The sequence below is a fragment of the Onychomys torridus genome, chromosome 6, assembly GCF_903995425.1.
Source record: "Onychomys torridus chromosome 6, mOncTor1.1, whole genome shotgun sequence".
NCBI classification, from domain to species: Eukaryota; Metazoa; Chordata; class Mammalia; order Rodentia; family Cricetidae; genus Onychomys; species Onychomys torridus.
In genome coordinates, this window is record NC_050448.1 from 127,349,834 (window position 1) to 127,421,922 (window position 72,089).

At 40.6% G+C, this 72,089-nt stretch overlaps 1 protein-coding gene across 2 annotated transcripts; it reads right to left on the bottom strand.

Moving 5' to 3' along the window:
• Positions 1-5,806: 5,806 nt before the first annotated feature.
• Ptgfr (prostaglandin F receptor) lies at positions 5,807-44,765 on the bottom strand. 2 transcript variants are annotated; one of them, XM_036190969.1, is made up of 3 exons: positions 44,639-44,765; positions 42,239-43,108; positions 5,807-7,296 (listed from the first exon to the last, which is right to left on the bottom strand). In XM_036190969.1, exons 2-3 carry the CDS (start codon positions 43,034-43,036, stop codon positions 6,994-6,996), a joined length of 1,101 nt encoding a protein of 366 aa, XP_036046862.1. In that variant the 5' UTR covers positions 43,037-43,108; positions 44,639-44,765; the 3' UTR covers positions 5,807-6,993. The 2 variants fall into 2 exon arrangements, with proteins under 2 accessions (XP_036046862.1, XP_036046863.1); XM_036190970.1 differs by lacking the exon at positions 44,639-44,765 and adding an exon at positions 44,150-44,223.
• Between the last annotated feature and the right edge of the window lie 27,324 nt (positions 44,766-72,089).

The following is a 72,089-nucleotide window of genomic DNA, read 5'->3' on the forward strand; positions in this document are numbered from 1 at the left end:
AATTGAGTCAAAAGTCCATTAACAGATAATTAATAAGCTTTCTTGTCCTGGATAAATTAACCTCTGAATTAGTAGATAACATGATAAGCATGTAAGTTATCCCTAAAATTACTGTTGTATATCAACACTGTTCACAAAAGTTACTCTTGCTTCTATGGTATGAAATTATCTTAAAGTAAAAATGCTGTTTTTTTTATATTTGCCTTTAAGATCTTAAGGTTTTTAGGCAACTTTATGATGTGAAATAGTTTTTTAGATATTATTTAATGAAGAGCTCAACATACACAGGTTTGTACATGATCTTTCTAGTCACAACCCCTAAAAACATATGTTTTATATATTTTTCCATAGTATTTTTCATTCTCAAGTGGCCAATAAAAAGAATGTGTCAGTATCCTCTGAAGAATAAAGTTACTATAAAAAAGGGGCTTCTTCCTGTTTTTTATGTATGCCTGGCATATGAAGTATATGTAATATTCTTTGCACAATAACTTCTATGTCAGGATTTTGAACATAACAGATTTGTTTAATTCCAACATAATCATTCTTTATTGTTCACAAGGGATACCAAAATCTTCAGGTGTTCAATAGTCATATATAAAATGAAATAATTTTCATACCAAGGCATAGGTATACACATATTTCTTTAAATCATTTCTGGATTATTTTACGTTCTTATAGAATGTTATTGCTTAAGAAATAGTATCAATAGAAAGATGCTTACACAATGATCAACACATAGGCAATGTTTTTATAAGAATGTTTAAGATCTCTGGCTGGTCCAATACTCAGCTGTGAAGTTTGTAGGTAAGGAACCTACTTTTTGTAACACTAATTACCTGGAGTCCTCATTAATGGTTCTAATATTGAGCCTTATAAGGGAGGCAGTTTTTTGACACTTTAGTAAACTGTGATATTTAAATTTCTTTTCACAGCTTTAGTGCAGCCTGGGTTCTAGAAAGCTGTAATTTTAGATAAATAGTTTCTATTTCATCTATATTAAAGTGATATAATGTTACAATGGCAAAACTGTTTACTATCAAGATAAAATTAGAAAATTGATAAGCATGTGAATCTAAAATTCCAGGCAAAAAAGTTTGATTTTCACAACTTCATGAAGCCTGTGGGAAATTCACATCATCTTAGCACAGGAGCAAAGAATCTGTAAACACCCTTGACCATAATGAAAGAGGCTGGAATCCCATAGAAGAAGGGATGATTTACACCATCATTGCAACATGGTATTGTCATCTGCAAAGTTCATGATCAAAACTTCCACAGTGGAGTTGTAAATTCCCCTCAGGAGGAGTTAAAGCACTTCTAAAATGCACAGTGACCAATGGTAAATCCCCTCAGGAAGAGGAGGAACATCCCTAGTGGAGTGGAGTCTTGCAAAAGGGTATCTGAGTGTCTGAGTCTATAAATTCTCTCTCTCTCTCTCTCTCTCTCTCTCTCTCTCTCTCTCTCTCTCTCTCTCTCTCTTTCTCTCTCTCTCTCTCCCTGTATTGGATTGGCTTTGTTATTGCTTGTTTATATTATTTTTATTTATTAGTTGGGCTCTTTTTGTTTTTTCTTTCCTCAAGAATACCATTTATATTTATATTAAAATTTTAATAAATAGCCAGGTTGTGGTGGTGCCTTAATACCAGAACTCAGGAGGCAGAGGCAAGTGGATCTCTGGTCTACAGAGTGAGTTCCAGGACAGCCAGAGATACACAGAAAAACCTTGTTTCTAAAAAACAAACAAACGAAAACTTTAATAAATAAGTGCCTTTAGGTTGAGACTTGATTGTCAGTGTATTTTTATTTTGTTTTCATCCACCTAGTATCAATTGCCATCCTAATCCCATTGAATAGAATCCATTTTAATAATTTACTTGCCATAGAATAAAAGTATTAACCTCTCTCTCATCTTATTTGGAAGTAAATACTCAGAACTCGTGTAGAAAGCCAACAACTGACTAAAGTTAATTTTTTTCTACTACAGTGGGTAGTGATTTTAAAATCAACTGGACTCAAACAAGAGTGGAAAATACCAAGATCAAAGAAGGATAAAAATATTGTAAACATTGGAATTGTAGGGAGGTAAACATAAAACCAATCCAAATGGCCTCAAATTCTTTCAAGAAGGAAGGAGGGGAGAGAGACATAAAAAGGAAAGAAAAGTTTAGCTACAAGTCAAACTCCAAACAACATTCTAAGAGACGAGTGTAGAAGTTTCGTCTGTTTAAAGCGGTTCTTCTGAAACCAGTAGGAGACTTAGAGACCAGTTAAACCTTGCTTCTCCATCTGCATGGGTTGTTTTATACAACTTCTTGTCTGTGTTTCTGCAGACATTTTTTCCTAATCAATTTGCTTAAGGATGGGGAGAAAACTGAGGCTAGGTATGAAATGGCCAGTATGAAAATAGTGACGAAGTTTTACATTTTTACAAAGCTTCTTTGCTCTTTGTGCATTTCATGCCACAACATGTGGCTGACTAGCCACATACTGATTAGCCCAAAGTGTGTTCTTCTGACTAACATTGTCTGATACCCTCATCTGAAATCCCATTACAGAATAAATTCCCCTCCTACAGCCCCAGACTTACCAAATCAGTCAATGAAGCAGGTCACAGCAATTTGATTTAAGAAACCACCTATCTCCAAAGAATGCACACCAGTATTTAAGACTCGGTCACTGTGTGTCAATCACTGTACTACATTTCAATGTCACTGTCTGTGCTGATGCTACAAACTGAATTGTGAGTTTCCAGTTGTTGAATATTGTAATTATTTTTGTTAGTGGGATCTTTCTATGGTAACTAAGGTAAAAAAAAAAAAAGATAACTAGAATGAACCCTATTCAAGCTTGGCTGCTGCTGTCCTTCTAAGGAAAGACAGAAGCATAGAAACTCACAGATGGATGATGACAACAGGAAAAGGCATGTCTACAAGACAAGGAGACATACCCTAACCATGCACTGGTCCTTCTAGCTTCCACAAATGTCATGAAAAGTCCAGCTAATGTCACTGGCTCAGTCTGTGGTGCTTTGCTACAATAGGTCCAGCAAGCTAATACCTTCCTGTCTCACCCCAAATCATGTGACATAATAACAACATATAGTGGTAGCTAATTCATGTTTGAGTTCTCAGAAGTGAGTCCAGTGACCAGATTGCTTAGTAGACAGGAACCACAGGCAGGTACAAACCTTTGTGAGGGTTATGTCACTGACCTTTGAAGCTGTTTGATAAGATGGACATCTGTAGACTATCTGACGGTATCTACCCCACACCAGTTTAGAATCAATGAAATCTGGATTTTGATGTGCCTAGAGGAAGTGGGGCTCAGGAAAAGAACCACAAATGGCACAGAAGAATGGGCAGGAAAGGAGGAACCAAAGCATAAACAGCAAAGTGAAGTACTAAACCCTACAACAAATATAAATAAAAATTCCCTTTCAGGAGTGCCACATTTGTATGACTTCCCAAAGCTGACCTCTTGTGATAAATATTAGTCCATGCTTACCAGAAAATCATTTGAAGTTTCAAGCTAACCAAAGCTTTTAAACAGCATGCAGTACAAGTAATAATCAATATTAAGGCAAGCAATAATATATTATATACATATATTATCATTTACTCTTTTACTACAAGTATGAGGAGCACAAAATATATTGGTTCACGTAACAAAAGAACCATCTTTTCCTCCCCAATTGAAATGTGTCAGTAATGAGCTGAAGTCCAACATTATTTACCAAATGGAAAATTCTTCTGGCAACCAAGTGAAGAATTCAGGAAATGTGCAATCCCAGTTTTTTTTTTTTATATTCTGATCCTAGAAAGCAGTTCATTCGTAGCAAAGCAGGTAACATACCGTTTCCACAAAATCTTATTCTATATATTTAGTAAGTACTCTCATTTAGGCCCTAACTTCACATTAAGCACACAGCAGAATTGCCTTTTAAGACTCAAAGTGAGAAATAAAACTATTTGTTACATAACAGATATTCATTTATGTGCAAGTTGGCATCTAGGGATTTTCTACTTCAGAGACAATTAAAAGCAACATCCTGTCTTTAGGGTATTTTTATCACCTCATTAAACCCACCAGCAAGTATCATGTTTTTAGTTGTACCCACAGCTAATTACAATTCAGTATGCTCTCTTGAAAAAGTTGTGTATTTTATCTCATTTTTATTAAACAATTACAAAGACTCCAAAAAGGTCAGAAATGTTCGGTGTTTGTTTATCTATAAGAATGTAATTCTCCAGAAATCTAATGTTTGGATAGTATGTGAAGCTGTGTGCAATGGTTGACCTTATGAAACAAACTATAAATGTCAAAACAGAGCTTAAACTCTCACATTGGTGAGCTTTATGGAACTATTTCAATTATTTATTATAATGAATAAGAACAAATACACTTTTACTCACACTGATAACTCAGGAAGTTATCAGGGAATGTTCCCCTCCATTGCTCATTACACAATAAACTGTGCTATAACTAAGCTCCATAAAACAGCTACAATAATATACAGAATTTTGGAGTCAGGTAGATACATTAAACTTTTTTCAACTTTTTATATTTACACTGTGGGTTTAACTTCGTCTTAAGATCAGTTAAATTGTCCTAAAAGTGTGCTCAGATAGTATGGATAAATCTTCCAGAATATGCACAGAATAACTCCTTTGTCACTTCCCAGGACCTTTTCTCCCCCACATGATGGTGTCACAAGATGGTCTCATGGTAAACACACATGACCAGGGTGACACCATAGCAGCAGAGGAACAATTTTGTCTGTGTTAGAGGCTCATGGAGAAGGGACCTGGGCCCTTGGAGTCTTAACAACTATAATAAAGAAAGATGGAAATTTGCTTCTGCGTGCCTCAGTTATAGGATCCCAACACCTTATCGCTGTAGGAAATAAATACCAGGTCTGAAAATAAGTGAACCATCTACAAGTTTTCCCAAGCTTTAAGTGTTCTTGAAATTAAACATGATAACATTTATGTAATGTAACAGCAATCACAAATTGTAATAGCTTTATACAATCATATACATTATACATACACATGTACTTACAATACATAGACACACAAATTCATACGCACATACATGTACACATGAACACACACACACACATATATATACATATACATATGCCACAACAACAAACATATAGTTGTCAGCATAAATTTAAATTTGGCACAACCTTTAAAACTCCATGCTCAGTTTACACCAGGATATTGCTGTCTATTATCTAACATAGTCTCTGCATAAGAATCAATTGTGTAATTGATCTCTTATTATCTTTAAGTTAATATTATCACATAATAGTATGTATTCCTTTTAAATTCACTACAAATAATTTCCTTTATGTCTTCAACAAGGCCATTTGCTTAGTTTCTTTTAATTTACTCATGAGAATTTACCAAAATCAGTAATCACAACTAATGTAAACTCCCAACCAAAAGGAGAAGTTAATAAAGGCAAAAATTTAATTTGGTTGAATTCTCGGGATTCCTAGAATCTGAAATCATTTTTACAGATCAAAACACCTTTTAGAGGCTAGAGGAACAGCTCAGCATCTAAGAGCACTGTCTGTTCATCCAGAAGACCTGGGTTCAATTCTCAGCACCCACATGGTAGCTTACAACCATCTGTCACTCCAGTCCCATGGTATCTGGTCTCAGTAGGTACCAGAAAGATATATGATGCACAGATATGCATTCAGGCAAAACACCCACACACACATTGCAAAGGAAAAAAAAAAAGTAAAATTTTTAAAATACAGACAAACCTGATGAAATCAAGCACTTTTTAAAATATGAAAATGCACTTCTTTATGAAACATAACCATGAACCCTAGTCACTGATGGACCTACAATGATTACTGAAATTGAAAATCTTTGTGTTAAATTATAGAAACAAGCAAAGGAGAAGTGTGGATTATGATTGGAAACTTGGGGAGAGTCTTGTTCCTTGGTCTCTGATTAACCCTAAGTCCCCAATTAAGTCCCCAACTCCTGGCTAATTTTAGATCTCCCCTCCATGCTAGTAACACAGGCTTTGAAAATGTGGTCCAACAGATTTAGTGAAGCCGCTGTCAATAGAACTCCCTTTGGCCTGTGTCTATAAAGCAGAAACACACTAGCTGCAGATAGACTTTGAATGTTTGATTGTTTTTCTTTTATTTTCTGTCAGAAATGACAGCTTAGGTAAAGCAATATTTGCCATGTTCTTGGCTTATATCCCTGGGATTTAGATAGTTTGGACAGTCCATGATAGGGTTTAGTGCATATGCTAACAGGAGCTGAATCTGTGCTAAAACAAAGCCTGTGTTTCTCATTTCAGAGGAAAGGGAGATCACTTAAACACTGAAAATCTATTACTTTATAGAAAAAAAACTTCAAACAATAATTGACCTTCATAACAACAAATGCAAGCAAGTACATATGTCAGTTGTGACAAGAATGGCCATACTCCTCAGCCTCACAAGGTCGGGCTGACCCAGCATATGCAGTGATCATCACTGGCCACTGTGAATCCCCAATATCATGGTCACACAGGATTTGATTGAGGATATGTAGACTGGTAAACAGGCAAGAACCCCACACACAAACAGGTTTGGAGTCTTGTGTTACTTTGAGACTTGTCTATAAGTCAATGAAATGGCCCTGTGCAGGTAGCATTAAGGTGTCTTGGACAAACAGGTCAAGTATTCATTGGCATTGGGCCTCAACAGATTCATTTATTCCAAAAACACAAGTCACACAGCTAAACTCAAAAGTTGTGTTCCACTCAACTCCACCGCATTGTATCAGTTTACCTCCTATTGACAACAACAAATAAAAATGCACAACCATGCAGCAGCCAGCATAATGGAAGCTCCATCTGTCCAGTGTACTCCCAAGTGACACACCAAGGTCCAAATGTTCCAGTTAGGCTATGAATCTGATCAGTTGAGATGCTTCCAAACTTCCCCCCATTTTATTCTAAGCCCGAATTGACCTACAGTCCTGCTTCACTAGATGCTTGCTGGCTCTCCTTCTCCGCAGCTGGTGACTCAGAAATAGCAGCAACCTTTAAGGAATTCTTGATGGAGCTGAGCTCCCAGATGTGCAAACTGATGATGTGCACTCCACAGCAATGACTGGCAAGCTTATACAAGTTCTTAAGGACAGCCTTCCGGAGCAGAATATACACCCAGGGGTCCAAGATCTGATTCCATGTTGCCATTCGGAGAGCAAAAAGTGTCGTTTCACAGGTCACTGGGGAATTGTTCCCATTTATCGCAATGTTGGCCATTGTTACCTAGAAAATAAACACAATGGGGAAAGCTGTTGATCACAGGCATTTTTTCAGTCCCATAGTTTTCAAGTAGACTACAAATGTGATGTGACCTTTATACCACATACCACAAAGTGCTGCTGTTTTGCAAAATACTGATGAATGGTGGCATAAATTGTGGATTCAGACCATAGAATCTTTTAATTCAAACTGACTTGAAGACTACAAAAATGGCTGGGTGGTGGTGGTGGTGGTGGTGGCGGCGGCGGCAGCGGTGGTGGCACACGCCTTTAATCCCAGCACTTGGGAGGTAGAGGCAGGCAATGAGTTCAAGGCCAGCCTGGGCTACAGAATGAGTTCCAGGAAAGGTGCAAAGCTACACAGAGAAACCCTGTCTTGAAAAACCAAAAAAAAAAAAAAAAAAAAAAAAAGACTACAAAAATGATATTCCACTGTGTATAAACAGACTCATGTGGAAACAAACATTGATACCAGCAATTAGCCTTATACTTCTGGGAATAAGAACTTTAAAGCAAATACACATTTGCTTATTCAATAGCAAATGAAAGTATATTTAAACAAATAAATTATACATAAGCTTTTAAGTGCTTTTAAACAGTGAACTTTGCTGAACATTGTAATACTGGTATTCTAAAGATGAGGAGGGGTCATGAGTTCATGGCCAGTCTGAGATGCATAGAGAGACCCTGACTCAAAAAGAAAAAATAAAAGAACTTTAGAATTTCCCATTGGTAACTACAACATTACCAATATTTTCACCTAATACCAACAACTTCACTTTCTTCATCTCCCACCTTTACTCAGCTAATGTTTCCAGGAGTCTGCATGGAGCTTTCCAAAGACTTTGTAGAGATGGTCCCCATTTCATCTGTGGCTTAGCCATATCAGTGTCTATTTTGGTGTCCTGTGTCCGTTTCATGCATAGACTGCAAAGATTATTTGTTTAACTGGCTCCATAAATGGTTGCCACTATGTATTAAAAATAAGGCAAATCCCCAAGCCTAGCTTTAGCCACCACATACAAAGTTCAAGTAAGAGAATACTGAAAACATCCTATCTGTGAAAATGAGTAATAAACAAGTGAATAGAAAACAATTCAGAAAAATCGTAGTTGTTTGGACCATTGTGCCATCTGGATTAAGAGATAATAAAGCAAACCTGAAAATCCCAAATGAAAAGAAAATCAAGACTGTTGTAAGAAAGAAATGTCTTTATTTACATTTATTACATTTACATGACTGAAGCGTGTGTCCCCTTAACACAACCTTCATTGTCCATATGCACACTCCACAGTGGCTGTCTCATGATGCACACAACACTCGGCCCTTACAACTTCTGATCACAGGCACAACCCTCTGCTCCCGCTGCCTGTGAGGCCCCACTCGGCCCAGAGGCATGGCACCCTCTTGAGTACCGGCTTGAACTGCTTGTGTTTTAAAATCCTCTGCCTTATCTTTCTGTCCATTAATTACTACCCATCCTACAACTCCACCTAAGAATAGTCTCACTCCGATTCATCATCTCCATCGAAATAAATTTGCAGCTGTGGTGGTTCTGGTCCCCATCTATTCCTACTTAGCCACTCACAACAAATGACAATCCTGAACTGATCTATGCACCTTTGAGTGACTTTTTATTTCTGCTACCAAGTACAAAGTAGACATTTAAAATAGACTTCATACATTCACTCGTGTACCTCATAACACAGCTGATTATCAGAGAAGCCTCTGCCCAGTCCTCACAAAAGTCCAATATTTTGAGCCATTAACAGTTTCTCAGTGTTTCTGTAGCAACACAAGCTAATGGGGATTGCAGGGTGGTTTGATATCACTCAAACAGGATCTTGCCAGGCGCCTTTAATCCCAGCACTCAGGAGGCAGAGCTAGGTGAGTCTTTGTGAGCCCGAGTCCAGCCTGGTCTACAAAGTGAGATCCAGGACAGGCTCCAAAGCTACACAGGGAAACCCTGTCGAGAGAGAGAGAGAGAGAGAGAGAGAGAGAGAGAGAGAGAGAGAGAGAGAGAGAGGATCTTCAGCCCAAGCAGATCTTTTGGGAAACAGCTTCTTTTCCAGGAAAATAATGTATCAAACTGCAGACATAAATGTGCTGCAACCAGTGAAATGAAAACTGTCTTGCACAGAGCACCTGGATCAGATGCAGACTGCGTGGTTCTGCTCCCTCTATTTTCGCAATACAACTGCAGAAACGTACCTATACAAGCGTCACTTCTCACAGAAGTGGGGCCAAGGCTTAACCGGCAACTGACATGAGACATTTTCACTTTACTCTTTGTCTGCACTCATCAAATATCTGTTTACCTCCTTTAGGTGAGGAAATGGGCTAGGCATTGAAGACACAGGGTGAATAAAGCAGACACTGTGAAACCTATCATCTATCTGTGAGAATTTTATCGTATTGGTTTGGGTTCAAGGTTGAATGAGTAAATACTTATCTTGCCATACATATATAAAAATCGTGTACTTTCTGTTGGTGAAGCCCAGGCAGACCTGGCCCTGCAAATCCAGGAACAAACGTTCTCCATGCAATTGCATCAAAGAGCCTGCCTTGCACTCAAGACAAGCCCATTTCAAGTGCCTGTTACACTGCAGCCCCTCTCTGATTCTCCTTTCTCCTGGGAACAGTAGTTTGATCACCAGGTGACTGTGAAGAGATGCTCAGTCATCTGCTGAAAGAGCCCATGTCCTCTCTCTAGAACACAAAGCCAGTGCCATGCCTCTCCTTTACCAGGTAACTTCAGCACAAAGAGCGGTTGCTCCAGGGCCCAGATCATTAATTAGTCAGCCATCAAGAAAAAAATATATAGTGATATTTTATTTGTATTGAAATGTGATTTTATTTGTATGTCAATAAAGTTGCCTTGAGGTCAGAGCAAGCCAGAGCAGAAGCTGAGCAGTAGTGGGGCACGCCTTTAATCCCAGCACTTGGGAGGCAGAGCTAGGTAGATCTCTGTGTGTTCAAGGACACAGCCAGCATGGAGACACACGCCTTTAATCTCAATACCAACCATAGAAGACCTGGAGGTCTGTACAAACAGGCAGTGACGAGGAGGTCATGTGGCTGGGTTTACAACCAATGAGAAAACAAAACAGAAAGTCTTTAAATAGACAGGATGCACAGAGGTAGGTCTCTTGCGGAGAGGAAGAACAGCAGAAGCAGTGAAGGGTAAGGTTTTCCGCTCTTGCTCTGACCTCGTGGTTTTTAACTCTGCAATCAGTTCTGTGTTTCTTATTTAACAAGCTGGTTACATCTACAAATATAGGTAGAATATTTCTATAAAAGAAAACACCAATTAGGATGTTATTGATAATGGCACCTTACTGATAGTTTAGAGCAATTGGGGTGTCCAACAAAGGATAAATTGTGGTCATTTTGCATAATGGAAATATACACAGGAAACGGTGTTGGGATTCAGTGTTATCATAAAGAAAGCAAGTCATCAAATGATTTTTATATGATCTCAATTCTGAAAACATGTTGTCTTGTGCATACAATAGAAACTACAGAGGCATTTATCAATGTTTCATTGGTTAACACTGGACAACAGGATTCTGATTCATTTTCCTTTGTTTTTGTGTAATTTACTAATTTTTTAGTGAGATCACATATTGTTTTATTAAGCAGTACCTCTACCAGCTCTGATAGTTTATGTAAATAACTATCTTCCTAAAGAATAAGAACACATGGGGTTTTTGTACATCTGTATATAAGTGGAACAGTATTGAAGGCATACAGAATTTCCTGGAAAGTGGAGCTCTGATACAACTGGGAAGATGCTGGAGATCTGGAGTCCAGATGAAGACTAAGTGTCTGCAAGATGGGCAGGTGAGCTCAATCTGTAGTCATGTAGACACTTCACAAGCCTGGAAAGTATGCTCTGACTGGACCACCCAAACTTACATTCCAGAAAGCTATGCACAGACTCTCATCAAACAGCCTTCCAACTAGTCTACAAGGTTTCTCAGCTACAGAACTATGGAAAGGTACAAATGTGTGTGTGTGTGTGTGTGTGTGTGTGTGTGTGTGTGTGTGTGTGAGAGAGAGAGAGAGAGAGAGAGAGAGAGAGAGAGAGAGAGAGAGAGATCTGTGTGTATCTGTGTCTTTGTGTGAGTATCTCTGACCATGTGTGTCTGTGTGTACAAATATGCATGTGTTAGGCTACATATGTCTTGACAAAGAGTGGCATTGGGTGTCTTCCAAGATTGCTCTTCATTCCTCTTTGTCTTATATACTGAGCTCATGAATTCAGCTTGCCAAGCTAACCAAATGGCTCTGGGGACACCCTGTCTTTGCCTCACAAGTGCTGGGGTAAGAGGTGGGCCACCATGACACCTGACATTTAGCCGGGTGCTAGGGTGTTAAACTTCATTCCCCACATTTGTGCATCAAGCACTGGGCCCAATAAGCAATTGTCCTCTTTTTAGTGACTGAAATTTTCAGTAAGAAGTGTACGGTATGAAGTGCCTGGATTGTATATGAAAATACTCTATTATTTACACTGATAATTTCTTAAATGCTCACAGCCGTGTCAAAGAAATGTATGAGGAGAGCCCATATTCATTTCCAGGTTTCAATGAGCAAAATAAATTACATAATGATTTTTGTTCCATTCAGGCTATACAATAAAATTATGTCAACTATTTAAGGCCATAATAATAGTGAATCTGTGACTTTAGTGACCAACAGCAGACCCCATGTCAGCTAAAGTTTTACTATGGAAATTATTACAGCAACATGTACTCTGTGTCTGCATGTGTTGACCCGAGTCAGGACTCACCCCAGTGGCCATTTACAAGTAAGAGCAGCTATAAACCAGACGTGCTGACACAACCCCAGCACTTGAAAGGCTGGGGCAAGTTTGAGAGCAGCAGGGGCTCCATAGTAAGTTCAAGCAGGCCTGAGCTTGGAGGTAAAACCCTGTCTCAAAAACAGAAGAGCAAACTCAAACAACAGTGGCAAATTCAAGACGTGTGTGTTTATGTTCCTGTCTCTTTGAGCTTCCAAAAACACACTCTTCTAGCAGTGAGTGGATGTCACTGTCGACTGTCCAGGTGTTATGCAAGATAACAATGATACTGAAGCAAAGCTTTAGGGAAATCCTGACAAATAATTAATTCAGCTTCATCATCTGGCAAATCATCACACTAAAATAGTGCCATCTCGAATGCACATTCATTTGCCTGACGAGTTCTTGGCTATGTTCCAGGACAACTGGTTTTTGTTGGGTGAGTTGGGATGTATGCTGTCTCTAAGTGGAGAGACCAACATGATGCAGTTATAATACTGCATGCAAAACAGTAAAGACAAGGAACTCGCTACAAGGAGGGCTGTTTTTAAACACTATCATAAAAATACATATGTCTTTAGAAGTTTGTAGTGCATTAGCACCTCAGTTGTTCAGGCTTAATTAATTTTCAAGGGCTGGAGATGTAGTGTTTAGTGGTTAGACACTTGCAGAGGAAGCATGACAGGTGAGACGGGAGCTCCATGAGAACAAGACAGCCTTGTTGTTTGAGCAGTTGTGAACTTAGCATCCTTCAGATGCAGAATCAATTTTCCCTGGCACCACATTTTTTAAGTGATTTAAGTGGATGTATAATCAAATCATTCCCTGGAGAAGTACCCTATTCTTAGAAACCAAAAGCCTTAGTGTAATAGTCACAAAATCCCTTTCCATGTGAATGACGTTTGTGAAAATTATGTAGAGTTCTCATCTAGTCATTGAAGCAGATTATGCAGGCTAGTTTTATGTCAACTTGACACAAGCTAGAGTCATCTGAGGGGAGGAGACCTCTACTGAGAAATCTGCTTCATAAGATTTGGCTGTAGCCAAGCCTGTAGGGAATTTTCTTACTGATTGATGGGGCGGGGTCTCCCCATTGAAGGTAGTGCCATCCCTTGGGCAGGTGGTCCTGAGTTTATAGGAAAGCAGGCTGAACAAGCCCTGGAAAATGAGCCAATAGGCAGCACCCTTACATGGCCTCTGCATCAGCTCCTGGCTCCAGGTTCCTGTCCTCTGAATTCCTGCCCTGACTTCCTTCAGCATGAACTGTTACATGGAAAAGCAAGTGAATTAACCTTTTCCTCCCCATGTTGCTTTCGTTGTGGTGTTTTGTCACAGCAACAGAAACATAACTAAGACACAGGTTTCCTCCATGACTTCATATTATAGTTTATCTTGCTCTAAGCAAACCGTTCTTTCTCCATCAGCTTTAGAGGCGGCTGGCCAAGCCTACAAGGAATCACATGGGTCTGAGGAAGCACAACCCACTGGTTTTCAAACTGCCGTCATTTCTAACTTTGTCACCCAAGGGTAATCTTTACATTTTACTGTTGGGGGATTTCTTAAGGCAACTCCACGTAGTTAAAAAGGAGGTTTATTTTGGGGTAACTTACAGCCAGTAAAGGGATTGGTAATAGGATCTGGGAGAGGTGAGGTGCAGTCCAGCTGGGTTCTCTGGAAAGTTACACTCGGTCTATCATCCAGCATCCAGGATCACTAGGAACCAAGAGAGCTGGCACATCTGGATCTCGGGTCTTAAGGGCTCCCGTGTCAGTCCTGCCCCAGGGGCGCATCATAGGTAGGCACAGCAGTTACCAGAAGCCCCACTAAGGGTAGTACTTCCAGGTCAAAGCTGGAACAACTACCCACTACATTTTACACTTAAGAATGGCAGGCTGATCATGATGATTCAATATGCCTCAGCTTCCCATCAAATAAGAGAAACTCTTTCCAGTACTTTATGAAGGGATTGTGTGGTGATATTTACTTGTGCACCCCAATAAAGCATATCTGGGGATCAGAGGAAAAAGCCAGCCACTATAATAAACATAGAGGTCAGACAATGGTAGCACATGCCTTTAATCCTACCATTTGGGAGGCAAAGATTCAAGAACCCACTAGGAAAAGAGCCAGGCATGGTGACACATGCCTTTAATCCCAGCACTAGTTAATCATAGAAGTCTGGCAGTCTGTACAGACAGACAGGAAGTGATAGAGCTGGGCAGAGGAAGTGTTGTAGCTTGGAGGAGAGAGGAAGTAAAATGGCAGGGCACAGAAAGGCATATAGATAGGTGTGAGTATACAGGAAGTAGCTCTCTTGGGCTGAGGATTTCCTAGAGGTAAGCACTTGTGGCTTACCTTGTTCTATTCCTCTGATCTCTTAGTTTTCACCCCAGTATCTGGCTCTTGATTTTTTTTATTAATAAGATTGTTTAGCTATTCACTTTACAGGACCACACTGGGGCTCTTAGTGTTTAGAAAGTTAACATTTACAAGCTATTTAGGAATTAAATACATTTGAGGTGATTCACCTCTACAGATTGATCCTATTCTTGCAAACAGGATCATTAAAAAGGGAGTTACATGGCACACTCAACAACCTCAACACACAGAAGGTGGAGGCCAGGTTCTGCTGCATATTGAGTTCAAGGCCAGTTTCAGCAACATACTGAGACTTGGTCTCAAAAAAGTGAAATAATTGTGACAAAAACCTGCAGGGGGAAAATTCTGGCTCCTATGCAGTTCCAGAATAATAGACATAGGAACTAATATATGTTATATGAATATATACACATATATTATATGTATCTAAAACTACAAGATGAAAATTACATACTCTGGCATGATAAATGCTTTTGTATATTTTTATATTTTGGTTTTTTGAGACAGGGTTTTTTATGTAGATTTAGAGCTTGTTCTAGAACTTGCTCTATAGACCATGCTGTCTCAAACTGACAGAGATCTACCTGTCAGTGCTTCCTGAGTGCTGAGTTTAAAGGCATGTGTCAGCACTGCCTGGTCACAGGTGTTTTTGAATATGAAGGGTTTTTTCCCCTGACTAAATTATATAGTTTCTATATCTCAATCATTCATATGTTAAAAACACTTAAATTAGTATTTCTCAGGCCAGCCTAGTCTGCAGAGCTAGTTCCAGGACATCTAGGGCTGTTACACAGAGAAAACCTGTCTCAAGGAAGGAAAAAAAAAAAAAAAGATTTTTGCATTTGATGGGTGATTCTGAGATAGGAATGTACTCAACAGGGTGTTCTCAACAGGAGGGAAAAGAACAAAGGGCTGTGTGTGTGTGAGTGTACAAGTGTGAGGAGGAAGCCAGAGAACAACCTCCAGGATCCTCCCTGAAGAATAATCCACCATGTTTTTTGAAACTAAGTCTTCTATCACTGGCATGAGGATTGACAAGCAGGGTAGGCTAGCTTCCCAGGGAGCCCTGAGATCCTGTCTCTCTGCCTTTCCAGTGCTAGGATTACAGACACAGACCAGCTCAGGCCCCAGACTTGCAAGGCAAGCATTCCCTCCCTGAGCTGCCTCTCCAGCTGTTTGCATCTTCTCAGACAGAGTACCTGTAATCCATGCTGGCATCAAACTTACTGTATAGACCCAGCTGAGACACTCAGCCTCCTGTCTCCAAGTGCTGGGGTCACATGTGTGTGATACTTACCATGTCTAGCTCTAGCCAGTGAAAAATGGGGACATCCTGGAAGTACAGCACAGTACTGATAAGTGAAGACATGTAAAGACTCTGTATATGTGTTGGAATTTGTTCATGGAGGACTAACCAATAACCTCACAGAATATTTCTTACTCTGTCAAAGATTGTCAAAGATAAAAGGAAAGGAGAGAAGAGGATATGCTGTTGTGACATCAAATCCGTGATACAGGTACATCCTCCCTTTGCTACAGTGACTCTTCCATTACTACAGCGACAAACCTCTCTTTATTCTGGTGACGGTCTTCCCTTGTAGTGACACCCTCCCTTTGTAATATAAGAATCCCAGATCAAAAAGCTCTCTATTCATTTTGTATCTTCATACAAGCCGAGTAGATAATGTATGCAATGAACAGTGATTTCTTCAGGAAAGGGAAAATACATAGCTTAATTCATTTCATAATGAAAAACCCCTCAGAGGTCCTTGCTTCTGATGTGAGGCAAAACAAAACAGATGTTACCTTGCCCTTATTATGGTAGCTAGAAAGCGGTGAAAGTAAATGTGAAACCCAAGTCTACCTGACTGGTGGCATGCTATAGTTACTAACAAGATGATGAACGAGCAGCAATACAAACATCAGCTGAGCACTTACTATGCTTCATGGTGCTTACTAGTATCTACTTAAACTTTAAATACTTGTTTCCAAGTATGAAAAAGTAGCATTATTCCTATTTTAAGATGTTGACACCAAGACATGAAGAGGGTTAACTTGTTCAAGGTTACCCAACTAAACTATGATAGATGGCTCAGTATTTAAAAGTACTTGTAGCCGGAAGGTTTCTCCTGGTCCCAAGTTTCTCTGGGCCCTCCCAGCTCTGTGGTCCTGCAGTCACTTATAAAATAATCACTCAGATGCTTAATATTATTTACAAGCTATATGGCCTATGGCAGGCCTCTTGCTAGCTTGCTCTTATATCCTAAATTAACTCATTTCAATTAATCTATGTTTTGCCACATGTTCGGTGGCTTTACCAGTCTGCTGGCATGTTGCTTCTTGAGTGGCAGGCTGGCATCTCTCTTGCCTCTGCCGTTCTTCTTCCTCTCTCTCTCTTGGATTTCCTGCCCAGCTATAATCTCACCATAGGCCAGAGCACCTTCTTTATTAACCAATCATAGTAACACATATTCACAGCATACAGGAAGACATCCCACAGCAGGTACTTGCAGCTCTTACAGCAGACATGAATTCGGTTCCCAGTACCCACACTGAGTAGCTCGCAATCACCTTTAACTCCAGCTCTGGGAGATCTGATGCATTATTTTCATCTCAGTGGAAACATACACATGCACATACCCACACATGGACACAGACACACACATACACACAAATAAAAATAAAGTAAGCCTTACTAAAACAAAATATGGAGGCACTGGGATTTGGTGAGTGGGAACTGGCAGGTAAGGAGTCAAGAAGCAGCCTCCCTGGCCTTGGTAGAACTCAGGTTTCAAACTTGAAGTTTCAATTTCTGTTCACTTAGATGTCCAGTTGTCTTTCAATTAACCTTCTACTATCGCTAGTATCTTCTTGAAGCAGATGTCAACTTGGAGAGGCAGGTCCATGTTTAAGAATACTTACTGTGCAGTCATGAGGACTGGAGTTGCAGTCTCAGCTAAGCATCCCACAAATGCCTGTATCTCTAGCTCCAAGGGTCTGGTAGCCTCCTCTGGCCTCTTGTATGTACACACAGGCACATACACATTTACATACACTCACACAGACACACACATGCAAACATACACACACAAAAATAATGTTTAAGACAGAAAGAAATAGTTGTCAAAATGATACAAGGTTAGAATCTGTTCTGGAATGAAAGGGTGATTTTAAAACCATGAGCTAACAAACATAAAATGATTGCTACCATGAGGTAATGCTGTGGGATGTTCTGTATGTTAAATGTGTTGCTCTGATTGGCTAATAAATAAAACACTGATTGGCCAGTAGCCAGGCAGGAAGTATAGGCAGGACAAGCAGAGAAGAGAATTTTAGGAAATGGAAGGCTGAGGCAGAGAGACACTGCCAGCCACCACCATGAGAAGATGTCAAGATATCGGTAAGCCAGGAGCCACATGGCAACTTATAGATGAATAGAAATGAGTTAATTTAAGATATAAGAACAGTTAGCAAGAAGCCTGCCACAGCCAAACAGTTTAGAAGTACTATAAGTCTCTATGCTTACTTGGTTGGGTCTGAGCTGCTGTGGGACTGGCAGGTGAGAGAGATTTGTCCTGACCGTGGGTCAGGCAGGAAAACTCTAGTGACAAGGCAATGCCAGCACCTTTTTACTTGTTTGTTTTGAGACAGGGTTTCACTATGTAGCCCTGGTTGGCCTAAAACTTGCTATGTAGACCAAACTGGCCTCTTAGTCTTGCCTCTGCCTCCTGAGTGCTGTAACTAAAAGTGTGCACCACCACACCATTTTTAATTTTTTTTAATTAAGAAAATTTTTTCATTCATTTTATATACTAAGCAAAGATCCCCCTCTTCCCTCCTCCACGCTCCCAGCCTCCCCACCCAACCCATCCCCACTCCTCCCCACAAGAAGACAAGGTCTCACATGGGGAGGCACATCCAATAGAGGCAAGTCCAAGTCCTCCCTCCTGCCTCAAGGCTGCATGAAGTGTCCCATCATAGATAGTGGGCTCCACAAAGCCCCCTCATGCAGCACCTTGTGTTTTTAAAGTAAGATGATATCATAAAGTGATGTATCCTTTTTAAGGGTCTTTATATCCATCCCATGACAAATGGCATGATTTTCATTTTGACAGCCTTTTCTATCTCATCCTCACATGGGTGTTCAGATGCTTCTTGGACCTGGTTTTTAATTATTTATTCCAAGAAGTCATTATTCTAATTATGGTCCTTACTCCATCATTTCTGTCTCTGGCAATGGTGACAGTTAAAAGTCCATAGGCAAAAGATCAGGTTTAAAGAAGAAAGCTGGCATGTATTCCACCAGAATTTGAGGTATTTTTTAACTGTGCATTTTCCAGCATTGTGAATTCTGGTTTCCAGTCATGATGGCTGCTATTAGACCCACGGTTAATATAAAACTTTGTTTATTCTCTCACTGTAGCCGCAGGTATTTCCATTCTAATCAAGAAGTGTTTATCTTTCCTGGCATAACCGGAGTGATCACAAGCATCGTGTGTGTGAATGATGATGAAAATGACTAGCTGGAAGTTGGTCACAGAATTAGAAAGGCATTGTTTCATGAGCAAATCCTACTTTATTTGACTATTTACAACACGCCTTTTATAGCAAGAGCAGATGGTACCAATAAGGTGTTTTGGTAAACCATCTGTCCTGCAACACAGAATGTTTTTCCAGAGAGAAATTTCCAGTGGCCCCAGTGGTTTGTTAATACAGTAGTTTGAAAAGATTGCCCAAAGCATTTCTAAGCTCTAATACAATCATTTGTCATTTGATGGGAACTCCTAATGAAATGGGTGTCCCATTAAAAATAAAAAACATCCATAAATTTTAGAGAAACTAGGATTTGAAAAAGCTATCCTAAGCTCATAGACCACATGTACTCTCCACAAGTCTCTGGATATTTTTATATCCTCTTTCCAGACAAGAAAATGAAACAGTGGATTGCACAGCTGGGAGGAGTGGGGCCAAGGTGAGAAATGAGGTCTGCTTGACTCTAAAGCAGAGCTGAAGGATAGGCAAAAACAAGATCCATACAAGCTCAGGAAACAGCCCTTGCTGATCAGTCAGTCTAGTTAATTTAAATAATTTTAGTTACCATGATTTTTTGTCCATCTACTTAATGGGTAACAATGATAAGACAATGGTTATTTAGCATCTAAACTAACCCCTTCAGGATCATATAGTTATGTTTTAGTTTTGTGTGGTTATTTATTAGTTTTTTACACAAGGTTCTTAGGTAGCCAAGGATAGTCCCAAACTCATATATAGCTGAAGCTGGCCTTGAATATTTTTTGTCTCTATCTCTTATTTATTCTTCCCAAATACCATGATTTCAGGTGTGTGTCACCATGCACTACTACAGTTGTGCCTTTAATTTTCTTCAGAGTGGAGCAGCAAAGTGAAATCCCTCTTCTTTAGTTATAACTCAAGATCGGCACTAGAATGTTCTAGGTTACAACTTGTAGACTTGAATCGTTGATTAAATTTGCCTTTGCCCATGTGATCTTCAGCACTTTGGATACCCATCCTATGATATGTATAGGCATATCAATTTATAAATGCATAAAGTAATACAGTCTGAGATACTTGGCCATGGAATTCTACCCTTAGTCTATTTCTATGAAATACCTAACCCCACAGTTATTGGTACAGTCTGGTCATGGATCAGAGGTATCAATCCATGGTCTTTAGATACTTTTGGCCTTTGATGGCAAATCAGAGAAAATTGTTCACCTAATGACAGCCAGGTGCAAGGAGGAACAGAGCAGGGATTAGGGTCCTAATATCCTTTCAAAGGTATGCTTATACTTATCTAACATCCTTCTACTAGACACCAACCCCCAAAGCTTTTTACCATGGACCAAGCCTTCAACAAATAGGCTTTAAGTTACATGAAAGATCCAAATTATAGCAATGTTAAGAAAGGTGTAAAAATGGCATCAGGGGCTAAGAAAATGGCTTGGTGGGGGAAAGCACAATTGTTCTGCAACTGTGAGTACCTGAGTTCAAATCTGTGGGCATGGCCACTCATGCCTATAACCATAGCATGGGAAAGGGGGCAGAGACAGGCAGATCCTAAAAGCTCACAGGCAGATGAGCCTAGCAGAAAGAGGAGACAGTTTAGTGAGAGACCCTGCCTCCAGGCAATACTATGGAGAGGAACAGAAGGGTACACTCAGTCCAAACAGCATCACAAGACTTCAGTGTCTGGGCTTTGGCTGCAGAGCCCAGTGACACACAGCTATCCACATGGGAGGAGCAAGGGGCTGACTGCATCTCACACCAGGAGCAGAGAGAGAGCAAGCTGCCAGATTCAAGCTTTTGAACTCTCCTTTCACAAGAACTAATAAGGCATTCCACAAAAACTAGACTCCCAAAGGAGTAACATATTTCAGTAACATAAAGACCTCCCACTAGGCCTCTCCCTCTAACAGGCAAACCTGAGAACTAAGACTTCACTGACAGTCCTTTACTCAAGGCAAAGAGAGCACTAAACATCCAAAGCATAACAATTAGTAACTTAAAAAAAATCAGAGACACTTCTCCATACTCAATTCAAGAGACACTAATGATATGCTATAATAAATATTAAATCTCATTTAAAATATCACTTATACTAGTAATAATGAAGATATATAATTAAGGAGCAATAACTTTTAAGATTATCTTTTAATTACGGGTGTGAATATCTGTGTCCATTTGTGTCTCTGCACACATGCATGTGGGTACTTGTAGAGGCCAAAAGAAGACTTTAAATCTCCTGGAGCTGGAGTTACAGGCAGTTGTGAGCTAGCCAATAATGGTCCTAGAAACCAAACTTTAGTCCTCTGCAAGACTGGCAAGCATGCTTAAGAAGAGTTAACTGTTGAGCCATCTCTCCAGTCCCAACAACAACAACAAATTTAAAGGACTAAACATTTCAACTTCTAAATTTTTTATGTCATTTTTTATGGGCACACTTCGTTCATTACAATGTACCTTATCAGTGGCCCTTTTAAAGTATTTAGAATATTAGCACAAATAAATTAGAATGAGATAAGTAATGAACTCTACAGAAATGAAACAGATGGGCAAAAGCATTATATTCTATATGTTAACCAAATGTATGTTTCCCTCCTTGAAGTAACTGGGAAAATAAATGCTAAGCTTCTCTTTCTTTTATGAAGAATTCCTGGAGTTTATGTATGGGGAAATGGCTGCTAAAATGTTTGCCATGTAAGCATGAGAACCTAATTTGATCTCCAGAACTCTTAGAGAAGCCCTGGCATGGCCCACACTGGCATTGCCAGCATTTGGGAGGAGATCGGTGGGTTTATGGGACTTGCTCCCTAACCAGCCTATAAAAAAGGAGATTTTACCTAAAATCAAATCAAAACAAACAAACAAAAAACCAAGGTGGACAGAGTCTGAGGAATGACATCTGAGTTGACTTCTGACCTCCAGAAACAGGTGTGTACATGTGCACATGCAGCCACATACATGTAAAGATATACACAATACACACCACACTTTTTTTAACAGAAAAAAAGAATTTCTCTCACTAATAATTTCCCTATATTCAGGGAAAATGGGGTCATTCTGGCACGAGGGTTTAGACAACTCAGATTAGAGGTTTCAGGAGCACAAAGGCTAGCATAGAAGAGATAACAGGTCTACAACTCTGGAGAAGGCAACTAAGAAAAGCTGCTAGCCTATGTGGCCAGAATCCGACCAGCAGGATGACCCTTCTACCCCACCTGAGGGGACAGGGTCAAAACTACAGCTCAGATGCTTCTCCCTGTAAGAGCTCAGACTCTTCCAAATATATGAGCCCTTGTGGTGATATTTCATTTGTGCTGAAATGTGGTGATATTTTATTTGTATGTTAATAAATAAAGCTTGCCTGGAGATCAGGAGAAAAGGCCAGGCATTTTCAGTAAACAAGAAGTCAGGCAGCACAGGCCCTTAATCCCTTAGCAGGCAGGACCTCTGTGTGATCAAGCCCACGCTAGGGAACAGAGCCAAGCATGGTCACACACGCCTTAAATTCCAGTACCAACCATAGAGGCCTGGAGGTCTGTACAGACAGACAGAAAGTGACAGAGCTGCATAGGAAGAGGAAGTGAGATAGCTGGGTTAAGATAGCCAATGAGAGGGCAGAACAGCAATGCAGTAAAGGTGTGGGTAGACAGGAAGTAACGCACATTTGGAAGCTGCAGAGTTGGTGAGGTAAGGTTGGCTGTTGGCTTTCCCTATTTCCCTAATCTAAGGCTTTCACCCCTATATTTGGCTCTGTGTTTTTTTATTTAATAAGACCATTTAGAAATTTGTCTACAAGCCCTGGAAACATTGTCATTACCTGACTTCAGATTGGGAAATGACAGAGTTAAAGGCTCTCCTACAAGTTTCCTCTTGGGCTCCAAGGACTAATCAAAAGGCAGAGTTAAAGGCCCAACATTCTTCACCAGGACCTCAACACAGCTCACCACAGTTAAGCTATGTGAATAAATGTAAAAAAAAAAAAACCAAAAAATAGTTTTTGGTGTCAAATTATTCTTAAATTGTGAATGCATTCAAGGTAGACAATAGAGACACCTTTATATGTATTTTATAATCATTGCCAAATCAAAAGCATGATGTCACCAAACAGTACTCATCACTCACTCCTGACACCCCATAACACTAAGGCTCTTCCTCTGGAGAAATCAGTAAATATCAGAAAATTGTTTTCTTGCTAGACCGTGTAAGACTGACACTCTAGTTCTACCACCCTTTTTTCCATTGTATTTTTCTGTTATTTTTTCTATCAAGTTGCCAGGTCTTGTGGTATTGTTTGTAACACCAAAAAGCCAAGTCCTTCCTCTGCAGTTATGTGGAAGCTATTGTATTCTTGAGAGGTTTTGCAAGTTATACCACAAAAATAGCCACACTTAAAACAGTATGGTTTCTCCAGAAACACACAAGTAAAAATAAATAGAGATGATGCTTTGGATTTAGGTAAACTACTTAATACAGATGATGAGGTGGATTAGCATCCAGATTTCCCTGACTGGGCTAACTAGTGGACAGTTTGGGATATAAAATCCCTCTAATCCTGAACCCCAGAAGTCTAAACTCTCAAAAGGTACTGGAGTCTGGCTTGTACTGTAAAGAAGAACTGATCTTATTAATCACGCTCATATTAAAAAGAAAACCAGGATATGGCATGAGCTTCTAATGGCATTTGCTACATTTATGAAAAAGAAATGTATGAGGAAAAGACAGGGTCATTTAACATATGCAAGAAAAGAAAGCTCAGGAATCAACAATGAAACTCAAAAGGCAAGATTGCCCTTCTCAAAGAAACACAAGTCAGAACTCATTTCACAAAACAGAGGCTATATGAGCAAGCCCAATTCAAGGGCTATGGCCAAGAACGTTTGTATCTACTACACATAGACAAAGTTTCTCAGAAAATGAGTTCCTTGAAAGGCCATGTATTTCATGGGTCTCTTGTAACAGAGCTAGTTCTGCCCATACCTCCACAAATAGACTACACATTCCTGTGAAGTGAAGATCTTATTTCAGTCATGTTTATATGCCTATGCAACACATGTGAAAATGTCAGTAGTAGGTGTTTGGTCACTACTTTTTAATTACCACTGAATTTCACTAGAGGATAAAGTACAACATGGCCTAATAATGATGAGGACCAGACAGAACCTTAATTTATTAGATGCTTATGAGATAATATGTGAAAACTCTTATGGTTCCTTATCCATTCATGTCCAAAGTGAATTTCACATAGATTTAATAATCTGTCAAAGGATGCATTAGGCTGTAGGAACTCACTTCATAGATGTAGAGGTTCAAACATTGACTAAGGAGACTAACTTCATACTTTCATTGAGATGGACTGGGTGCATGCATGTACGTGAAGTCAGCACTGACAGAGATGCTCAGGGACAGACATCATACAGTAGTGATCTCTCTGCACTTAGTGACTGTCTGACAAATGTTTGATTGGTGAATACAAGTTTCCTGTTTCACTTGGAATGAACACAAGCCCCTTCTTGCCAGGTCCAGAAGCTAGAATAAAGAACCTCTATGCTGTGAATATCGCTCTGTGTAAATAAAGTTCTGATTGGCCAGTGGCCAGGCAGGAAGTATAGGCGGGACAAGAGAGAAGAGAATTCTGGGAAGTAGAAGGCTGGAGGAGACACCGCCAGCTACCGCCATGAAAAGCAACATGTAAAAACACTGGTAAGCCACGAGCCATGTGGCAAAGTATAGACTAACAGAAATGGGTTAATTTAAGATAGAAGAAGTAGATAAGAAGAAGCCTGCCATGGCCATACAGTTTGTAAACAATGTAAGTTTCTGTGTGCTTTCTTGGTTGGGTCTGAGCAACTGTGGGACTGGCGGGTAAGAGAGATTTGTCCTGACTGGGCCAGGCAGGAAAACTCTAACTACACCTCTACTCAGAAATCAGAGATCTCAGGACAGAATTTCCTGGGGCTGGTTATGGTAGCATCATCTTCTTTTTTTCTCTTCAGATATGTTTGCTTCTTTAGAAGACTCATTAAAATAGTCTAAGGTTTTCTAAAAAAATAAAAATTTTAAGAAGCTCCAGTGTCATCTATAGCTGTATTCCTTTAGACATGCAGCTGTAAGCTCCTTATGAGACTGTCCTTGGCAATCTGATTAAAATATCCCCATACCCACTCCAGCTTAGGGTAACCTTAATTTGAAACCCCTGACAATTCTTGTGTTTACTTATCCTCTATTCCTCTCCACACTGACCTTCACTCTCTGCAACAACACCTACAGAAGAGCCTAACCTTCACAAGAAAACAGGTACTGCTGACCACCTGGCAGCACAGTCTTAGCTTGAACATATATTGTCTGACAAATGCAATGCATTGATAAAATATTTATTGAATGAATGAGTAGATATTTGTAAGCATATTGCATTTACATATGTGTTTTCATTGGCTTATTTTTTCACTTTTCTTTATTAAGAAATTTTCTGCTCACTCCACATGCTAGCCAAAGATCCCTCCTTCCTCCTCCCACCCCACAGCCCTCTTTCCCAAGCTACCCCACATCCCCCAAATCCAGGTCTCCCATGGGGAGTCAGCAGAGCCCAGTTCACTGAGCCTAGGCAGGTCCAAGCCCCTTCCCACTGCACCAAGGCTGTGCAAGGTGTCACATCACAGGCACTGGATTCCAGAAGCCTGCCCATAGACCAGGGACAGATCCTGATCCTCCTGTCATTGGCTTATTTTAAAAATAGTGAATTTTCATTAAGGCCATACCTTTGGATCCATTCAAAAATCAAGACCTTAGAGCAAGAGAGATGGCTCAGCAGCTAAGAGAAAATACCGCTATTGCAAATTCAATTCCCAGAACCCGTATCAGGTGATTCATAACTGTGTTTAACTTCAGCTCTAGGAGATCCAATTTCTGGCCTCCAAGGGACACTGTATTCATGTGTGCATGTAGACACACATACAGACATGCATGTGCACACATGCATACACAAGAGGGAGATGTGAAAGCAGCTGGGTATCGCCATGAGTGCCTATAAACCCAGGACTTCAGAAGGGGAACACAAGAGGATCATGGGGCTCACTATCCACAATCCTGGCTCCGGGTTCAGTGAGAAATCCTGCCTCAAGGGAACAAGATGGAGAGAGCAGCCTCCTCTTCTGGCTTCCTCATACACAGGTATGGATATGCATAGTACATAAACACACACAAAGAACTATGGTGTCCTCCAGCTACAGACACGTCTGGGTATGAGGGCAAGCAGTGGTGCCCTGGTCCTAAAACCATCAGATGTAGCAAGACACTTGGGCCAATAATCATTCTGCTCAAAGTGAGATGAATACATCAAAATAAAGGTTTGCTTTGCTGTAACCAAAACCCTATAGCTGGTTCCTCGCAGCTCCCTCTGGCTTTAACCAAAGTCTGCCATGAACACAGGCAAGGGACTTGTGACCTCTATGCATGGCTTTAACATTTCAATGACAAGAGTAAAGAAAAGATGCTGCTCAAAGACCAAAATATCTACAAAATCAAGTGTGATTTTAACATTCATTGCCAACTAACAAGGCTGCCTATTTTTAAATTTGGAAATTTTAGATTTTCACAGGTAAATTAGAGGCCAGTTTAGATCAAGGTGGGAAAGATGAGAGACTAGGAAGTATCATGATCTATAAAGGAGAGGGAATAATTACTTTTTAAAAATACTTTAAATGCTAATTTTAGCAAATTTGTTCAGACATGGCTATAGTCAGATCTACATTACCATAACAATAGAATACAAAATGAATACCCTTTTTAATCACATTTATTTTTCTCCACAAATCATGGTCAAATCAAAATTTTTGTATTTTCCTTGTGTCGGAATACTATTGCCTTATCTCTGGGGATATTTTATTTTTAACTAAAATTTCAGATATAATGTATGGCTAATTGTGTTAGATAATAACTCACAATGCTAAATATAGACTTGTAAATTGTTACATCCTTTGGGTTAAGCCCTCCAAATACTCATTAATGTTCTCTGTGTCTGGGGACAAGTAGAAGAGGAACGCTGTGGGATTCAACAGCACTTGAGCTCTACCTGCCTGTGGACATAATAGGAGATGAGCATGCAGGGTTTTTCTTAGTACATTCATTCTGAATTCTTAGAACAAACCATCTAAGCAAGAACTTTAAAAACAAAACAATTACCACAATGACAGTTTTATAGTTATACTTCAAAAAAGTTATAACATTCTTCAAAAAATATTTTTCTAGCAAAACCCTTATGTGACATCCTAGGCACTTAATAACCATTGCCACTAAGGATGTTATTTCCTTCATGAATTTTTATTTGTGATTAAAGGATTCTAAAGGACGAGCTTTATTTTCCTTGGACCTTTCCAAACCACGTACAAGGCACCAAAGGAAACAAAGTAGAAACAGATGACGTTGGCTTGTCACTGAGGAGTTTCCACTAACTTGAGAGACAGCCAGTCACCAAACAAACATACTAGGAGCAGATCAAATTTGATCTGTTTCATCCAATGTGAGATAAATGTAAACTGGAATAATCAGGGCAGATTTCATAGAGAATACCATACAGGTAATGAAAAGCAAATCAAGAATTTCAGGACTGCAATTCAAAAAAAACAATCCAATTGATTTAATATGATATAGTAAAATATTACTTTGTTATTTGTTTGGTTGGCTTTTTTTGTTTTAGTTTGTTTCAGTTTGAGTTTGGTTTGGGGTTTTTTATTGTTTTGGAGGGATTTGGGAGGGGTTGTTTTGTTTGTTTGTTTGGTCAGGATCTCATGTAGCCCAGGCTAGCTTTGAACTTAATTTGTAGCTGAGGCTGATCCTGAATTCCTGATCCTCCTGCCTCTATCTTCCAGGGTAACATACTCTTAAAGGTGATTTTCACCAGCCACATATAGATTTGAATATCCTTGTGATTTTTCACATGAGACCATGCAAGTTTGGCATTTTATCAATGAAAGAATGTGCTGTTTGTTGTTTGTTTAAATTCTGCAAGGAGAAATATTAGTCCACAGCTAGCATTCACATGGAACTGTTATGATTTTAGCTATAAAAATGTTACTTAACAAACTATATTGATCTATTCCTGAAGTCACCCTCTCCCAAAGGAACGGTCCAGGGAGACCCAGAGTTCCCCTTCCACACAATGCCTTCCACGGACAGGGAAAGTAGAGTTCATCTAAAGAGAGATCTTCATCCTCTGAGTCAAAGTGTGCTGACAGTGCTTTGTTCTTATAAGGACTGGGGTGGCAGCAGAGAAATTCCTGGGGACTTCTTGCATGCTAGGCCTTTGCTCTGTACCTGAAGGCGCAGGGCATCATTCTGAAACCACAATGAAGCATGCTTTCTAAGTGGTTTCTTCCTGTCTCCTTACACTGTTTAGCAGATAAATAATCTCTGGGTGAACTGTGTTTATTTCAGCTTCAATTTTTGAGAAACAAGCAAAAAAAACCCCAGAAGTCCAAGAGAAAGGTGGTCCATCTGGATGAACACAGAAGGACGCCTGTCTCCTAATGCCACTCAAAACCAAGGTAGGTGTTTGAGACAAAGGATGGGTGTGTGTAAAATATGGCCCCACTGTTTCGGCCATGCATAAATCAAATGGCCTCCTAGGTGGACAGTGTGGAATACAATCTCATCTGACTGACTGGCTTTGTGTTGTGAGTGCTCAACTTATAGAGACAAACCAGACTTGACAAGTTAGGGAAAGGTCAACAGGGCACATAGAATTTGCTCCTAGATAGATCACTGTCTTCCTTCCTACCCGGAAAACACTTTCAGCAAGTTGGCCTTGACATTATACTCACACAGCAGCCTTCTCTAAGTATGAATGGTCAGTGTTGAAAAGCAAAGCCCTCTGTTCACTGTCATGCATTTAGAATTGTTTGGTTATTTTCTTTGTTAGCAGAGTGGTTGTTTGTATTCCCTTTAGCTGCTTTAGGCTTTCAGTGGGGGAAAGAATCACCATATACCCTATAAAAGTGTCGGAACCTACCAATTTATGTAAGGGCTTTAGATGTTTGATTGTTCGATTGAATGTTTTGGTTTATTTTTTAATATTAGGTAGAGTGGGTACTTTTCTCATTTGGAGATAGATATGACCTCTCTGGTTTAAGGTGATTCTTTCTTCTTGCCCTAATTTCATTGTTATGGCCAAATTATCAACACCATTCAAGTCTACCAACCTTGGCAAAAAAGGGCAAAGAACTGAGATGAACTCAGAATCGGGAGAGGAGGACCACATACTGGAAACTGTGGGAACTATTGGTGGTAAAAATATAGGGAAGAGACAAATGTAATTAAATTATAATCTCAGAAATAAAAATGTTCAAAGTACAGTTAGAAGCATATGATACCAAATTACATCAGAAACGAACTCTCCATTCATTGCAATGACAGGGCTATCTGCAACTCTCTTATTTACAATTATGAAAGGAACTTATATACTAGGAAATAAGGGATATAAAGGCCTTTGCACAGGTTTTTTTTTTTCCTCCCATGAGCAATTCTATTAAAGCCTGACTGAAAAGGAACATTTCTTATTTAAGCAACCCTTCAGGGTGTGCCACACTAGAGGGAAATTCTCAGAAGTTTCTTACTAATACCCTGGTCTTAGGCAACACTGAACCTAAACCATAGCTGGACTGCCAGGGGGATAGGGCAGTTCCAGGTGCTGAGGACCACTGTGGGCAGCACCAAGTTCCCAGAGCTCTTTAAAATCAACCCTTTCAAAGCGGATTTAGCCACACTCTTCTACTCTCTGACCCTCATCTAGTTTACCTTCACACTCTTCGGAATTAGCAGAAAAAACTCCTGTTCAGGTACAGGCTGTCGCACAGGGATGGGAAGTTGCAGATGATGGGAGCAGGAAGGTTCTGACCATATTTTGTTTTCTTGCTCCCAGCCTCAAGCATCAACCAAAAGGCACTGAAGACATGAGAGAAGAGGAAAGAAAGTCTTGACCTGTTTTGTTTCAAAGATACATTGCAGGAATGTCTACACCCAAAAACAAAGACAGCTCAGAACAATCTGAAAGTCGACTCAGTACTATGTGGTTATGCTGTTCATTCCAGCATCTTACAGACAAAATGACTGCATTGGCAAATCACATATTAAATTAACTTGACATTGTAAAACCAGTTTTTGTTGTTTATACATAATATTGTAAGAAATACAGGTTTTGAGAAACAATGACCTCCTTGGTTTAAGCAAGTGACTCATGCTTTGTGCCCTGATTCCATCAGCATGGCCAGTTAGTGGCACCTTACATGTCTACAAGCCTTTCCCAAGGAAGAGCAAAGAGTTGAGAGGGGCTCAGTGGCAGGGAGAGTGGACCACACAAACCATGAAACATCTCTGCAGTGTAGAGTAGGCCCTGACACTTTTTTGGGGGACAGTACCTCAGCCCTGGCCTGTCTGTGGTATGATAAAGGCAGTCATAGCCACTGTACAGGCTAACAAGGGCCAGGATGAAACAAGGGCTGTGAACAGGTAACACTGACTTTAATAAAACTATGGAAAGAAGTTTCTCATCTAACCCATGATGTTTCCAAACACACCTCACGGGAAACTACTATTACTGACTTTCAGAATACAACCAGTACAATAAAAACAGGACATCAGATTTCTTCAGACAATTTGTGTAGACTTTTGTGAAGAAAAGAATGAAAATATGCATGTGCTGGATAAAAAGGGAAATGAATACCTGAGCACAGTGGCGCACGCCTTTAATCTCAGCACTTGAGAGGCAAAGGCAGGCGGATCTCTGTGTGTTTGAGGCCAGCCTGATCTACATAGAAAGTTCCAGGACAGCCAGGGTTACAAAGGGAGACCTTTTCTCAAAAAGGAAAAAAAAAAAAAGTAGATAAATAGAATTAGCTAACAGGTTCAGGAAGATCTAAACATGTACTATATAAGAATTCCATATACAAGACAGGTAGTAATTTAAAATAATCACTAGTCATTTGAGGGCAACTAGCTAACTGTTCAAAATAAAACTCGGATTATTAACTCTGAAATCAAACCAAATTGAGTTGTAAATGTATTTAAAACATAAACATCATGGGGACAATGGAAATGACTCAGTGGTAAGAGCATTTTCTATGGAAACAGGAGACCCAAACCCTGAAGAAAAAAAAGCAGGCCTTTCTGTGAAAGCCTGTAATCCAAGCACTGGGAAGCAGAGTCAGGCAGATTCTGAGAGCTTGCTGGCCTGATAGAAAGATATAACTATAGATACAGATGTGATGTGTATACAGATATATACATAGAGTAAGATATAGATGTGGGTGTGAATATATAAGGAAATATTAAAAATAAAGGGGGAAATGGTAGGAAAGAAAATCAGATAAATACTGTCACATCAGCTTATTCTTAGAAAATCACTTCCTACACATCAAACAAAAGGCAGTAACCACAAAAGAAATTGATCAATTTTCTACCAACAAATCAAAGTACTAAATTAAAATTGAAATAAAAATTGAAAATCAATTCCTCTTATACAAATGATTTTCTAATTATTTCGAATATCAGAATTACCTGTTCTTTGATACCCAAAGAGTACTTGAAAAAACACTTAGAAAAATACACATGCCCTTGCACAAAAGAGACCCAATAATCACTGGGACAGAGAATCTTTTGGTCTATTAATCAAAAACCTAAAGTAACACACACACTATGCAGCTGAGTGGAAGAATGCAAGCAGGTTCCCTTATGGTAGCAGGGTTTAGGAAACTTGACCCTAACTTCAGTCTGCTGTGCTTCTGACAGAGTGTTGTAGTTAATGAAGTCTTTCTGTGTAGCTTAAGAGAGTGCAATGCATGAAACTGAATGTTCTTCAGTGTGAAGATGGCAGCTGTGGATGTGAAGGATGGCCTCTCTTTCCAACAGGGTTCCTAAGCAGGCCCTGCCACCTGCCCCCCACACACACACGCGCGCTCATGCACACACACTGCTAGACTTCTTCAGCCCTCATAGCTGTATCTGTTCTCCATCCCCATCCCTGCCTTTCATCTCCCAGCCATTTACTCATTCCTAACTCCTTTTCTCTCTTCTGATCCTGAGACAAGAATATGAAAAGCAAAATGATGAACATGTGACAATAACAACAGCTAGTCTCTGCTCTGTAACTGCTACAACCCTGTGATTGGTCCTCAGTCATGTACATTTGTGCTCCACCTAGGACTTCACGGTTAGTGGGCACTTAGTTGGCTCTTGGCTTGTTCCAAGAAGAGTCAAAAAATAGAAATTGTTATACCCATCCCATATTAAAAATAGATTTGTATGCAACAATTAGATTTACTAGACAGATTGTAGCCATGCATTAGAAACTAGTGTCATCACATACAGCCATTAAGTATTTTTTCAGGGCTTGTGATTGAATCTTTAACCCTCTACATTCAAGGCAAAAGCTCTAACCACTTTCTAGCACAGCCTGTGAAGGAGCTGGAGGTCTGTTTCTGAGAGTTCATGGGAATGTTTTTCTGAGAATGTTTCTACTACTGGGTTCTCTGCCCCCTACTTGGGAGACATTCAGTTCTTCCTTAGCAAGGAACAGGCCAATGAAGGAGTTAGTAAGTAAAGGAAAATCTAAGTACATTTTTAGTTTTAGAATTTCTACTATTAAAATTCATAGAAATTTAAATTACTTTTTATTTTTAGTTTTTCTCCAAAATGTTTTTAACCTGCATGCTTATAAAGTACTAGAAACTTCTGCAGTTCCTTTCTCACCAACGTTTTATGTTTCTTCTACATTTTGAGTCATGTCACTTATCCAAAGATTGTATGAAATACTACTTTAATAATTCAATATGTATTGTCCAATTTAACTGTTCTAGTGTTCATTTCATTGCTTGGAAAATATCTCTTCATATTAATTCATTGCTGACCCATGCTGGGAGGTGTGGAGGGAAGGGAAACTGAGGTCACAATGTATTGTATGAGAGAAGAATCTATTTTCAATTGAAAAATATTAATTCTCTGCAATCTACTGTATTCTAGTGTTGTTACAACCTGAACAAACAACATTGTCTCAAATGCATACTTTTCTATCTCTAGACATTATTCTTTTATCCTTTTCAGTTTGAACACTTATGTACCTTGGCTTTGGATTTCCATGACAAGTAACTTTTCTTTCTAAAAGACATTCTCTAGACACTTTTCTATTGTGTTCATTGTCAAAGACAATCTCATCCACAATAAAATACCTGCTATTACTTTATTTCAGCTTCTGACACACATCCCTTCACCTTCCTCAAGTACCCTTAATTGCGACCAGTTTTACAAACAGTTGAATCATGGTGGTTGATGTTCTAGAATAAAGTAACAGTGCCTGTCACGGGACAAGTGCATAGTAAGAGTTTGTCAAATCAGTAGCTAGCTAAGTACTAATGAGTCTCCAAAGTGGAAGGGGCAGCTCCTCAGACACTCACTTCATTAACTTGGTAATTTTAAAGTCCCTTAGATTATCTCATTGACAAAATTACTATATGACAGGATTATCATTTCATAGTGACAGCAACAATAAATAATAGCATAATAACTAAAAACATATGGCACTTAATGTACATGAGACACAATTTTAAATGCTTCTTCACACATATTAGTCTATTTAGTTTTTGCCACAAACCTATAAAGATACCCACTTTGTATGTGAGTAAATCATTCTAATCACATGGCCGAATGGAGGAAAGGAGACCTGAAAGCTGGCTCTAAACCTCTGCCCTCTGTCACCACCACTGCTTCAAGAGCAAAGACCTACCCCTCTTACTTGGTCTAGCTGTCCCCTCTCTCTGGAGAGGAGCTTGTCTTCTTCCTGTGCCACTTACAGCCCCAAGCATGGTACCTTGTGATGGTTCCAACTATTTTTGCTAACTTTAACTTGACTCGTTACCTGCAGTATAAGAATATTTAAATGGAGCAAGGTACAAAGGATTAGCAGGCACCATCTACTTCTGATGTGATACTGAAATAAGGATCAGAATCAGGAACAAGTAAAAATGTCCAAAAAGTTTTTCTGAAATTATAAAAAAAAAAATCTACCCTTTTTCTGTGCTTCAGCCAGCCCATCTTAGTGGGGAAAAAAGCATGAAGAATATCTGAACTAAACACAATTAATTTAATCAGCATGGTGAGCAGAAATCATGGCAATAGTGTCATAGATTGTTGTTGTTGTTGTTGTTGTTGTTGTTGTTATCTACTATGTGCTGATGGCTCTGTTACAGTGTTTAGAAAGTCAAATGATTTAACCCAATAATATCTCTGAGTGAGTATATTTATTGCAATTAATTCCCGTATGCACAAACTTAGCTCAGGGTCACTCCAAAGTGACAGCAAAGAAGTGGTGATGCTGAAGGTCCTGTTCCCAGTCAGTAACTGCCCTCAAGGCAAGGCTTGATTTGCCACAAAGCTCAAAAAGCTAGCATGATTCCTTCCACTGGATCCAATTGTCTCTGTCTCCTTCATGATCACACTACATCCCCAGTCCCTGTCAGCATCCTACAGTCTGGTTTTCATTTGGGGACTCAATAGCTGAGCAGGAATGAGGACATTCCTGCTTCCGTGTCTGTGGAAATCACAGCTGCATCCAGTCCTCTATGGCACACACACCCTCACATCCAGGTCAGAGGACAGAGTGACAAGTTGGCAGGAGCTTTGAGAGATATTTTTGCAAGGATCAAAAGATGAATTTCCCCCATTCCTTCCTGAACACAGTCAAATTGGTGTGGCTGATAAGGCCTTTCAAACCAAACACAGATGTGATTGCATTTTATATACCTCCTGTTCACACAAGTCCAAACATATAAAATTACATCTGAGAATACAGGAAGATCTGGAAACATTCATATCTTAAATTGTTCCTTAAATGTATGGAGGCTTAATAAAAATCCCACATAGTAAATCAGAAGACATGAGGACATAACTGTAATTCACATGTTTGTGATTTGTTTATACTTAAACGGTTCAAGTAATGTTTTGTAAGTGTTGTCTCCATGCCTATGACATCTTTGGGAATTTTTATGTCTTTCTTCTTGAAAACAACAAATCTTGTTTTGCCAAGAACAAATGAACTTAAAATAATAAAATCTTCCAGACCACCATGCTCATTTTAAGCAATTGATTTTCGTGGAATTTCTCAGCCTAGCAGTGTCTTTTCTTTAACTAATTAACATTCACTGGGCATATTTTTCATGGGGAAAAATGTTACTCTTCTCATCCAAGTTCAGTTCCATATGCAGAGTGCAGCATGCTTATCTGGTCCTATTCCAAGTCTATAGGCAAAATGCTTTATATGTAGATAAGACATGAGCAGACTTCTGAATCATTGTCCCAAAGTAAACTCTGCAGAAAATCAGCATTCAGCTAAAGGTCTTTATACCAAAAACTTTCCAAACTGTGGGTCAGTGAGGGTAGCAAGACTAGGCAGAAGCCAAGCTGCTAAGAAACTGTGAGGAACGCCCTCTGCTTGGTACCTCAGCAAGCTTGAAAGCAGGAAGCCCACTGTGGCCATGTCCCAAATGAGACATGGACCAAAGGTCTCCAGTTCCATGCTTATCTATTACTATAGATAACCACGGACAGAGACAGTGGATTAATCATGGGCAAGGTAGCTATCCTCAGCTGAAGGAAACACCCATGAGGAAGACTCATCCAAATGACTCTCTCTATAGACTGCTTCCACATCTATAGACAGTCTGCCTGGTTATTCTGAGAACTGGTTTCTAAACATAAAGTGTCCGGTTTTCTGGTCTTACTATACAAACCAAGAGCTGGAAACATGACTCTGTTGACCAAGTGCATGTGGAGCATTCACAAAGCCTTGGATTCCATCTCCAGCACTGTGGACATCAGGTGTGGTGGCCTACACATGTAATCCTAGAATTCAGGAGGTAGAGACAGAAGTTTGAACACATCTTTGGCTACATAATGAGTTTAAGGCAAATCTGAGATATCTAACACCTGCCTAAAAAAATATACAAAGCGAGATATAAATAGGAAGTTAGGTAGTTAAGTAGATAGACATATATATACACACATGTATTAATTCAATCAGCCAGTAGAAACATGACATTACCAAGCCCAATTTTACAAATTTCAACATTTAAAGATTGCATTTTATGGCACTGAGCATGAAACATCTGGAAGTCTTTTTTCTAAGTAATTTTCTCCCCTTGCCCCCTGACAAGATTACCACATGCATTACAGGGTGTCAGGAAAGAGAAAGACAAGGCTAAAACCATTAGGATAGATTATACTGCCCTTTTATTGCCTAACATTTCCTTTTGCCTCAGTAATTCCCATTTAATGCTTGATTTGTTAGTTTTTTGTTAAACACATGTTGACTAACACCAGCCCCACCACCCCGCCACCCCGCCACCCCGCCACCCCAGTGTTTAAAATCTAAAACACAAATGCCATAGGGCACAACACCAAGGACCACTAAGACTAATTGAGGAAATGACACATAAACAGATTATTGTAATAATAAAAAGTAAAATCCCAAGCCTTGTTTATCTGTAAGATTCTTCTAGACACTGACCAGACCCTAAATTCTAATCCAGATTCAGGCTTCAGAAGGCCCAGGGTTCTCAAAGATTCTATAACCTATAACTTGGGAACATCAAGGTGGAAGTTTTCCTCCTCTCTGAACATTCCACTTCCAATCATGAATCGGGAGGGCCAAATCCAACCAGGTCACATATAGAATGCACAGCTGAGACAATGTAGTCACACATAGCATTCTGTTGCATAATATTCTGCTAACGTCTTCTATAAAAACCAACCAAGGGCCCAATACTGAGCCGGGGAACTGAGGGTATAGCAATAAACAAGGTCCTTACCTCTCAGAGCTTACATAAACGAGGCAAAAGCCAAACAACTACCACACAAACTGAGAAATACTACATACTTCTGAGTGTTTTGAGGGAAATAAAGCAGAGAAAGGGAAGAGAGGAGTGAAGAAATGATTTTATTTTGTTTATTATATATATATATATATATATATATATATATATATATATATATATATATTTTTTTTTTTTTTTGAGACAGGGTTTCTCTGTGTAACAGCTCTGGCTGTCCTGGAACTCGCTCTGTAGACCAGGCTGGCCCGAAAGTCACAGGGATCTGCCTGCCTCTGTCTCCCAAGTGCTGAGATGAAAGGTGTGTACCACCACTGACAGCTGAAACAATCATTTTTAAGACAGCCTAGAAGAAGCAATATTTGAGCAACAAGAAAACAGTGTAAAAGCCACAGGAAAGTCAGGAGAGCTCTAGGCAAAAGATGTCAAGACTCAGGGTGGGAATGTGCTCCTAGAGTTCTCAAGTCCACTGTGGTGCCAGCCACTCAGTGACCCTCTCTGTCACCTGCTGCATGCCTAGCCAGTGTGAGAAGGCTGCCCTCATCTGCAGAATTTAAACCTTGCTGGCATAGTACCACTTACTGTATCTTTTCTTCTGAAAGGAACCACCAAATGTATGTCTCTGAGTTGTTGGATACCTTTACAGCAGCAGAACCCTGGAGTCATAGATCCTTCCAGGGACCTGCACTGTGACTCCCATATTCCAAAGACACACTGCCATTTAAGATGGAAGGCAGCTGAGATGACATAAGTAAGCAGCAATCAAATGATGACCAAAACAAGAAACAAAACACCTTTTGCCAAGGTAAGAAATAGCACAGGAAGAGTCCACTTTGCTCTTTTTGTTTGTTTGCTTGTTTGTTTGTTTTTTTTAACTTGTATTCTTCTCTCATACATTACATCATGACCAAAGTTGTTCCCCTGCCCCTTCACTCCTTCCAGTCCCTACTCACACCTCCCCTCTCTCCACTCTGCCTAGTCCCTCCCTGTCCCTTCACTCTCTTCCAGATCAACTTCTCAGTTTCCCTTGAGAGAGAGAGAGAGAGAGAGAGAGAGAGAGAGAGAGAGAGAGAGAGCGAGCGCAGGACTCCCAGGGATATCCACCAAACGTGGCCTAACAAGATATAATAAGACTAGGCACAAACACTCGTATCACAGCTGGACAAGGCAACTCCATAGGAGGAAAAGGGTCCCAAGTGCAGGCAAAAGAATCAGAGACAGCCCCCACTCCCCATGAATCAAGAAGCACAGACCTGTATGGGTATGAGCTAGGTCCTTGGCGTACACCTTATGGTTGGGTACACCGTGTTCACTTTGTTCTCTACTTCAGTGGAATCCCTCTTATCTGACATGGTCAGATATAAAGGTGTATTAGTTAATATTCTGAACTTTGCTGTGGATATTGCTCTGTGTAAATAAAGTTCTGATTGGCCAGTGGCCAGGCAGGAAGCATAGGCGGGACAAGAGAGAAGAGAATTCTGGGAAGTAGAAGGCTGGGGAGAGACACCACCAGCCGCCACCATGAAAAGCAACATGTAAAGACACTGGTAAGCCACAAGCCATGTGGCAAAGTATAGACTAACAGAAATGGGTTAATTTAAGATAGAAGAAGTAGATAATAAGAAGCCTGCCACAGCCATACAGTCTCTAAACAATGTAAGTTTCTGTGTGCTTTCTTGGTTGGGTCTGAGCGACTGTGGGACTGGCGGGTAAGAGAGATTTGTCCTGACTGGACCAGGCAGGAAAACTCTAACTACAGAACTTTGTAAATAATTTTAACAGTTGTGTATAATCTCTCTCTCTGTGAATATATATATATATATATATATATATATATATATATATATATATGCATATATACAAATGTGTATTTTATATGTATGAAAATACATATGGCACTGGAGAGATGATTCAGTATTTATAAGCACTTGCTTATCTGTCCAAGGACCTGAGTGACTCCAGCTCCAAAGAATCTGATACACTCTTCTGGCCTCCAAAAGTACTTGGATATACATAGTATACATCACACACATACACATACACATACACATACAAAAGTAAATAAATAAATAAACATAATAATAAAATAATAAGTAAAGAATTTAAAGAACAAATATTATATACATACTACTTATATACATAAACATGTTACATGCACAGATTCAGACACATAGATATTGGCTGACTGTTAATGTACACAGAATGTTAAGAGATTACGAATGTTTGACCAAGGATCCAGACCAGAATGCATGTTTATGGACTTTCTACATTTTCTTTTCACTTAACACAATCAGATGTGTATCCATCTCCAAATCTTCAGTGATAAAACAAGGACAGAGATATGCAGAGATTTCTATTCAGTGTTTTTAAAAAGTGATGGGTGTCAGCCTTCCAAACAACCACAGGATGAAGATTCTCTATCCCCATCATTGACTATTCACCCTATCTATAAGATCTGGTCAGTATAAGATGGGACCTTCAGCAATTTCAGTCAAAGCTAAACTAACTACCCAATTTATCTGTATCTAATAATCACCCTAGAGACTAAATATTTAACTACAAAGATGACTAAAAACATTTGCATAAGAGTGACAAACCAAGAAAAATTAAAATTCAATTCTACATATACAAAAGAACACATTTCTTGGGTACACTCCATACATAGGAAATCATCTTGTTCCTCAAATACTTTGTTTTCCTTCATTTAAAATTGTCCTTTGAAGAGATAGTAAAATAAGCATCTGGCCTTCTATTGAGGGGTAGCTGAATTTCAGCATTTCATAAACCTACATACAGGTGCTGATGTAGAAAACATTAAAATTTACCATTTAGTTTCAGTACTTGCTTAACTCTGACCTACAAAACTCAGAATCCATTCTGGTCAATCATTTCCAATCTCTTGACATTCATCCTACTTAAGTTTCAATCAACCAGTTAACAAGTATTTATTGCCCTGCCAAACTAGAGAAATATGCATAGTGATTATAGTAACTCCTCTTAAAGCTGTGTATTCTGTGAAGAGGGCATTAAAACGAAATGTTGCCCATACATATACACAAGCAAACAAAGGTTACCAAGAAGCTGTTACTTGGCACTGGGTCGGGTGGTGCTTGCTTATCATTCCAGCACTCAGGGGACAGAGCAAGAGGCTCCCCACAAATTCAAGGACAGCCCGTCTACCTGGTAAGTTCCAGGCAAAGGTCATTTGCCTAGAAAGCTCAAAAGATCACTTTATAATTGCTGTTTGACTCTCAGATTTCTGAGTGAGTGTGTTTCTATATGGAACTCAAAGCCAAATGCCTAGTCTGGACTCTTATATTTGTCAGCTGGAACTTTAATTCAGTGAATTTATCTGAGTTAATCTTAATTACAATTATGAAATACAGATATGGCAAAACCTAAATGTTACTAGGAAGTTATATTTTAAGTAAATGCAATATTTATTCTTGACTTCTAAAACTCATTCCTAGGTAAATGCAAATTCTGTTTTCCTCCTCCATGAAATGAAATACACCACAGTTACGAGCCAGAATGGGGTGATAGGCAGACACTTGACATCATCATATGTTAGCCAAATCCTTAGGATGGTTGAAACAACTTATAATATTGACCAATGGAGAGGTACCTGTCGTGCATTGCCTATGCAATTCACACAGGAGGAATTTACACACTGAAAAGAATTTTAGAAGTAGCAATACATAAGTATATCAATAATTCCTAAAGGAAAAGTAAAGAAAATGCATCAGGAAAACTTTACTTTGTATGCTAATCAAAAGGAGAGGAGGTAGAAGAGAAAAAGAAAACAGTCTCATAAAGATGAAACCCATTAAAATTATTCAAAATACAAATTAAATCATTTTATTTATCCAATCACCAAAAGAAACTAAAATTTTAGCAAAAAAAAGAATGTAAATTCAACATATCCTTGGCAAGAGTGGGATTAGTTTAAAAACTTAAGAAATTCCTTGTGCCAAGTATCATAAACTTAAATTAGACCACTCAAAATGAGCACTGATGCAATTCAACATGTTTTATCTGGTTTTTATCCTTCAATTAGAACATGACACTACTAAGGACAATTCAGATTCCAGCCTTAACTCACCTCAGGTTCCAGAAACTGACAGTGCAGAGTCTTCTGGACCATTCTACCTGGCTAGCCCAAGGAAAGCATGAATAGATTCTTAAAAGATTTAACAGTTTAAGGAACTGAATTGAAGTTGCAAATCAATAAAATGAAGACAAATGAGCACTTATAAAAAACAAAGTCTTTTTATAAAACAAAACCATCTGACATGAGCTGTACTCACAACCTTTCATGTGCGTGAAGATCATCTGTGCTGTGCGTCAGAGCTGTGCATTCTCAGACAGCTGGCATACTTGGGATACAGGAAAGTGCATTAATAACAGACCTTCAGCTAGCATCCTTAGTGATTACCATACCTAGCATTGCCTCTACCTCCACCTTGCTTCTCCTCCTGCCTCATTTCGACTTTGGTCCAACCTGGATACTCATCTCTGGATGCTAGCCCACTTCCCCACCACTGTAGGCAAATGATAATGAAATCACCTGTCACTCTCCATCTTACAGAAGTTTGCTTTTCCTCTTTAATTATATATTATAATTTCTCTCATCATAAATGAATTTGGTGAATGAGCTTGGGCCATAACTGCACTGATAGTTTTTTTGTCTTCTATCTGGAAGAGAATATGGTTGCTTTACAAATTCCTCTATTTTCAGATTAAAACACCAAGCTGTCACACATCCCTGCTGACTACAGAGCTTTTAAAGAAAGGAAAGTAAAAGGACGAATGTCTGACCTTCCTGTCAATCATTCTCCCCACTCTGTCAGCATCGCACTGGCCTTAGTGAACTAGTGATGTCTTCTCTTCATTACCTGCAGGGTTGGCTGACCTGTCAGGTATCTCAGCTCATCCCCATAGTTGGCAAACTGTGACTTCATGCTTACATGTTCAAAGTAACCTTACAGTTGCTCTGCTCCATCTGCAGATTAAAGTCCGTGTCACTTTCTATCAAAACCCACCTGATTCTGACACAATGGTCCAACACAACCACTCCTTCTGCTGCCATTGTAGAAGATAATTACGCCCAGTATATTGAAGCTACTACGTATGTCACTTTACACTGTCCCACGTGGAAGCAAGAAAGACTATGCTTACACTTGTGTGGAAACACATTTAATTTGGGGCCTATGGGAAGAATAAACATGTGGTCCAGAGCTGAGCATGCAAGTCAATTTTAGCATTTAAAAGATCGACATTCTAATCCAACAACTCTGATAAAAACAACAGACCTTGTAGAGAGCATAGATAATCTCAAGCAAGCAGCAACTGTCAGTACTTCAGGGTCTTACCAGAAAGGGACTCCAGCAGATGCAGGAGACGCACATTATGGCCAGGAGCTGAATGACCATCTCAAAGTGGTGAGATCTGCCTTGTCTATGCTGCTGACTTCTAAACTTCACCCTTAGGAGTGTGACTCCTGTGATGGCATTGCACAAGAACGAAACACCAAGAGCTAAGAGGCCCAGGAAAGAAAAGAACAAGAGATAAAACCGGTCTTCCCAGTCTTCAATGTGCTCTGTGTTGTAGAAGCACCAGGTTCTAGACGCTTGGATTCGATAGTCTCGGTGCCCGAGGATAGGCAGCAGAGCCACAAAAACAGCAAACATGCACACCCCACTCAATATCATCTTCACGTGTGTAGATGTGATTTTCGTAGAATGGAATATAGGGTTGGTGACTCCTATACACCGCTCAATGGCCATCGCACTGCCTAGAAAAAGTGGACACAAACCAGAAAACACCATAGAGATTCCAAAAACACTGCACAGGATGTTTGACTGATCGAAGCGGATCCAGTCTTTATCAGAAGCATATACAAAGACAGCTATCCCTCCATTGATGAGATGGCCAAAAAAGTCTGTGATCACCAGGCCACTAGCCAGGAGCAGAAAGGAGGCCTTTGACTTCTGTCTAAATCTCTGATATGCCTTCATGAGAATGGCAATGGCCAGGCTGTTAGATAAGATTCCTACTGTCATGAAGATTATTGAAAAAAATACTGAAAGCCGGTTTTGCGTTTGGCAGGTTGTATTTGCGATGATTCCAGCTGCAGGAAACACTGGCTGTTTGGAACTGTTCATGGACATTGTTGTGGAGATAGAAGCTGTCCCCTCAGGTCATCTCTCTGTCACCACTGTGCAGTCTCGAAGTGCAGACATCTGTAGCACACAGGACAGGAATTATAAAGACCAAATTGCCAGATATCTGACATATAAAACCAAGTGCCCCAGCACCCTGGCCTGGGGTGGATTTATGCAGCCTATTATAAGTCAGGTGGCAGCATTCTGAACCCAGCATGCATCTGCCCCTTGATTCTTCTTTTTTTTTCCTTTCTCTCTCTTCCAAGGTAAAGATATCGCCCGCCCGAATTAACAGCTGTCAGTTTACTTCCCTTTGAGGATGGAAATCTCTGGGAACCCCTCTGACATGTCCCTGGCATCTTAAATTTCAGTTCAATTACATTTTCAAGGCATGACACTCTATTTAAATAACAAGTCCTTTAAGAACTCGGTCTTTTCTCTGTAAGGCACTGACCCCCAAGTCTAGGTGAGCCACCTGCTTGTCATGCAGACTACAGCTTCTGTGGACTTGCTCCAGCAAGCTTCCTCCTGCTAACCAGAAGGCTTCTAAAACCAAGTCATGAAAGGGCAATGCACAGACAAAAACAGAGAGAGAGAGAGAGACAGAGAGAGAGGGGGGAGGAGAGACAGAGACAGAGAGAGACAGAGAGAGAGACAGAGGGGGGAGGAGAGACAGAGACAGAGAGAGAGAGGGGGGAGGAGAGACAGAGACAGACAGAGAGAGAGGAGAGACAGAGACAGAGACAGAGAGACGCACACTTAGTCTCCTGGAAGAGAGTGTCACAGCTCTGAGTTCTGATGGCAGAGCCCTTCTCTACCCTCTTTCTGCCAGGGCAGCAATCTCTTGCTAGAAGATCTAGAGGGAAAGCAGAGTCCCCTCAACACTTCGGCCTGAAAGATGCTGTCAGGTTACTGCAGCCTTCAGTGAGAAGAACGGTGTTGTTTCCCCAGTCACCGGCAAGCTACAGGACCACAGCCACCCCACCCCCAGCTAATAAGATTGGTTTCCCAATGAAGCTTTCCTTCCCCGTTTCCCGGAGGGAGGCTGCGGACTCCACAACACAGTGGCTTTAAGGGTCCCCAGGGAGAGTCTGGCTGCCCCCTCGGTGTCTTACTCACAGATTGACTTTCGCCAGTTGCAAACCGCGCACCTCATGGGGCCTCAACTTGCAACATCTCCACTAAACCCAACCAACTTGCTGGAACTTTTTGCAATTCTTCAAACTCCAGAGAATTCTTTTCCCTCCCACCCTGGAGGGCGCCAGAGGCCTGCAGCAGACTGGGAAAGGTCTATGAAGAGCCACCAGCAGGGAATCTCAAGGAGAGAAGGAGGTATCCCGGTTTGCCTGCTTCTCTCCTCTGTATGTGTGTGTGTGTGGGGGGGGGGGGGGGGATCCTTGCTACTGAGCCCCATCATACAGCCCAGCCCATACACCCTCCCTTCTCCATAGCGCCCCACGAATCGGGTTCAAAGTCACTGCTAAGTGCAGCCTAAGGTGCTCCCCACCAGGGTCCCTACAGCTGTCTCCGGGGAACTTTATCAACCCTGGAGAATCCAGGGCCGTGGGAATCTGGCCATGGGAATGTAGCCATCGGATTGCTGGTTACCTTGCCATCCTGGGCCACCGAGTGGCTGTGTCCGGAGCAGAAGAGCTCTGTGCCCCGTTTGCCGTGGCGCACTCAGCCCCACGCAGCGGCAACCTCAGGTTCCACGGCTCAGTACTTCCTATGTCGCCTCTGGGCCCTATATCACCCGCAGGACCTACTGGTCCAACTGTGCCCTGGATTCCAAGGCACCTAGCGATGCTCCCAGCCTCCACGGGGTGGAGGGCTCAATGACCTCCGCCCCTTCCTTGTCTTTCTCCTCTCCGCCCCCTTTTCCTACCCGCACAGGGTAAGGCTAGCTACTCAGATGCTTTGGTCACCCAGCAGCCGCAAACACTTTCAGCCACCAGACAGCCACGGAAAGTTTTGCTCTAAGCTCATTTCCAAACGAAAAAGGCCATTTCTGAGGCTGGAAAGCAGGAACAAGGAGGGCCAAGAAATGTCTAGACCCTGGTGTGTTTAGTTGTGGGATGCAGCTTACAGAATAAACTCGCTCCAAGTCCAACCAGAAGGGGTCACAGGGAGAAAGGGCTGCCTGTTTGAAAGAGAACTTCGTGGCAGATATCCCGAGGGAACGAATAAAAAGAATTCTGGCCAGCTGCTGTACGTTTGAACAGCCTTAGGTTCTACTGTCCTAGGAGCTCAAGTCCATCTGGGAAAGAGAATGAGGGAACAGTGTGAGCAGCATCCCTGAGCACCTGTTGGCCTGGGTTTGGATAGCATCAAAGTCCTTGAAAGAATTTCAGGTGACATCCACAACAAAGGATGTGCACCTAACAGATTTTGTAAAAATTAGTTTACAATCAAGTACAGATACGCTTATTTTTCATTAAGAATTGTTATTTGAGCCATGTTATATCATGAATGTATAGTGTTAAATGAACTTTTACAGTGTGAGTTGTTTTTTTTTTTACTCTGTAATTGCTTTTAGCCGATGACACAACACCCCACACCTGCTAACATCTCGTTTCTCATCTCAACACCTAACGTGATTCTATTACTGCTCTGAATTTCTCTTCTGAACTTAGTAAGATGTTGTCACCAGCTGTGAAGAGAAAAGAAACAATGGCACATTTAAATAATCCCCTTTCTCCACTCCAGAACTACAAGGCACTTCTAAATTCCTGAAAATTGCAAGGGATCATAAAGTGCAAAAGTGAGATAAAATAAATTAGCCATTAACTGTAGAACAGAGCAACTGCACACTTTCCCCCTGTGGTGGAGACAGAGAATTTTTTATTGATATTATCATAGCATGTTTTAAACTTACTTTGGTATGGTCAGAGAATTGAATGTTTTAATTAGTTTAAAAAAAATAGTGTGCCTGGATGGCCAGTATCCAAAAAACAACCATGTCATATGCCACTCTGAAAATGTGACACCAAGCGCCACTCTTTCCTTCAATGATTAACAGTACTAAGTCACCTACTGCATGTTGATCATCTTTCTTGTGTTTCTCTCACTGACATGAACCTCTACAGAGTTCTTATCCATCCTCCCTCTGTCCTCGCCGGAACAGCACCTGGACTCTCACCAAACCTTATTAATAAACTCTCTCATCCGCATTTCCATTTCAGAGCTCTGGAACTTGAGGACAGGGCCATCACACACCAGCTGCTGTGGCACTGAGTATGGGATAGAAAAACGTGCTTTCTCATTCAGTGTCAAACTGTAGCTGTTAATAAAATCAAAGCAATAGTGATTCCTTCTTTCAAAGTGCTACATAAATTGTATCATTTTTTCAATCTACTTTCTGTTATTGAAATTCCTTCTTTAGAACCCTATTCCTTCACCAAGACATAGTTCACTTGAGTGCTCGTGAAAAGTCCTAAATACCAACATGTCTTCGCAAGACAAACTAGACACATTGATATAATCAGGGTAAGCTGCTATGGAAGAGTAAACAATTAGGAATTGTCAATGATGCACCCCAAGCCCATGTGCAACCCAAATCCCCAAAGGTAGCTCTTGAAAACTGGTAGATGCACAGAAAGGAAAGCTTTCAGACCAAAACCTAAGAGGAGAGAGTAAGAGGCTGGCAAACCCTTCTAAAATGTAGTTTAATTTTATTGTTGCATGTAAGAAGCTGACATTCCTGTAAAGGTATTTATGGACACATCCATTCAACAGATTCAGTAAGAATTAGCCCTCTGCCAGTACTGTTTCTAGAAGAAAAACATAACTCCTGTGTGAGCAAGCACAGAGCCCTGGTTCTGCTAGGAAGTGAACATGCTCCTGAGGTAAGCATGTGATGGGGTTCAAAATACCAGCATTCTCCTATAGTGAATGGAGACAAAACTGATGCTAGCTTTATCTCCACTCAGAAGAAGGTAATGCACTGCATATGTGTGCTTAGCAATCACCACTCAGGATTAGACATGGAGCAATTTAGACAGAAGATGTGCATACCCCATGACATTGAGATAGAAATAAAACTCCATAAAAATCAAGAAGGAATGTTGAGAATTGAGTTTTGTCATTTTAATTAAACTGCCTACAAAGGTTTATTGGAATCTGCCATCAAGATTAATGGAGGAAACATGCCCAGTTTGGTTGTTATGAAAATAAAAACTTTAGTCTCTTCATTTTTATTATGTAAATACTTGATACATAAAAACTAATATATGTAATACTGCTGTGGGATGTTCTATATGTCAAATGTGTTGCTCTGATTGGTTAAAATAAATAAAGTGCTGATTGGCCAGTAGCCAGGCAGGAAGGATAGGGTAGGCGGGACAAGGAGGAGGAGAAGGCTGGGGAGGTGAAGGCTGGGACTGGGAGATGCTGACAGTCACTGCCATGACAATAAAGATGTAAGGTACCGGTAAGCCACGAGCCACATGGCAACTTACAGATTAATAAAAATGGGTTAATTTAAGATAGAAGAAACAGATAACAAGAAGCCTGCCTGGCCCACAGTCAGGACAAATCTCTCTTACCCGCCAGTCCCACAGTCGCTCAGACCCAACAAGAGAACCAAAATATCTTTCTTTTCAAAAAAAATATTTTTAAATTACATTTATTTAGTTGTTTTGTGTACATGTAGGGGGGGTGTGTGGTGCATGAGTACAAACATATCATAGGATGCATGTGAAATTCAGAGGATAATTTGGGATTGTAGTTTCTCCTTCCATTATGTGGGTATCAGGGATCTAATTCAGATCATCGGACGTGGTGGCGGATGCCTTGACTGTTGGACAACCTCCCTGTACTCCGAAATACCTTTTTATTCAACTTCTTCTCCTCAACTTTCTTTTCTTTTTACCCCCTAGCCTTTCTACACTGTCACCATAAATAGTTAACAACAACAAAGAAATGTCATAGCTCGCCTGAGATGTTGTGTAAGAATGTGGATTGGATATTGCAAAACCTTCTGCACCCAAACCAAAACAATGCAGACGTCTGTCTTTCTTCTGGTTTATTTCTCAGCAGCAACCTTGGATATAAAGGACAGCACTCTATGTTTTATTAAACCCAGAGCTACATGAAGACTTGGGAAGAATACCAGCCTGTGGTCAAATAGATTTGGTTTTCTCACAATATGCTTGCTGTTCAAGAAACTAAGATACTTGACTTCTTTATGCTTAGGGTCACACATCTGTGTTTAAGTCACTTAATTAACTCATTCATTTAATCATGTGTTTCTAAAGACCCACCATAGTACATAAAGTTGGCAATAATACAATGACAGCAGATTGAGAGTTAGCCTACAACATATACATCAGTCTTTCTTGTACAGTACAGATCCCTGAAAACTGACCGGGAGTCAGTTGTCTGAGTGATCAGGGCAAGAATGTAAAAGATGAAGAGAATCATGTATGAAGTCCCACATATTTCAGAAGCTAGGGATGTGAGCTGAAGCAAAGACTTCAGAGGGTGAGGAATAAGAGGCAAGTCTTGAGGGAGAAGTAACTGAGTAGACTGGGAAGGGTCCTGGAAGCTAGGTTAAGTAGGAAAGAGTTGATGAGAGCACTTCCCACATAGTACTTCCCGATGGGACTAGGGTTCAGAGGGGCCTATAGACTATTATCTACTTTCTGGAAGATTGACAGTATTGGTTAATTTTTTTAAAATAAAGGATTCTGTTCAACATTTGTTTAAAAGCTTTCCCCAAAGTGGTATGTGTGAAAAATAGTATCCTCTTGTGGACTGAGATTATAAGAAGTTGTTTGGTTGGGGGGGGGGGTGTATTTCCATTGTAAATGAGGGACTACTAAAATCACATGGTGTTATATAAAGATATAGCAACAGCTACCATAGACAGAGTTCTACATACCTTTAAACTACTTAATTTAATCCTGTGGTGTAGATAGTCACATTATGTCTTTTAATTATTACAAGGAAGAAAACAAGGATTAAAGAATCTGGTAATTTCCTTAGGTTACATATCATTATCAGGTACGGAAAAACTTAAATTATGAACTTGGTCAATGTGCTTCATGGCTGGCATACCATAGGCCAGTCTACCTGCATGGGAAGGTAGGCCAGACAAGAGTCCAAAGAGGCCAGAGACAATGAAGAAGGGGATTGTTATTGTAATTCTGGCAAGAGTTATTTCAGATGCAACCACATTCAGGCCATGCTGGAATAAGTTAGACTTCTAGTCCAATATGGCTGAGGTCTTTATCCATAGACAACCATGTGAGGGTGTAACACACAATGTCCACACACATGTAAAAATCAAGGTATAAACTGGAGGGATGCAGCTGCAGAGCTAAGATCACCATCCAAGCATCAGGCAAGAACATGGCAGCGAACAGGTTTCCCAGTACATCTCTCAGAAGACCTAACCTCATTGTCACCTTTACTTTGGGATTCCTGCCTGCAACCATATGAGACACTAAATTTTTAGTTTTCCTTAAATTCACTAATGGAACTGAGGAAAGCTGTGGTGGTATTGTGTTCCCCAAAATATTGTGTGTTCCCTGAAATAAACATATCTGGGGTCAGAGAACAGACAGCCACTAGAACAAAGCCAAAAATGGTGGCTAGAAAATGGGAAGAGTCAGCTATAGCAGAAGTTGGGCGGTGGTGGTACACACCTTTAATCCCAGCACTTGGGAGACAGAGCTAGCCAGATCTCTGAGTTCAAGGCCACTTTAGAAACAGCCAAGCATGGTGACCCACGCCTTTAACCCCAGGGAGTGGGGGCAGAAAGAAAAAGGTATATAAGGCATGAGGACCAGGAACTAGAGAGGAAAAAGCATGTAGTTAGTTAAGCTTTGGAGCAACACAGTTCAGCTGAGATTCATGTGGAGGAGGACTCAGAAGCTTCTAGCCTGAGGAAACAGGATCACCTGAGGAACTAGCAAGGTGAGATAGCTGTGGCTTGTTCTGCTTCTTTGATCTTCCAGCATTCACCCCATTAGCTGGCCTCGGGTTTGATTTCATTAATAAGAACTTTTAAGATTCCTACAACATCTGGCGCCCAACGTTCGTGGTACAAATTCATGACAAAGCCTCTTGCCTGTGGCCTTGTGAGCCCCAGCTCAGGCCCGAGCTACACTCACTCAGCCGGTAGTGGCGGCGCATGCTGGTAAGACTTGCTGAAAGAGGCAGAGGCAGAGGCAGAGGCAGAGGCAGAGGCAGGAGGATCCTGAGTTTGAGGCCAACCTAGGAGAAGTTTTGGCCGGGGGCCGAGCTACAAACAGTGGTGGAAACATGGAGGCAGTGACTGCTGCTCCGAGTTGCCGGCTGCTTCTCATCGTGTTGGTGACTTTGGTGATGCTGCTACCTGGAACAAAGAATTTACTGCTGCTTGTTCAGAGAAGAATTGCCAGTACCAGTGTGTTACAAGAAAGCATCGGCAAAGGTCAGTTTGGAAAAGGTTGGCAAGAGAAATGGTGGGGAGAAATTGCTATGAAGATTTTCTCTTCTAGGGAAGAATGTTCATAGTTCTGAGAGATAGACATTTATCAGACTGTGATTGCTCCAAACCACAGAGGAAGCACACACACACACACACACACACACACACACACACACACACACACAAAATCTAAAGGGAACCATGATCATGCCTAACAGTGACTTTGAAATCTTCAAAAGGATGATGGGACTCTACAATGATGATGCCACATGGACTATGGTAAAGCCATTAGTGCCATGGAAAGATCAACTTTGGATTACAAACTGTTTAGGACAATTTTGAGATGGTTAGCTGAGATGATCCAGCCTGACAGACTACTTGAACAAGGACTTGAAACAAGCCCTGCATTTTATCATTATGCAGCAGTGGGACAAATGATACAGGACTTGACAATTAACCCAAAAATTTTCTTTTCAGGATCCCCTAAAGATGGAAGTAATTTTAAGAAAATGACGCCCACATCCCCAAAAGGTGGGATGGGAAGTTTTTAGTCGTTTAATGAGTTTTGGATATCATCATGGTTTATGATGATTGGTTACAAGTTGTTAATTGTTAATGGTCAGGAAAAAAGCTGAACATGGAGATTAGATTCAGAGGTTTTGTTTAAAAAAGAAAAGGAAAATATAGATATGAGGTAGATCACTGAATCTACTCAGAAAAAAGATGAAGAAATAATAGGATAAATGGGTAGATCACTGAATCTACTCTAAAAAGAAAAAGAAGATATAAAAATGACAAATAGATTACTGAATCTGTTATGAAAAGAAAAATACTTTTAAAAAGGAACTACTTGTTTTAAACAGGATAAGTAATGAAAATTTTTGTCTGAGTTTAACAAATGTTACTGGACTGGACATTGTTATATATAATGGAGTTTTTCGCCTGAATCTGTCAAATGTTAATGGACTAGACATCATTAATGTAATCTTGACTGTGTATATTGTATATACTTATTGGATAGTTTTTCTTGTATTAGCTATAACCTTTTTTTAATTTTAGACAAAAACAGGGGAAATGTGGTGGTATTGTGTTCCCCAAAATATTGTGTGTTCCCTGAAATAAACATATCTGGGGTCAGAGAACAGACAGCCACTAGAACAAAGCCAAAAATGGTGGCTAGAAAATGGGAAGAGTCAGCTATAGCAGAAGTTGGGCGGTGGTGGTACACACCTTTAATCCCAGCACTTGGGAGGCAGAGCTAACCAGATCTCTGAGTTCAAGGCCACTTTAGAAACAGCCAAGCATGGTGACCCACGCCTTTAACCCCAGGGAGTGGGGGCAGAAAGAAAAAGGTATATAAGGCATGAGGACCAGGAACTAGAGAGGAAAAAGCATGTAGTTAGTTAAGCTTTGGAGCAACACAGTTCAGCTGAGATTCATGTGGAGGAGGACTCAGAAGCTTCCAGCCTGAGGAAACAGGATCACCTGAGGAACTAGCAAGGTGAGATAGCTGTGGCTTGTTCTGCTTCTCTGATCTTCCAGCATCCACCCCAATAGCTGGCCTCGGGTTTGATTTCATTAATAAGAACTTTTAAGATTCCTACTACAGAAAGCCTTGAACTTCTGACCCTCTTGCTTCATGTCTCAAGTGCTGGGGTTACAAGTGTGCCCTCTTGTTCAGTGCCAAGATCAAATCCAGAGCTCTGTACATGTTAGATGAGGATACCAACTGAGCTACATCCCTAGCTCCAGTTTATGGTGTTTATATTACCCAGTTTGTGGCACTTGGTTGCCACAATCCAGAAAACAAACATAATCTTTTGTTGGCTATTCGATTTATTAGTTAATTTTATTATATTTTTGACAATCAGCCCATGCAGTCTCATTGATCATGGAGTCCAATGGTTGCTATGTTTAAAGTCAACACTGGCCAGTCACCATCCTGACATCTTAATTATTTTGCCTTTAAGTTTATATTTTGTAAGTGTACGGAATATCAACAGAACAAAAGAGCCTGGGCCTGGAACCTGGAACCACATCTCACTAGTCTTGCTTCCCCAAGAACGTTCTCCCTGGAAACAGCCTCTCACCCAGAACTTTCCTATTCCCAAAGCCCTACATGTTATTCTCTCTCCTTTCCCACCCATGCCCAGTAACTGTTCCTACCCTTCCCTGGGGAACAGTTTCATCTCAGGCTGGATAGCATTAATCAAAGCCACAGATACCTTGTTGCAACTCCATGCCAAGGGAGGGGAGAAAAATTCTCTAGCCCATTCTCAGCTAGATACTGGCACAGAAGCTTGAAGATTTTCAGATGTCACCACTACAGCATGAATTAGAGTGGTGGAGACAAGAAATTAGGACATAACTGGTTCAGAAGGCCCATCACAACACACAGTTGCACACACAGTCATCCCCTTGGGTGCTGTGCTTAGAAGACAAACTCATGATTTATCAGGCTCAACAATGCACAGATGCACCCCCAAACCACTAGGCAGGAGCCTTAGCTGCCTGTGAGGATCAGTGCTGGCCCCATAAGTTTCCTTAAATTCTAAGTGATGGCTCTCAGCTTTGTGCCAATGAGGCCCCTGGTTCTTCCACCCAAACACTTTTACCCTGTCTTAAGACTTTCTCCTCTAACCAGTTAGAATCACATTTGAAAGGGGAGCCACAAAGAGAAGTTACAGAATTCTGAAGATTTTCAAATCAAGTGAAATGTTCTATTTGTATTTAATTATCATTGTACAATAAAGATGGACAGTAAGTTTGTGATAGTAACACAACATTTTAATTTTATTTACTTCGAGTATATTGCCAATGGCCTGGCTTCTGCCAATGAGGCCTCTTCTAAATGTTCCACCACTTTCCAGTAGCTTCACAGGCTGGGTACCCCAACTCAACACAAGAGCCTTTTAGGGGCTTCTAAGGTTGAAGCTACAGTATGGAGTGAACCAATGAAAACCAGAGAAGTTATTCTTGATTCATCCAGAGAATAAGGTTGAAAAAATATTGATAGAAAGGCCTTGTCATCCTTAATTTTCCAGATGATTCTCAAATCTTCCAAATGTGTGGTGGGTATTCTGTTCCCCACAATATTGTGCACCCTAATCTGGGGTCAGAGAACAGACAGCCACTAGAACAAAGCCAAAAATGGTGGCTAGAAAATGGGTCAGAGCAAGCCACAACAGAAGTGGGCGGTGGTGGTGCACTCCTTTAATCCCAGCACTTAGGAGGCAGAGCCAGGTGGATCTCTGAGTTCAAGGCCACTTTAGAAACAGCTAAGCTTGGTGACCCACACCTTTAATCCCAGAAACCCAGCCTTTAATCCCAGGGAGTGATGCAGAAAGTAAAAAGATATATAAGACGTGAAAACACTAAAGTTAGTTAAGCATTTAGTTAGTTAAGCATTTGGCTGGTTTAGCATTCAGGCTTTGGAGCAGCACAGTTCAGCTGAGAGCCATTGGGATAAGGACACAGAAGCTTGCAGTCGGAGGAAACAAGACCAGCTGAGGAATTGGAGAAGTGATGAAACTGTGGCTTGTTCTGCTTCTCTGACTTTCCAGCATTCACCCCAATAACTGGCCTCAGGTTTGATTTTATTAACAAGTACCTTTAAGATTCCTGCTACACAGATGCCTCATGTCCAACTGTAGCAAAGTGTCATACCTTTTTGACACCTTACTCTAATAAGAATGACACAAGTTCCTGTTGTGAAATTTCAAGCTGGAAATCAAAAGCACAATATTGTGATGAATTTTTAAATATATAGAGAGATAGGGTCTAGAAAGATGACTTAGTGTTTAAGAGAGCTTGCTGCTCTTCCAAAGGGTTTCTGTTGGATTCCTAGCACCCACATCAGGTGATTCACAACCACCTGTAACTGTAACTCCACAAAACCTTTTTCTGACTTCTTTGGGCACCTATACTCACATGCACATAACTACATGCACACACAACACACATATACACTTAATTAAAAATAAATCTTTTTCTTAAATGTGTAAAACAATAATTCTGCTTTTGAAGTACAATTTATTTGATAACAAAAGGTCATCATTTTATAAAAAGATTAGCCATGCCAATGTTTTACTTAACCAAAGGGAACAAAACTGATTTCTGATGTTATACCTGAGAAATAAGAATGACTTTACTTATAGAAGCTTGTTCTTTTCTCCAGTTAAATCTTTTCTCTCCCTGGATAACCATCACACAGAAATGTCTCCTTCCAGAATCCGTCTCCCTTGCAATATCTCTGCCACAGTTAATGGTTTAAATAGATACAGCTTCCTGACATGTCATTATCAATACCTTTTCCCAGTCCCTGCATACCTGATCATCTTACATAAGTCACTCGATCCCTCTGATCCCTCTGAGTTTCAGATGCCTTATCTGCACCCCGGAGAGCAATATGGAAATTGTTTCAAAGGGAAGATAGATAGACAAGGTCCAACCATCCCTAAGACTTCCTATTAGGACTCTCTAGAGAAACAGAGCCAACAAAGTGTGTGTGTGTGTGTGTGTGTGTGTGTGTGTGTGTGTGTGTGTGTGTGAGTGTGTGTGTGTAACAAGGAAAAACAAGTTAAGGAGTTGGCTCACTCCCCTAAGGAGGGTGAAAGCCTAACACACTGGATGATGCCCTCTACATCCAACTACTATTAATCATAGACTCAAAAGATATTCCAGTTCCAAGATGAGATTCCTTCTTGCTGGAGGAGGCTGATCTTAGTGCTATATTTCTATTTACATTTTCCACTGGTTTGGATGAGGCTTACATTATTAAGAGCAATCTGCTTTACATAAATGTCATTAACAGAAATATTAACCTCATACAAAAACATTAAGTTGATATATACAATTAACTTTTATAGATTCCTTCTACAGTACAAATGCTTTCAAGCTAAGTTCCTGGGGCTGACTGATTCTAGCTGTTTTGTTATTACTTCATTGATAACTAAGTTGGTTTTCTGCTGCTATAACAAAAAAAAATCAGAAGCCATCAACTTGGGGAAAAGTTTGTTTGGGCTCCAGTTGATGATAAATTGACTCTGTTGTTTGTTTGGGGCTGTGGTGAGGTATGACATCATGGTAGGAGGCACATGACAGGACAGTGTCCACCTTATGATAGCCAGGAAGCAATTAGAAGGAGATGGGAGAAATGAGTTTCAAGAGCTCCTAAAAGGAACTATCATCCTTCATCTTTATCCCATCTCAAAGGGTGACACTGCCTCCCAATAAGGCCAGGGACTATGGACTAAGACTTCTACACTTGGATTCTCAGACTTCTTGGGTCAGTCTCCTAACCTTGGAGTAATTCCAATTGCCCAGACCAGGACTCTACTTAAACATACTTGATCACCTTCAGTCTAATTTCTCAGTTCCTCTTTAATCCTACTTCAAATTATACCACACAGAGTTAATTATTAATCCACGTAAATTAAGCAACACAAAATCTTCCTAAAATTCAAATTTGGGGTTAACTTCTTCGATTAATTTCTAATTAATCATCAGTAAGTATTCCCTCTCTGTAGTTGACAAGACCTCCTCCATATTTTGGGTTCTTCTCTTTTTCCTTATCTTTACCTACATGCAAACCCAACTGCCCTCCAAATACACCCTAGACTTTCTCACATCCATGCCTGTACATACACTGGCTCCTCTTCCTGAAATACCTTCATCTCAATTCTCTACATGAAAATCTTGTCTGTACTTTAATCCCTATTCAGTGGCCATCTTTCCCATCAAACCTTATCCAAAGGTCCCTCTTACTTGTTTCCAAGCTGAAAGCTGGACCATGAAATAATTAAAGATATAACTTTGTTTCTTCCAAAGTTAAAACTACGTGTTTTTCAAGATGGATGAATATTTTTATCTTATTCTCCCTAGTCACTACTAATTTCTTAAGAGCACAGACACCAATTAAATGTTTTAATGGGTAGATACATATGTCTCTGTAAGTGGGTATGTAGTAAAGTTTTTTAACAATCATATCTGATAGAATGCTAATGAATCATTGTACACATAGAAACATATATGTCTGCATGTGCATATAATTGGATATATATAGATATAGAGAGGCATATAACACTATGTTTCTCTGACGAATCCTAACACATTCCTCCGATCCTATTCCTTAGCCTATAGTAGGAAATTTCTTCTCCTTTGTACCTTATGAGTGGCTGGGGATCCAAATGGCACAGCATTCCATACAAATCACCAGATCCACAAGGGAAATTAGCATAGAAAAGAAGCCAAAAGAGGAGCCTGCTTGTCCACAGCAGATGAGTTGCGTAACAGAAGACTCAGTTGAGTAGACGTGCAGAAACTAGGGCTCACACAGACACTCCATGTGTGTGGGGGTCCAGCTCCCTTCTGCTAACACTGTAGGAGACTGAAACACCTTCATTTCATATCAGACCAAATTCAGTAAGCTGTAAAAAGTAAAAGTTAACTGAAGCCAGGAAAGGCAGGAACATATCCCCCACCCCAGCCCTTCCCTCACCTCTAGCTAATACTAACACTAGTCTATTCATGCAGTCAACAAATATTTGTTTATTTAGCTTGAACAAAATTCTAGATACAGCAATTCTACACAGTCTCTGGAGTTTGCATAGATTGTTTTTGCCAGATTTTAAATGAGCAAGATATCATTGATAGAACAGGCATGATAAACATAATCCAAATACAACATTAGAAGAAAGTGAAGTTGAACTCACAATTACACCACATCTGCAGGTGATTTTAGAATTTAATCACATCCAGGGTGTGGAATGGAAAACACATTGGGTAAACCCTGATGTAGTTGAAAGGTCCAAGGTACTTGGAATACAAAATAAACACTGGGCCAGCAGTGTGCTGGCTCCAGCCACTGTGTGCCTGTGACTTCCACTTTTCAGGACAGCTGCTCCAGGAAAGCACACCAGACCAACCCAAACTTGGGCACTATTTTTGATATTCTTGTCTCACACAAAGAATCAGTCACAATTTCAAATTTATCAAATACACACATAAATGACACCGTATGAGAGTCTATCATCCAGAAATGCTAAAAAAAAAAGAAAGAAATTGTTTCAACAGAATTCAAACTTTGAAAACAAAATCGTTTCTTAACTATTTACACCCCAAATCTATAAGAAACTATTTTACCTATCTGCCCTCCACAATACAAGTTCTATTTATTATAATACTATAGAACAGTATGGTGACCATCATAACAATGATTTAATGTTTCTCTCAAGCTATAACATATCTAGAATATTTTCAATGCAAAAATGAAGGAATACTTGAAGTGACAGAAATGTTAATCACTTGACAAAATCAATGCATATCATGTTCATGTGCTGAAGTACCACACTGTACCCATAAATTTCTACAACCATTATGTGGTATGTTTTAATTTAAAAATAAAAGTTAAAATAGCTTTGAAAACTGTGGAAGCCTTTGGTTTGCACTAGAGCAATCTGCCCACTGGTTTCTTCCTTCTATGCCTGTCATGTTTTAAAGTTAATAAGCAACATGTTACTTTACCGTGCTGATGATCTTGTTCTTCGAAAGCTACTTTACTGAAGTGGCAAGATGACTGGAAAATCAGCTCTAGATGACTTACACCTTTTCTTGTTGCTAAGAGCAGGCGTCCAACGGCTGTGAAAACAGTCGTGAATCTACCATCTCTTCTCTTGCCTTCACTTTGCTACCTCCTTTTTGTATTTTGTTTTTTATTTGTTTGTGTTTTCTTAAATACACCAGATAAGCTCCAGTTTAGCATGTTTAAATTACTCCATGCTCCTCCTGGAACGGCCTTTCACAGACATAGCCAACTCTTGAATCAACCTCACATCTTCTCTCAAATCTCACCAACTCCAAGAGATCTGTTCTGATCCCTCTAATTAAAGTTAGTAGCCCCTCCCCCCAGCTCTAAAACTCCTGTATGGAAGCAGCAACCAGCTATTGCCCTTTCCTCTCACTAGTGCTCTTGATGGCTTACCAACTAGTGGATAACAATTGTTAGTGTTGTGACTGCTATAACAAATTACCACAAGCTCAGTGATTTAAACCAAAAGAAAAAAAATGTGTTCATAAAGTTCTGTAAATCAAAAAACCCAGGTTTATTCTGTAAAGTCATGGTTTTGGTAAGAGGGCTCTGAATGGAAAATTATGAAAATGTGGGTTTGAAAATGCATTCTACTGTTAAAGCTCTGTAATCATCCACTTCTTCATGTGTCACCAGAGATGAGACCTACCGTGCTTTATGAAGAATAAGTGTGTGATGCACAGACCACAGATGGCATGAATGCTGGAAAGGATTATTGAGCAGAGCTAGCTGTGCAGTGACATGAAGTTATGCCTCAATGGAGGCAGGAAGACATAAGCATCCATGCCTGGGAAACTGTGGCTGATAAGCATGAGAAGTGTTCAAACACCAATCTGTTACAATATTGACAAGGGTCAAAACAGTCTATAGTTCTGTCTCTAGCAATATTTCCTGTAAATTAATTTTTAATTTATTAATGGAAAAGCCTAAAGTTAATCAAACATGATGGCTCTTTTGTGGTGTCTCATTTGCTCACCTTACCAAGCACAACCATTGCCTAATTTTCCCCATAAATTCAGTAACAAAGTAGAGAGCCTTGAACATCAGCAGCACAGCAAGTTGGCCCTCAGCTTTACAGGGATGTCTGTCATTAACAAAACAACAGTGGCCATACCTCATTCAATGAGGGCTTCTTAACTTCTCCAGATCATTCATCAGACATTTAGAAACTGTCATGGACTATTGCACTCTTTGAAAACTCTTGCCATTCTGTTTTCCTACACAAACTTTGTCAACAGCATGCTTGGATGCTGTGGATATCACTCTGTATAAACAAAGTGCTGATTGACCAGTAGCCAGGCAGGAAGGATAGGGTAGGCGGGACAAGGAGGAGGAGAACAGGAACAGGAAGGCTGGGAGGGGACACTGCCAGCTGCTGCCAGGAGAAGCAACATGTAAAGACAACGGTAAGCCACAAGGCAAGTGGCAAAGTATAGACTAACAAAAATGGGCTAAATATAAGAGTAAGAGCTAGACAATGGTAGGCCTGAGCTAATGGCCAAGCAGTTTAAATAATATGTGTCTGTATAATTATTTTATATGTGGGTTGTGGGACCGTGGGGGCTTGGTGGAAACTGGAGAGAAGCTCTCCAACTACACTTGGACTTTCTGAAGTAATCAGCAGTGTGTAGATGAATTTCTAAATGGTCTTATTAAATAAAAAACACGGAGCCAAATATAGGGGTGAAAGCCTTAGAGAGATCTGGGAAATATGGAAAGCCATGAGCTAATCTCACCTCACCAACTCCACAGCTTCCAAAAGAGCACAACTTCCTGTCTACCCAGGCTTATATGCCTTGCTTTTCTGCCTTCTCATTGGCTCTTAGCCCAGCTACTTCACTTCCTCTTCCTACACAGCTCTGTCACTGTCTGTCTGTGTGTACAGACCTCCAGATCTCTATGGTTGGTACTGGGATTAAAGGCATGTGTCACCAAGCTTGGCTCTGTTCCCTAGTGTGGCCTTGAACACACAGAGACCCTGCCTGCTAAGGGATTAAGGACATGTGCTGCCTGACTTCTTTGTTTACTTATAGTGGCTGGCCTTTTCCCCCTGATCTCCAGGCAAGCTTTATTTATTAACACACAAATATAATGTCACCATATTTCAGCACAAATAAAATATCACCACAGCAGTGTGTGAGCACCTACTAGGTGCCCAAACACTGATCCAAGTACTTCCCATGGGTTTTAATGCATGTTACTCTCAGGGTGGCACTATTAAGCACATATTCTTATTTCCTCATGTTGCAAGTAAAGAAACTGGGGTGCCAAGAGGGCAAGACACATGTCTAGGGTGTCACAGCTAAAATGTCAAATCATGAGGATCCAGAATCCACATTCTCAGCTTGATTCTGCAGACTGAGTCCACAGCAAAGATCAGAGGGAGCGGGAACATTTGCTCTTGGCATTTCACTCTAAGAAAACTGGAATTATTGAAAGAGAAAGGAAAGGCATGACTGTAGGAATCAACTGGTCTTTTTACCCCCATCCCCACCCCCAACACAGCTTCTCTTCCTCCCCTATGTTCCTCTTAAATCAACAACATTGGTACCTAAGCCCAGCATTTCTAAGGTGTTCACCAGCCTGCTGCTGTGCTATGAATGAAATGCTTGCTGTTTTCTCTCCTAACTGAGGAATGCACAAATTAGGACACTACATGATCTTTGCCCCAAACTTGACATCGCACATAGCAGCTACACTCCCAGTAAAACCAGAGTAAGGATAAAAATGCAAGTTATATGCATAAGAGTTATTAGAACTCAAGGATTTAGCATAACAATTCAAATTATTGGGAGTTAATCCCTATTTTATGATAGAAACTGCTTTTGTATATTGACAACACTTTCTCACATTGTAATTTTGTATGTGTTACATTTAAATATACTTTTATGAACTAGATGTACAGTTGAACGCGGCAGTGTGCACCTGTAATCTAGCTGTTCAGGAAGCTGAGGCAGAAGAATGACAACTTTAGAGCCAGCCTAAGCAACTGAACAGGGTCTTGTTTCAACAACACAATATGAATAAATGGTAGAATACTTTTCCAGAATTCACCATGGACTTCCAGGGCTAGGTGGTTGAGCCCCTTGATGAATACAAACAAGGCTTAAGGTTCAGTCCCAATGCTACAAAAATACAGCTAAATGGATAGATGGATGAGTAGTTAATACATGTATATATTCTGAAACAGCCTCTGCTAGCTCTGAGTGGAACAAGAGGTGAGTCTTTGTTCTAGCCAATCTCCCTAGCCTCTAGGCTTCAGGCCCAGGGCACAATAGGTGTTCCCATACCTCACCCATTGAGCCCCAATGGCAGCTCTGCAGACAGGACTCCTACATCCCCACCCCCACCCGACCCTGAAACCTACAAGGCCCAAACTCCATCTTCTGAGACCAAAGCTGCTCCCTGAGACACAGACTCTTCCGGCTCTGATTGGACCAAGAGTCTTTGTTCTCCTAGCCGACCACCCTAGCCTCTAGGCTTCAGGCCCAGGGACACAACCAGTTGCAGGCCAGTAGGCAGGACTCCTGCAGGCAGGCCCAACTACCACCATCCCCCACCTTACCCTGAAAACTACAAGCCCCACTCCACCACCACCCCAATCTGTACAGCAGTTTCTCAGAAAATTAGAATCAATCTACCTCAAGACCCAATGATACCATTCTTGGGCATATACCCAAGGCATGCTCAAACATACCACAAGGACACTTGCTCAACTATGTTCATAGCAGGGGATGAGGGAAGAGAACTTGAGGAAATAAGATGGCTGAGCTGGAGGAGTGGTGGAGAGGGAGAGCAATGACAGAGATATCTTGATAGGGGAGACATTATGAGTTAAGAGAGAGACCTGGTGCTAAGGAAATTCCCAGGAATCCACAAGGACAATCCCAGATTAGACTACTAGAAACAGTGGTGAGGGTGCTGAAACTCGCCTACCCTGGTAATCAGATTGGTGAATATCCTAACTGTCATCATAGAGCCTTCATCCAGTAATGATGGAAGTAGATGCAGAGATCCACAACGATGCACCAGGCTGAGCTCTGAGAGTCCAGTTGAAGAGAGAGAACAGTGATTCTATTAGGGGGACCAGACTAAACCCTCTGCATATGAAAGACAGTTGTGTAACAGGGTCTGCTTGAGGGGCCCCCGGCAGTGTGATCAGGATCTATCCCTGATGCATGAGCTGTCTTTCTGGATCCCATTACCTAAGATTAGACACCTTGCTTACCCTGATAAAGTGGGAAGGGGCTTGGTCCTGCCTCAACTAAATATACTAGTCTTAGTTGTCCCTCAATGGGAGAACTTACCCTCTTGGAGGAGGGGATGGAGGGAGCGTTGGAGGGGAGCTGGAGTAAGGATGATAGGTAAAATGAATAAAAAAATTTACATAAATAAATAAACAATACATGTATATATTGTATATGTAGTTATGACTTGTTCACATTTTAATTTCATTAACATTTCTGTAAACTTTTATCATTTTAAATCAGTTCATTTACATAGAAAGTTTCTAACTACATATTATTTCAAACTTTAATAATAATAATAATAATAATAATAATAATAATAATAATAAATTTTCCTAGTCAAATCTTGTTGTAATTTTACTTTGTGGTTTTTGGAAGTTGGTTCAATAACTAAATTAGTTGCCCAGCCTCAATACAAGCAGAGGAGCTTAGTCCTACCTCAACTTGATATGCCATGCCTTGTTGACACCCACGGGAGGTCTGCCCCTTTCTGAACAGAAATAGCAGTAGGTGGGGGCGCAGAAGGGAGGCAGTGGGAGGGAACAGGAGTAGAGGAGGAAGGGGAAACTGTGGTCAGGGTGTAAAATAAATGAAAAAATTAATTAACAAAATAATTATAAACATCCATATTTCGTGTGTTTCTCTGGAGTCCAACAGGAATGTGGTTAAATAGAAAGTTCTGTTTAACAGCATTAGTGAGACAAAAGAAAAGTTTCAAAATAATAGTTTGGGGATTTTTAATATGATTGAATGCTTGTATGAATAAAAAAGTTGAAGTGTGAAGTTCAGCCTTGAAAACGTTTTATTTTACAATCTCTTATAGGCCTTTGGTTTCTCCTAGAGGCCCCCAAAAATCTAAGCTAAAAACAGACTTTGCATTTATGTGTATGCTTGTTTGTGTGCCTAGGAAAGGCACATAGTAGGCTAAAATAGGCTCAAGACATATTGATCAGCTGCAAACTACAGGTAACACCCAAAGGCTTAAATAAATTTACTTTCTTATAAAAGCTAAGTCAGAATCAATGAGAAGCCCTTTCCTACTGTCAGCCCTGACTGGGCTATGACTCGGCCCCGGCATCGTTCACTAAGACTTCAAGACACATAGTGTGATTCGTTACACTAAACCATCTTGGCATTTTATGAGGTGAAAGATAACTTAATACAAGTGGAATTCAGATGTTAGATCTTGTCCTGAAGAAAATGGATAATATATAAAAGTCACACTGTCCACGCACCAGCATCGTTCTAATACCCAGAAAAACAGAATGAAAAAGTCAGAGGAGGCACAAGGACTAGCAACCCTAACACCCCGGGTCAAGCTGCTCCCAGCAGCTGCAGCAGGAGAATGTGCAGGGCCAGCCTGGCCTGGAATAGCATTGGTCCCGCCATTCACATTCTTGCAGAGAAGAAGCAAGTATTACAATATTTTGAACTAGCTGGCCAGAAGATTCCAGATAAATGCTTGAATATTACTATCATTTTCCTTATTTAAAAAAGGGAAAAATAAAGTTTCCATCTAAAAATAAGCAGCCATTATTTTTTTATAAAAGGAGAATCCTAAAACAATGTATGATTTCAATTAAATGTTCTTTTCACGGCTATAAAACACAGTGTGTTGGTGGCAAAGGGAAGAACTAGAAGGTTAAACTAACAGCAGTTGTAATTCAGAGCAAGATGGCAGCTTGGTAAGACCATCTTCCATCAACCATCTCTCCACAGAAACACCAAGCTGAAGTAATTCACATACCAAAGTATCTTCCCAAGAGCCTAGGAAACTAGGTGAGAGGTCCCAGAACCTGATTCTAACATAAGAAGGCAGTTATATGAAGAGATAAGAAGGTCTACTCATGTGACCATTTACTCACATGACCACTCCCCAGTTCCAAGCACTAGCATGTGGTGATATTGTGTTCCTCAAAATATGTGCACCCTAATAAACTTAACTGGGGTCAGAGAACAGACAACCACTAGATATAGAGGCCAGAAAATTGTGGCACACACACCTTTAATCCTAGCATTCCAGAGACAGAAATCCATCTGGATCTCTGTGAGTTCAAGGCCACACTGGAAATAGCCAGACATGGTGGCACATGCCTTTATTCCCAGGAAGTGATGGCAGGAAGCAAAAAGGTATTTAAGGTGTGAGGACGAGGAACTAGAGGCAGGTTAAGCCTTTAGGCTTTTAGCAGCAGTTCAGCTGAGATTCATTCTGGATGAGGACACAGAGACTTCCAGTCTGAGGAAACAGGATCAGCTGAAGAATCGGCAAGGTGAGGAAGCTGTGGCTTGTTCTCTGATCTTCCAGCATTGACCCCAGTACCTGGCTCCAAGTTTGTTTTTATTAATAAGACCTTCTGAGATTTGTGCTGCACTAGCAGGATAGTTGAGAACATCCCCTGCTTGGGGACAGAAGAGAAGTGAGTTCAGAATGTAAATTTACAACCTGGTACCAGGTAAATCTTGGCGAGAACCAGAGATGGGTGGGGCTCACAATACCCCTCAACCCAAATGCCACCCAACCCCACCCTCGGCCCAGCTTCACATCAGTCAGGTGGGCACGACACTGCTTTTAGCAGCCTCTCCACAGCTTCAGGCAGCACCACACACCAGAGGCAGAACCTCCTGGGGAAATGTTAAGAACAGGTCTTTGTCTTGGAGCTATGAGGTGCCAGGCTCACTATAGTGAAACCCAGAATCAAGCAGAATCTTGGGACACTTTGTCCCCTGGCCAGTGTTTGTAAACAGTCTCTGGACCTGCCCCAGCACCAAGAAAAGACCTGTGCTCCGGTAGGAAAGTCTCATGTTTCACCCTGCACACCCCAGCTGTGGAATGGGCCTGGGGCACATACTCAAGATTATGCCATGAGACTCAGAAACAACCGAGCTTACTGTCAGCTCTAGTGGCTAAGTTACTGCCCACCTTACTCATCCCCGGCCTCGGGAAGCACAACAGAGTAATGTCTACTTGGTGAAAGAAAAGAATGCTGGGTATCTAGTGATGATACAGAATCTCCACCCAGTCCCTCTGTAACTGAGAAACCGAACCCGGCAGCTTCCTGCAGCGCTTCGCTTCCTGTAGCACTTCTTCACAGACCAGTGACTGCAGCCGAGGCCACTGGGCCTGCCCCCGTGGAGGTTCACAAATGCGAGTGGGCCTTTTAAGAACCCCGAGCTCCTTTGGAACATTCTTACCAACTGCAGCTTTTGGACTGATTCTTGTTTGGTGCTCCCTCCAGTACAAACAGTGACAACACACCAATTACATACATGAGGCCAAATTTTTTACTTACGGTGCCATCTAGTATTAACACAGTTGAAGTGACCACCGTTTCCCTAGAATTAGAAGCACAAAGCCAAACTATGAAGACAGGAACTAGTACCCAGTTCCTCAGTGAACAAACAACTTTATTCACCAATGTGCAACACAAACTGTCAAAGAACGGTGATCTCATGTAGCAGACAGAAACTGAGTCGATAACAAACAATAAGTGTGAACTCTTGAACAGAGAATAAAAAAATTGTTTTAAACTATATGTGATGGCACATATGTGCTTTGACCGGCCCTGCAATTCCAGAATTCAAGACCTTCAGAAGGAGCTTCAGCTTTGAGGCTGGGGTGAGCCTCAGCTCTGTAGCAAGGATCTTGTCTCAAAACTTGTCTCAAAATTTTTAAAAACTACAATCACATCAAGTATCTTTTCCTACCACAATGGAATAAAACTAGAAATCAATATGGAAAACTGAAGAAATTATACAAATACAAGGAATCAAACAACTTCTGAAAAAAAATTGATAAAAAATTAACTAGGAAACTTTTTAATTATTAAAACAAATGAAATTAGAAGTTTTACAATATGCCAAGACCTGTAGGATACAGAAAAGACATTACTAAGAAGAAGTAGCTGAGGTTGATGAAAACACCAAGGAGACAGGAAGACATGCTATGCCGGTAGATTGAAAGAATTGTGCTAACACTTCCGAACACCCCAAGGATCCGCTTTGCCATCACCACAATGCGTCTCTATCAAAACACCAGTGAGAGTCTTCACAGAAGCAGCAAACCACAAAACATTCTGTATAACCAGAGCAACCTTGAGCAAAGAGAACAAAGCAGAAGACATTACACTTCCTCACTTCAAAAACTACTTCAAGGCTTTCATCAGGAAAACATGATACTTGCACAGAAACAGATGGATAGACCAATGGAAGGAATACCAGCCCAAGACATAAATTCAAGCATCTGCACCCAACTGACTGTAGAAGAAGTAGCACAAATGTACAATGGATAACAACAGGTAGCTCCTTCAGTAAACTAGATACCTGTGATGCAGAAGGTAAACTTTTCTCCAAAATATCAACAGCCTACAAGATGTAAGGAAGAAAAGGAAGAGGGAAGAAGGAAATGGAGGATGAGAGAAAAGAGACAGAGGGAGGGAGGAAAGACGGAGGTGTGGAGAAAGACAGATAGGGAGGGAGGGAGAATGTAAGTAAAGAAAGTCAAGCTATAACGGGAATTCTTCAAGATGTGGTACAAGCAATGATTTTTATATGAAACTCCACAAATATAAGCAAAATTAAACAAAAAGGAGTCTTATTTAATGTCAGCTTACAAAGAAGAAAGATTGGGTAAGTTGGGTTCACAATCCAATGGTCCCTTATCTTTCGGCTAATGGTGAGACAACAGATCACCACAAGGCACACGGAGACCAAAGCTTTCACCTCATGACCCAGGGAGCAAACAGGAAGTAAAGAGGAAGCCAGGGTTCCACTGTCCCTTTCAAAGGCATTGTCCGATAAAATGTCCTCCATTAGGCCCCACCTTATCGCTCATGCGTTCCTCATCACCAACTTGGGCACCAACTGTTTAACACATGGGCAAGGATCAAACCAAACTGCAACAGCTCTGCACAGCAAAGAAACAGTCAAGCCTAAAGAGTCAATCCGGAGAGTATAGAAAGTGAAAAGTGTTTGGCTGACAGTGTATATGGAACCCAAACCCTCGAAGGTTACAGAAACATCTAATTCCATTAAAAGGACAAATTATGTAACATATATTTTTTAAAGTCCTACAAACAGCCAAAAAGCATATAAACAATTGCCCATTATAACCATGGGAATGAAAACTGAAATGAACATGAAATGTCTTCTCAACTATTAGCAAAATGCCCATAAATAGAGGCTGAGGGTGTAGCTTAGAGTACAGCATTTGCTTGGTGTGCACAGGCATGGGTTCATCCCAGGACCATAAACAAAGGCTAATGTGGGTCAGAGAAAGGGATACTCTTACAAACTATTGATAGGAATGTGAATGAACGTGTGCAGTGTGGAAAACAATATGGATAATTTAAAAACTGACAATAAATTATTGTGTGATCCACTGATCTATTGCTGGGTATCCAACAAAGGAAATTAAGTCTGTATATTTAAGTGATATATGAATTGCCCATGTGAATAAAGCAAGACACAGAGTTAACATAGGTTTTAAGAGTCAGGCAAATGAATAAAGATAATGCAGTGCACATACATAAAAGATTACTAGGGCTATTTTAGCAGTTAATGGCATTTTCTGTTCTTTCTGAGGACCCAGATTCAATTCCCAGCACTACAGGGTAGCTCAGAACTAGTTGTACCTCCAGTTCCCAGGGATACAATATCCTCTTCTGAACTCTATGGGCATCAGGCATGTATGTAGTGCACAAATGTCCATTCAGGAAAAACACTCATAAACAGAAAGTAAAATAAGTTTAAATTTAAAATAAAATCATAACAAGCTATTACCAGCCGTAGATAAGAATCTTGTCATCTGCAGCAACACCCACTGGCCTGGGAGACATTATGTTCTGTGTGGAAAGCAGCACATAGTAAGGCAAATACCACATGCTGTCACTCAAGGGGGAGAGGAGAAAGATGCTATCACATGACGATCAGCAAGTCAAGCTGGCAAAGGAAGCAGTTTGGAGCGTTAATGGAAGTGAGGTAAGTATGGGGTATTTCACAGTAACTCACAATGAGTCCCAAGGTTCCCAGTACAGAATTTACACGTGTGGGCTAGGGAGACCGCTCAAAAAGTAAAGTCTTTGCTGCATGAATGTGAGGACCTGAATTCTGTTTCCCAGAGTTCTAGGATGGCATGGCAGTATACCTCTGCAATCAGTGCTCCTGCAGAAAGATGAGATAAAAATACAGAATCCCTGCCAAGTTATGGGCCAGCTAGATTAGCATACACAGAAGCAGATATGCTGCCTCAAACAAAGTAGAAGGTAAGGATGGACACCCAAGGTTGTCATCTTTCTCCACATGGGCCGTGGCATGTATGCATCTGCACTTAACACACACACACACACACACACACACACACACACACACACACACACACGAGTGTGGTAGGGGTAGATAAATAAATAGACAGACAAGCAGAGAGAGAGAGACACACACACAAAGACTGAGACAGGGAGACAGAGATAGGATAGATGAAAATAAGAAGAAACTATTTTCAAGGAAATAAAAATATTGGAGTACCCTGATTTAATCAATAGACATTGTTGAAATGTATGAGTATACTGAAGAACATAAAAATATACAAATACTATGTTCACTGAAAATTAATTAATTTTAAAAAATGTAAAATAGTAACTGCAAAAAAATTATCTGTGCATTAACACAAAGCCTGGGCATGTCAGAACTACTTAAATCCTGAGCTCCGGCTTGCTGGTGCACTGTGACAGTGTACACTGTGACAGTATAGCAGGACAGGGAACACCATTCTGCAGCCCAAGGACAGCCAGATGAGAGGCTGTTGCTCCTGCCCAGAGCAAGCTGAGACATTTTTTGCAGTCTATGTACTATCATTTTCTAACATTGACTGTGCTGGGAAGCAAGTCCTGAGTCAGGATTCAAACTTGGGTTTTTTTGCCCAAACCTCATTTCCTCTGCACTCTGCTAAGCAGATTCTGGAAGTCATCTCGCCCACCAGGCCAGTAACAGCTCCCTTCACAGCATCACTCTAATGCTCATATTATATTTCTCAAATTGGATAATGATTGCTTCATAATAATTTGTCACATATGTATGATTTTTGGCATAAATACTTCAAGTTGAAAGGACACTGAAACTCGGTTTCTGGCTACTCCATAAATAATGGATTGGCAACAGCTTAGCTGAAATCAGAAAAGGTGGAGGAATGATGCTTGTTTTGAAGGGGTTTTCTAGTTTACAAGATGGGACAAAAAATACATTTATTCCCCTTGTTGCATGAGGCTTTTCACAGATAGTGCAGCGTGGTATGAGTAGTGAATCAAGAGCCAACCTCTGTGTTTCCCACCATCTCCCTATGGGCAGCCAAACAGGGAGAGAGAAGGGTGTGAGGTAAGCCATAGTCAAAGGAGGATGGTGCTATTCTGAGTCTGGAGGAGTCACGTGATCAAGAGAGTGACAATTGATTGAGAGAGGTCTAACAGGCACAAAGGAATAGCAACATAAAAATGATGTATCATGTATCCAACTGTCTTAGAACTGTCAAAGAACTCTGGGTTTGTGAGATACACAAAATGAGTCCTGTAAAAGGAAGGAAACTAGACATCCTGGTTATGGCTTGTACAAACAGAAGCAGTGCTCAGATGCCTCAAAAGCATTTCATTAAACTCCATTGGCACCTTTATCCTGCAAACATGACATCCACAGCTAGGTTCAATGACATGGAGAGCTTGCTTTCTTCCTAATGCTTATAAGCTTTTTTTAACTCAAGTGAGGAAAGAAATTTTCATTAAAATCCAGCATGTGGGGTAAGATTCAGACACCTGAATATACATCCTCATGTTGGAAGGCTCTGGGAAAAAAAATCAGGATGAGAAATGATAACGTAGTAATAATAAGAAATAAAAAGACTAAAAGGTGCCGAAGAAACAGGAAAATCATAATTGCCAAGTTTTGAGGCTTAATGACTGGACAGACTATAGTGTTGACAAGCAAAACCAGCTTGAGAATGAGTTACAGAAACATGGGAAGTCTAATTTTGGACTTAGTAAGTTTGGGTTGTCTCTGATGACACTCAAGTAGACACACCAGGCAGCCAGCTGGACCTGTGAGTCTGGAGGTCAAGGGAGGGACCTGATGTAGGCTAGTGCCAGGAGACAACTGGCAAAGACAACATGCAAAGCCATAGGAAAGAAGGAGGTGGCCTTCTGAGAGAAGAGGGAAAAAGACTGAGATATTGAGTACAAACAGAAAAAGGAAACTGTGAAGACACACAAAATGGGAGACTTTGATGAATTCATCAAGAGCAGTTTCAGTGGATTATGGGACTAGATGGGGTTGGGTTTAAGTGAATGCCTATGAGGCAACAGACAGAAAAATCTAAGAATCACTGGCCAGATGGATGGAACTAGAAAGTATCATCCTGAGTGAGGTAATCCAGACTCAGAAGTACAAACATGGTATGTACTCACTCATAAGTGGATACTATATATAAAGTAAAGGATAACCAGACTACAACCCACAGCTCCAGAGAAGCTAGCTAACAAGAAGGACCCTAAAAGGGATTCATGGATTGTCATGGGAAGGGGAAATAGATGAGATCTCCATGGACAAACTGGGAGTGAGGGGAGCAATGGAGGGTAAGGAGTGGAGGATGAGAAGATAAAGGAACAGGATGGTTGAGCTGGAACAGGGACGAAATGGGAGAGCAATGAAATAGATACCATGATAGAGAGAGACATCATAGGGATAGGGAGAAACAGGGTGCTAGGGAAGTTCCCAGGAATCCACAAGTATGATCCCACCTTACACTACTAGCAATAGTGGAGAGGGTGCCTGAACAGACTTACCCCAGTAATCAGATAGGCGAATACCCTAACTGTCATCATAGAGCCTTCATCCAGTAATTGATGGAAGCAGATGCAGAGATCCACAGCCAAACACCAGGCCGAACTCCAGGAGTCCAGTTGAAGAGCGAGGAGAGGGAGTCTATGAGCAAAGGGCATCAAGATCATGATGGGGAAAACTACAGAGACAACCAAACCAAAGCAGCGGAAACTCATGGACTTTAGACCCACAGCTGTAAAGTCTCCATGGGAATGGAGTAGGCCCTCTACATAAGCGAGATAGTTGTATTGCTTGATCTGCTTAAGGGGCCCCCTGTCAGTAGGATCAGGATCCATCCCTGGTGCATAAGCAGGCTTTTTTGAGCCCATTATCTATGGTAGGAGACCTTGCACAGCCTTGTTGCAGAGGGAGGGTCTTAGACCTGTCTCAACTGAATGTGCTGGGCTTTGCCGACTCCCCATGGGAGGCCTTACCTTCTCAGAGGAGGGAATAGGAGGTGGGCTGGGGGGGGAGGCTGCGGGGCAAGAGGAGGTAAGAGAGGGGGATCTGTGGTTGGTACGTAAAATGAATAAAAAAATTTCTTAATGATAATTTTTTTAAATGGCTGGCCTGGACTCTATTCTCTTGTAGCTTTATGAGATAGTAATGTTATCATTCCCATTTCAGTGAAGTAAACAAGTCTTAGAAAAGATCATTTGCCCAAGGTCACATGACTCTTAAGAGCAGAGATTTAAATTCAAGTCCAAATCCCTCTGAGTCTTAAACTCATAGTTTAGACCACCACTTGCTGAGGCAGACTACAGAGCACATGCTAAAGTACAATTGGGGGATTAATTACTTGGTCAGCAAGTAAGAGCTCAATTGTTGATCTAAAAATGGAAAGCACTCAGATTGCCTGAAAACACCTGAAGTAAGCCCATCAACAACATGCTCCTCACCCCTGTTTACTCAACACGGTTGTCTTGTTTCAGTTTGACACTGCCTGTCCAG

Coding starts and splice junctions, on each gene's coding strand:
- Ptgfr (XM_036190969.1), bottom strand. CDS start 43,036: ATGTCCATGAACAGTTCCAAACAGCCAGTGTTTCCTGCAGCTGGAATC. Junction 7,297..42,238: donor TCTGCTGGAGTCCCTTTCTG/GTAAGACCCTGA, acceptor TTTATTTTCTAG/GTAACAATGGCCAACATTGC.